At 42.2% G+C, this 62,385-nt stretch overlaps 1 protein-coding gene and 1 long non-coding RNA gene across 3 annotated transcripts in view; one reads left to right on the forward strand and one right to left on the reverse strand.

Annotated features, from left to right (window-relative positions):
* Positions 1-1,618, forward strand: part of LOC118150631 (uncharacterized) — a 6,259-nt gene extending 4,641 nt beyond the window's left edge. Inside the window, exon 4 of the long non-coding RNA XR_013531602.1 lies at positions 1,382-1,618. This is a non-coding gene — a long non-coding RNA (uncharacterized LOC118150631). The remainder of the gene's footprint in view (positions 1-1,381) is intronic.
* A 31,443-nt stretch (positions 1,619-33,061) lies between these two features.
* On the reverse strand, positions 33,062-38,907 carry XAGE3 (X antigen family member 3). 2 transcript variants are annotated; one of them, XM_008990690.4, is made up of 5 exons: positions 38,829-38,907; positions 37,869-37,957; positions 37,266-37,368; positions 35,604-35,729; positions 33,062-33,173 (listed from the first exon to the last, which is right to left on the reverse strand). In XM_008990690.4, the coding sequence occupies exons 2-5, from the start codon at positions 37,947-37,949 to the stop codon at positions 33,151-33,153; spliced, it is 333 nt and encodes a 110-aa protein (XP_008988938.1). In that variant the 5' UTR covers positions 37,950-37,957; positions 38,829-38,907; the 3' UTR covers positions 33,062-33,150. The 2 variants fall into 2 exon arrangements, with proteins under 2 accessions (XP_008988938.1, XP_054106906.1); XM_054250931.2 differs by lacking the exon at positions 38,829-38,907 and having other exon boundaries at positions 37,869-38,059.
* Between the last annotated feature and the right edge of the window lie 23,478 nt (positions 38,908-62,385).

Raw genomic sequence — 62,385 nt, forward strand, 5'->3', positions numbered from 1 at the left:
AGGCACAACATAGAATATGAACAAGACACAGGTATTGAATGTAGGGCATAATTGAAAGGGAATACATTCTTGAACACTATTTTCAGAGTGTGTGGATCTAATGGTTGATATGATAGGAACACATACATTTAATATGTCCCTGTAATATCTGAATATCTGAACATCACAAAGACTGTGGAAGGACTTGTGAAATTTGCCAGTTGTCCCTCAAAAATAGTTGCTTTTAGCTTCTCCAGATGTCTTACTCTCCGTTTTCATTTCCCTGTCCATTTTTTTCTCCACTAGTTATGATGTATATCTCTTTCACATTTTAATATCAATCATAATAGTGATACCTTAAAACTTATATAATCATTTAATTAATTATACAAACCAGAATACTTTCTGGTGAAAAATGTGTCATTCATATTGACATGAGAACTATAGGTGAAAACTAGATACAAATGATTAGTGTATGTTAAAAAAGAACAAAGCCGGGCGCAGAGGCTCACACCTATAATCCCAGCACTTTGGGAGGCCAAGGCGGCTGGATCACGAGGTCAAGAGATCGAGACCATCCTGGTCAACGAGGTGAAACCCGTCTCTACTAAAAATACAAAAATTAGCCGGGCATGGTGGTGTGCGCCTGTAGTCCCAGCTACTCGGGAGGCTGAGGCAGGAGAATTGCTTGAACCCAGAAGGTGGGGGTTGCAGTGAGCCGAGATCGTGCCATTGCACTCCAGCCTGGGTAACAACAGTGAAACTCTGTCTCAAAAAAAAAAAAAAGAACAAAGAAGGGTAAACTAGCTCAAAGCAATATGATTGCACTTCTGCACAATAGAGAAAAAACAAACACGATACTGTCCTTTCTGTTCACTTCACTTATTTATTTCCTAATGTGACATGAACTGTTTTCTCAAAAGATAGTTTTCAGACTATTTGCAGGAGCCTATTGGACATCCAGACCATAGTTTCAAGCCAAAACCTTAAATTATACATTTCTTCTGAAGGAATTCTTTCAGAAATTCCTTCTGTTTCTTATGTTTTTTTGTGTTCTGGTTGCATTTTGAGTAAAACTCTACACAGTGTTTGCTATCTTCTTCAAGCCCCTTTTAACAGGTTCACTTGATTTAATGGATTGTGAGCTCGGACTACCATTTGGTTTCCTTCTAGCACTAAAAGCAGGGTATATTTTTAAAATGTTGCCTATGTATATTGTGCTTGGAAGTGTATCTTCAAGTTCTCTACAGAGGTCTCGTTAAATGTTAGCCGTTGGGAGACACAGGCTTCTGGTTTTAGTCCATTCTATAAAACTAAAACTTTGGTGTCCGTTGCATACCTTTAATTTCATCTGAATACAGTCAAGCTAGTAATGTTCCCTCCTGTTGTGTTTCTGTTGTAGGCGAGGGAAAACCACAGGATTAAACGAAGACAAGCTGAAAGAATGCAAACTGAATTCATCCGAGATATTTTACTTAAAAAAATCTCAATGTGGGTGTAGGGGAGAAAGGAAACAAAACACACTGCCATGTGTGTACCTATGCAACTGTCTTGCACGTTCTGCACATGTACCCCAAAACCTAAAATGCGATAAAAAAATTTTTTAAAATCTCAATAAATCTTTCCAGTTTTCGTCAAAGAAGTATTGCACATCTTTTATTCATTTATTCTCATATATTAGACACTATTGGAATTTTTGGCCAGATGCAGTCGCTCACGCCTGTAGTCCAAGCTTATTGGGATGTGGAGGCAGGAGGATGCCTTACGCTTGGGAGATTAAGATGTGCCTGGGCGACATGAAAAACCCCCTCTCAACGAAAATAAATGAATGAATGTATGCATATATGTATGTGGGTCTAGTTCCAGCTACTCTGGAGCCTGAGGTGGGACAATCCCTTGAGCCTAGGAGTTTGAGGATGCAGGTAGTCATATTTACGCCACCGCAGCTCCAGCCTGGGTGAATGAGACTCTGTCTGAATAAAAAATTGTATCATTTTTGCAACTTCGCATTCTGATTGAACTGGTATACACATGTGTGATATTGTGAAATATATATTTGGTCCTGGACCCTGCTTACTGTCATACAACTACAGTTTTGTTTTTTTTTTTTTTTTTTTGGATTTTAGGTTTTGGGGTACATGAACAGAGCATGCAAGACAGTTGCGTAGGAACACGCATGGCAGTGTGCTTTTCTTTCCTTCTCCCCTTCACCCATATTTGGCATTTCTCCCCAGGCTATCCTTCCCCACCTCCCCCTCCCACTGGCCCTCCCCTTTTTCCCCCAATAGACCCCAGTGTTTAGTACTCCCCTTTCTGTGTCCATGTGTACTCATTTTTCATCACCCGCCTATGAGTGAGAATATGCGGTGTTTCATTTTCTGTTCTTGTGTCAGTTTGCTGAGGATGATGTTCTCCAGATTCATCCATGTCCCTACAAACGACACGAACTCATCATTTCTGATTGCTGCATAATATTCCATGGTGTATATGTGCCACATTTTTCCAATCCAGTCTATTATCAATGGGCATTTGGGTTGATTCCAGGTCTTTGCTATTGTAAACAGTGCTGCAATGAACATTCGTGTACATGTGTCCTTATAGTAGAACGATTTATAGTCTTTTGGATATATACCCAGTAATGGGATTGCTGGGTCAAATGGGATTTCTATTTCTAAGGCCTTGAGGAATCGCCACACCGTCTTCCACAATGGTTGAACTAATTTACACTCCCACCAACAGTGTAAAAGTGTTCCTTTTTCTCCACATCCTCTCCAGCATCTGTTGTCTCCAGATTTTTTAATGATTGCCATTCTAACTGGCGTGAGATGGTATCTCAATGGGGTTTTGATTTGCATCTCTCTGATGACCAGTGACGATGAGCATTTTTTCATATGATTGTTGGCCTCATATATGTCTTCTTTTGTAAAGTGTCTGTTAATATCCTTTGCCCACTTTTGAATGGGCTTGTTTGTTTTTTTCCTGTAAATCTGTTTGAGTTCTTTGTAAATTCTGGATATCAGCCCTTTGTCAGATGGGTAAACTGCAAAAATTTTTTCCCATTCTGTTGGTTGCCGATCCACTCTAGTGACTGTTTCTTTTGCCGTGCAGAAGCTGTGGAGTTTCATTAGGTCCCATTTGTCTATTTTGGCTTTTGTTGCCAATGCTTTCGGTGTTTTGTTCATAAAGTCCTTGCCTACTCCTATTTTCTGGATAGTTTTGCCTAGATTTCCTTCTAGGGTTTTTATCGTGCCAGGTCTTATGTTTAAGTCTTTAATCCATCTGGAGTTAATTTTAGTGTAAGGTGTCAGGAAGGGGTCCAGTTTCTGCTTTCTGCACATGGCTAGCCAGTTTTCCCAACACCATTTGTTAAACAGGGAATCCTTTCCCCCTTGCTTGTTTTTGTCAGGTTTATCAAAGATTGTATAGTTGTAGATATGTTGTGTTGCCTCCGGTGCCTCTGTTTTGTTCCATTGGTCGATATCTCTGTTTTGGTACCAGTACCATGCTGTTTTGATTACTGTAGCCTTGTAGTATAGTTTGAAATCCGGTAGAGTGATGCCCCCCACTGTGTTCTTTTTGCTTATAATTGACTTGGCTATGCGGGCTCTCTTTTGGTTCCATATGAAGTTCATGGTGGTTTTTTCCAGTTCTGTGAAAAAAGTCAATGGTAGCTTGATGGGGATAGTGTTGATTCTGTAAATTACTTTGGGCAGTATAGCCATTTTCAAGATATAAATTCTTCCTCACCATGAACATGGAATGTTTCTCCATCTGTTTGTGTCCTCTCTGATTTCGTTGAGCAGTGGTTTGTAGTTCTCCTTGAAGAGGTCCCTTACGTTCCTTGTGAGTTGTATTCCAAGGTATTTTATTCTTTTTGTAGTAATTGTGAATGGCAGTTCGTTCTTGATTTGGCTTTCTTTAAGTCTGTTATTGGTGTAGACGAATGCTTGTGATTTTTGCACATTGATTTTATATCCTGAGACTTTGCTGAAGTTGCTTATCAGTTTCAGGAGTTTTTGGGCTGAGGTGATGGGGTCTTCTAGGTATACTATCATGTCGTCTGCAAATAGAGACAATTTGGCTTCCACCTTTCCTATTTGAATACACTTTATTTCTTTTTCTCGCCTGATTGCTCTGGCTAGAACTTCCAGAACTATATTGAATAGGGGTGGTGAAAGAGGGCATCCTTGTCTAGTGCCAGCTTTCAAAGGGAATGCTTCCAGTTTTTGCCCATTCAGTATGATATTGGCTGTTGGTTTGTCATAAATAGCTTGTATTACTTTGAGATACGTTCCATCGATACCGAGTTTATTGAGGGTTTTTAGCATAAAGGGCTGTTGAATTTTGTCAAATGTCTTCTCTGCATCAATTGAGATAATCATGTGGTTTTTGTTTTTGGTTCTCTTTATGTGGTGAATTACGTTTATAGACTTGCGTATGTTGAAGCAGCCTTGCATCCCCGGGATGAATCCTACTTGATCATGGTGAATAAGTTTTTTGATTTGCTATTGCATTCGGCTTGCCAATATTTTATTGAAGATTTTTGCATCTATGTTCATCATGGATATTGGCCTGAAGTTTTCTTTTCTTGTTGGGTCTCTGCCGGGTTTTGGTATCAGGATGATGTTGGTCTCGTAAAATGATTTGGGAAGTATTCCCTCTTTTTGGGTTGTTTGAAATAGTTTTAGAAGGTACCATTACCAGCTCCTCTTTGTGTGTCTGGTAGAATTCGGCTGTGAACCCGTCTGGACCTGGGCTTTTCTTGTGTGGTAGGCTCTTAATTGCTGCCTCGACTTCTGACCTTGTTATTGGTCTATTCATAGTTTCAGCTTCGTCCTGCTTTAGGCTTGGGAGGACACAGGAGTCCAGGAATTTATCCATTTCTTCCAGGTTTACTAGTTTATGCGCATATAGTTGTTTGTAATATTCTCTGATGATGGTTTGAATTTCTGTGGAATCTGTGGTGATTTCCCCTTTATTATTTTTTATTGCATCTATTTGGTTGTTCTCTCTTTTCTTTTTAATCAATCTGGCTAGTGGTCTGTCTATTTTGTTGATCTTTTCAAAAAACCAGCTCTTGGATTTATTGATTTTTTGAAGGGTTTTTCGTGTCAATCTCCTTCAGCTCAGCTCTGATCTTAGTTATTTCTTGTCTTCTGCTGGGTTTTGAGTTTTTTTGATCTTGCTCCTCTAGCTCTTTCAATTTTGACGATAGGGTGTCAATTTTGGATCTCTCCATTCTCCTCATATGGGCACTTATTGCTATATACTTTCCTCTAGAGACTGCTTTAAATGTGTCCCAGAGGTTCTGGCATGTTGTGTCTTCGTTCTCATTGGTTTCAAAGAACTTCTTTATTTCTGACTTCATTTCATTGTTTATCCAGTCAACATTCAAGAGCCAGTTGTTCAGTTTCCATGAAGCTGTGCGGTTCTGCGTTGGTTTCTGTATTCTGAGTTCTAACGTGATTGCACTATGGTCTGAGAGGCTGTTTGTTATGATTTCAGTTGTTTTGCATTTGTTGAGCAGTGCTTTACTTCCAATTATGTGGTCAATTTTTGAGTAGGTGTGATGTGGTGCTGAGAAGAATGTATATTCTGTGGATTTGGGGTGGAGAGTTCTGTAAATGTCTATCAGGTTTGCTTGCTCCAGGTCTGAGTTCAAGCCCTGGATATCCTTGTTGATTTTCTGTCTGGTTGATCTGTCTAATATTGACAGTGGAGTGTTAAAGTCTCCCACTATTATTGTGTGGGAGTCTAAGTCTCTTTGTAAGTCATTAAGAACTTGCCTTATGTATCTGGGTGCTCCTGTGTTGGGTCCATATATGTTTAGGATCGTTAGCTCTTCTTGTTGTATCGATCCTTTTACCATTATGTAATGGCCTTCTTTGCCTCTTTTGATCTTTGTTGCTTTAAAGTCTATTTTATCAGAGATGAGAATTGCAACTCCTGCTTTTTTTTGCTCTCCATTTGCTTGGTAAATCTTCCTCCATCCCTTTATTTTGAGCCTTTGTGTATCCTTGCATGTGAGATGGGTTTCCTGGATACAGCACACTGATGGGTTTTGGATTTTTATCCAATTTGCCAGTCTGTGTCTTTTGATTGGTGCATTTAGTCCATTTACATTTAGGGTTAATATTGTTATGTGTGAATTTGATACTGCCATTTTGATGCTAGCTGGCTGTTTTGCCTGTTAGTTGTTGTAGAATCTTCATTATGTTGATGCTCTTTAACTTTTAGTGTGATTTTGGAATGGCTGGTGCTGGTTGTTCCTTTCTATGTGTAGTGCCTCTTTCAGGAGCTCTTGTAAAGCAGGCCTGGTGGTGACAAAATCTCTGAGTACTTGCTTGTTCGCAAAGGATTTTATTTTTTCTTTACTTCTGAAGCTCAGTTTGGCTGGATATGAAATTCTGGGTTGAAAAATTCTTTTCTTTAAGAATGTTGAATATTGGCCCCCACTCTCTTCTGGCTTGTAGTGTTTCTGCCGAGAGATCTGCTGTGAGTCTGATGGGCTTCCCTTTGTGCGTAACTCGACCTTTCTCTCTGGCTGCCCTTAGTATTTTCTCCTTTATTTCAACCTTGTTGAATCTGACGATTATGTGCCTTGGGGTTGCTCTTCTAGCAGAATATCGTTGTGGTGTTCTCTGTATTTCCTGTATTTGAGTGTTGGCCTGTCTTGCTAGGTGGGGGAAGTTTTCCTGGATGATGTCCTGAAGAGTATTTTCCAGCTTGGATTCATTCTCTTCATCCCCTTCTGGTACACCTATCAAACATAGGTTAGGTCTTTTCACATAGTTCCACATTTCTTGGAGACTTTGTTCATTCCTTTTTGTGCTTTTTTCTCTAATCTTGGTTTCTCATTTAATTTCATTGAGTTGGTCTTCGACTTCAGATATTCTTTCTTCTGCTTGGTCAATTCGGCTATTGAAACTTGTGCATGCTTCGCGAAGTTCTCGTATTGTGTTTTTCAGCTCCTTTAATTCATTCATATTCCTCTCTAAGTTATCCATTCTTGTTATCATTTCCTCATATCTTTTTTTAAGTTCCTTAGTTTCTTTGCATTGATTTAATACATGTTCTTTTAGCTCACAAAAGTTTCTCATTATCCACCTTCTGAAGTCTAATTCCGTCATTTCATCACAGTCATTCTCCGTCCAGCTTTGCTCCCTTGCTGGTGAGGAGTTTTGCTCCTTTCTAGGAGGCGAGGTGTTCTGGTTTCGGGTGTTTTCCTCCTTTTTTCGCTGGTGTCTTCCCATCTTTGTGGGTTTATCCGCTTGTCGTCTGCGTAGTTGCTGACTTTTCGATTGGGTCTCTGAGTGGACACCCAGATTGTTGATGATGAAGTATTTCTGTTACTTGATTTTCCTTCTACCAGCCTAGCCCCTTCACTGTACGACTGCTGAGGTCCACTCCAGGCCCTGCTTGTCTGGGGTGCACCTCTAGCAGCTGTGGCACAGTGAGAGATGCTACCCGTTTCTTTTTCTGCTATCTTTGTCCCAGGATGATGCCTGTCAAATGTCAGTCTTTTGGATATAGAGGGGTCAGGGAGCTGCTTGAGGAGACAGTCTGTACTTTTTTGGAGCTCAATTGCTGAGCTGTGAGCTCTGTTGTTCATTCAGGGCTGTTAGGCTGCTATGTTTGATTCTGCTGCAACAGAGCTCATTAAAAAAAACCCTTTTTTTTCTCAAATGCTCTGTGTTGGGGGGTTCGGGCTTTATTTTTTGATGCCCAATGAGGTGTCCTGCCCAGCTAGAAGGCAGACTAGCCAATGTTTGGCTGCTGAGGCTCCGCCCTGCTGTTGTGTGATTCGCCCTGTTCCTGCAGGCTCTGCTGTGGTCTCCGCCACGCCCTGTGGTGGAGTCTCTTCGTTGTAGCGTGTTGCCTCGGCAATGGCAGGCTGCGTCGGCAGTGGGTGTGTATCTCAGTAGGGACGGGTTGCCTCAGCAATGGCAGGCTGCGTCAGCAGTGGGCGTGTATCTCAGTAGGGACGGGTTGCCTCAGCAATAGCTGGCTGCATCAGCAGTGGGCGTGTATCTCAGTTGGGGCGGGTTGCCTCGGTAGTGGTGGACGCCCCTCCCCCACAGAGCGTCTCGGACCATCTGCTCGGGATAGTCTGAAATCGCGGTTTTGTTCGTCCCACTGGGTGTCCCAAACGATCTGTCCCTGCAATCCCCTGGGCTGGGCTACTGTCCAAGTCTCGTTCAGTCTCAAGTCCAGCCCTCTCAAGTCTCAGGTTGCCGGTTCAACAGGGCACCCAGACAAGCATGCCCTGTGGGGATTGCTGGGTAGGGCCGGCCGCCGCCGCCCCGGCTGCCGGCTTCGCCAGGCAGACCTACTGCCTGGTGTCCTGTGTCTTTTTTATACTTGGGAGTTTCCTTGTTCTGTGGGCAACAAAGATCAGTCTGGAAATGCAGCTCCGACTCACCGTTTGTGGATTCAACAAGAGCTCCAATCCTGGGTTGTTCTCACAGCACCATCTTGAATCCAAGTCCGCATCTACTACTTTATAATCAGAAAAGAAATAATACTTTACATCAAGAAAGTTAATGTTAAATTCCTTTAGAGAGAATATGTAATCATAAATCTTTGATAAAATAAATAGCAATATGCTATTTACTTTATTATGGTGAACTTCTGGTTCATTGCCATGGCATTTATAAACTGTCATGGTGCTGGTGGGAAGGTCCCATGCTAATAAGCAATGAGGGCAGCCAGAGATCACCCTCATGGCCACCTGCTGGTTTCACTATCTGATCCTGTTTGGATCAAATCCTGTTTTAATCAGTAGTGTTATGACCAGAAAACAAGTCCTGCTGGTCTCCTACCTCACAAATATGTTTGTGTATTCACATGAGCCTTGGGCCAAGTTCCCCCAACTGAAACCAGGGTATCATAAAGCTAGATGATTTCTTGAGGGATACAGTAAGACCAGAAAGTAATTCATACTTTCCAATCTGTGAGTAAATAGATAATGGATGAAAAAATGTATACAATAATGCAAAGCAGAATAATACATACTAAATTAACATGATGTCAGCAAATTTTTCTTTAACAGGCTCAATGATAGATATTTCAGTCTTTGTAGGCCATGTAGTTTCTGTGTCACATTGTTGTGTTTTTTAGAAATAATACTTTAAAATGTAAAAAATAATAATAATGCTTATCTCAAAAGCTATGCAAAAGTAAGCCATAGACTGGATTTAGCTTTCAAGCCATAGACAGCTAGCCCCGGATTATCTTTTCATTCAAATATTTGAATATTGTATTTTTGTACCATCAGTCAAAATATTAACAAAAGAGAGTTCTACCCCGAGATAAGATTTCAAAAGCCTCAAGAGAAAGTCACTCTAGCCCTGAAAATGAAAAAAAGGCCTAATAATCTGTAAAATTACAGAGGATTTTTTTAGATCATGATTGAAAAAAGATCTTCAAGGTAACAAGGCAGCCATGGGAACTGATACAAAAGGGCAACTAGTCCCTCTAAGGAGAGATGAAACACACAAACTGCATCACCTCTGGCAGAGCATGTGTGGAAGAAGTGACAGTCATAAAAGTGGGTAAGAAGAAAACAACTGAAAATGTAACAAATTCCTAAAGGCCAAACATGGGCAATTGAGAGAACTGGAATCCCTGGGAGTCTCAGAGACAAGTGGAATCCACATCCACAGACAGAGTGAGATCCTGTCTCCAAAAAATTGTCCGAGTTTATAAGACTGGATAAAAAAAGTAAGAATGAAAATAACAGATGCTGGCAAGTTTTTGTAGAAAAAGCAACACTTGTACCCTGTGGGTTGGAATATAAATTGTTTTAACCATTGTGGAATGGAGTGTGGCAGCTCCTCAAACACCTAAGAACAGAAATACCACTTTGACCCAGCAATCCCATTGCTGGGAACATACCCAAGGGAATACAAATCTTTCTATTATAAAGACACATGCACATGTATGGTCACTGCAGCACTATTTACAGTAACAAAGACATGGAATTAACCTAAATGCCCATCAGTAGTAAACTGGATAAAGAAAATGTGGTCTGTGGCTCACGCCTGTAATTCCAGCACTTGGGAGGCCGAGGTGGGTGGATCATGAGGTCAAGAGATCAAGACCATCCTGGCCAACATGGTGAAACCCCATCTCTACTAAAATACAAAAATTAGCTGGGTGTGGTGGTGGCATGCACCTATAGTCTCAGCTACTGGGGAGGTTGAGGCAGATAATTGCTTGAACCCAGGAGGTGGAGTGTGCAGTGAGCTGAGATTATGCCACTGCCCTCCAGGCTGGCGCCTGGTGACAAAGCAAGACTCTGTCTGAAAGAAAGAGAAAGAAAGAAAAGAAAAGAAAGGAAGAAAGAAACAAAGAAAGAAAGAAAGAAAGAAAGAAAGAAAGAAAGAAAGAAAGAAAAAAAAAAATGTGGTACATACACACCATGGAATACTATGCAGCCATATAAAAAAGCGAGGTAATATCTTTTGCAAGAACACGAATTGAGCTGGAGTCCATTATCTTTAGCAAACTAATGCAAGAAATGAAAAATAAATACCAGATGATCTAACTTATAAGAAGTGGGAACTAAACGATGAGAACACACAGGGACACATAGAATGGAGCAACACACACTGGGGCCTATTGGAGGATGGAGGGTGGGAGGAGGGAGAAGACCAGAAAAATACCTAATGGGTGCTGGGATTAATACCTGGGTGATGAAATAACCTGTACAACAAACTTCTGTGACACAAGTTTACCTAGGTAACAAACCTGCACATGTACCTCTCAATCCAAAATAAAATTTTCAAAAACAACTCACAAAAATATGTGAAATATTCTGATCTTTCTACCGAGAAAAAAAAATCCATTCATTTCTTTTTATTGAAAAAGGAAGGAAAGAAGGAAGAAGGAAGGGAAGGGGAGGGGAAGGGGAGGGGAGAGGAAGGGGAGGGGAGGGAAGAGGAGAGGAGGGGACGGGTGGAGGGGAGGGAAGGGGATAAATGTGTCTTCTCTACCCAAACAGCTCTTGATGAGAAGACACTTTGAGCAACTTGAGTGAGGAGTAACATAAATCAGAGGGTCGCAATCGTCTTCATTTACAGCCTTTCAAAAGTTATTCTGGCTCGTTTTTCTGAGCAATTCAATCCTGCCTTGGACTCCATTGAATCCATATATTCTCCTGAAGGGTACCTCTTCCCTGAATTAATAGCCCAGTTGAAGACCAACAGAGACTGGTTAGTTTAGGAAAAAAAGGAAAAGAAAAATACAGAAGACCAACATTTCCTCCCCCGTGATATTGTTCTCCTTTTTACATTTCCCACTCAATCTACAGAAGGATATTTGAAGCTCAAAATGTCAAAGCTAAGAGAGTACTGAGAGATCATCCAATATAGTTGTTTTCCAAAGAACTTTTAGCAAAAGAACACTTTTTTAAAATGAAATTTTATCAAAACCCTACTGCAGAAAATGGGGGGGATAAAATGATATTTTTTATACAAATGTATCACTTTAGTTTCAAGTGATCTTTCTATAAAGCCTGTTAAAGAGTTTGGTTGAGGTTCTTTTGAAGAACCTAACAAATTGTTCTGTGGATATCTACATAACACTTCAGTTCTATGTTAACTTCTGCATCAAATCTTTTGGTATTTTTATTGTTGCTGTGGCACAGCTGTAAGAAGATCTTGATTTTCACATATTTATCAGTAATATGCATTTTTTTAAAAACCCACTTTAAAAATAAATAAGTTACAAGTATAGAAGAAGATACAACCCCACAAATATGAATCAAATAAAAACTGGAGGTATTAAATTAATACCTCACAAAGCAGACTTAATAGTGGAGATTATTACAAGGAACAAAGTAGGACATTACATAATAATCATAGAGAGGTGCATTGATTCAGAAGAGAGAAACACCATGAGTATGTATGCACCTTCAAAATACGTGACGGAAAAACGGATACATGAGAAAGAAGAAATAAACACATGTGCACTTATGGGAGAAGACTTCAACATTCCTCTCAGCAATTGGTAGAAAAAGTGTACCAAAAAAACAGGATATATAATGCAGAAGGCTTAAACAACACTGTCAAACAACTTGGCCTAATTGATATTCATAGAACAACAGCAGAATGCACATTCTTCTCAAGTGCTTCTGGAATGTTCACCAAGATAAACCATATTATGGGCCAAAAAACAAATCTCAACTAATTCAAAATGATTGAAATCTTATAAAACGTGAGTTGTGACCACAAAAGAATTGAAATAGAAATGAGTCGTAGAAAGATATCTGGAATCCATGAAATTTTGGAAATTAAACAACACTTTTAAGTACTGCAGGGATGAAAGAAGAAATTGTAGGAAAAATCTTAAAATGAAAACGCAACATATCAAACTTTGCAAGATGAAACTAAAGCATAGAGGGAAGTGTATAGCATTCAACACTCACATCAGAAAGGAAGAAAAGTCTTAAATTGGCCAGGCACAGTCAGACACGGTGGCTCACGCCTGTTATTCTAGCACTTTGGGAGGCTGAAATGGGAAGATTGCTTGAGGTCAGAAGTTCAAGACCAGCCTGGTCAACATAGGGAGACCCTATCTCTAACTTTTTTTAAACGCATCATAGAACTAAATGTAAAAGCCAATGTTGCAACACTTCTAGAAGAAAACATATGAAGATATGTGGCATCATGTTAGACAAAGATAGATAGAATACAAAAAGCACAGACTATGAAATCAAAAATTCATAAACTGTTTTTAAATTTATATACCTATGTCCTATCATTATCCAGTGACAACTTACTTTTCAAGGCATTATACAAATCACATTAAGAGGTCACTAAAGGTCTAATTGCCTAGAGAAATTTCCATGCAAATTTTTCCCACAAGCTCATGAAGAGTAAACCCCACCATTGCATTTAGGTTCCACAATACCCTTTAAGGAGAACTGAATATTCATTATGCTAAAAAAAGAAACTATGCCCTCCTCCAAGCCCCACAGACTCAGTCCTTGAGTCCCTGAAGAGATAATCCAAAGATCAGCCAAGGGGTCAAATGTAGTCTTGACATTGTATCTCTGAAACATGTTCCAGGGAAATAAGGGAACAGCAACAATATTAATAGCAAAAATAAATAAATAAGAAGAACAGCTAGAATTAATTGGAAGCTTACTATATGCCAGGAACTGTCCTGACAATCGTACTTGTCTTCACATAGTCAGTGCTCTAAGCTGCCCACAAGAAGATGATGACTTTACTAGTACTATTTCCAAAGAACTAATGGAGAAAGGAGGTACAGAGATATTAAGTAACTTTCTCAGTGTCACCCAGCAGTGAGCAGTGGAACCATGGGTCAGAGGCATCATGAAAACATCTATTGTGCTACATATTTATGCAATCAAGGGTAAGACCCAAAAGCTACTGCAAAATATTTATAATTTTATAGCATAGGACTGTACAGTGAATGGAAATTTGATTCCTTCAGAAATAATTTAGAGATGGAGGCTTGAAAGGACTGGTCTGAGTATCATTTGGAGATGGTGCCCTCAGAGCATCATTACAATACCAGGCAGCATGTCAGTGCCAGCCTCCTAAACTGAAGGTCTTGGGTTTGTACATCAGAGAATGTTCCAAACCTGTCCCTTCTATACCTTCACAAAGGAGAAAGAAGCTGTGTAGCTGGGAAAGAACACTATTCCCCTGCTCTAGTAGTTCTCAGAAAAATTTCCATGGAAGTTGGAACCCAGAATCTTTTTAAAAGGCAGACTCCATGATTCACACCCAATAAATCTCAGTTAGTGTGGCCACAATGGTGCCCTAGAATATGAGAATTTACTGCCCAGCCTGGGGAACTTTCAGAAACCTTCTTAAATCCCTTAGAGACTTTAAAACTTTCAAGACTATATGCAAGACACCCACTCTTCCCGGGACAGACAGGACATTTAGAAGAGCAGCCTCAGAGCACACAGGAACTCAGGATAAATGAACACACTGTGAGAGTCACCATAAGGGTAAGGCAGTGCGTCTTCTGAGAAGATCTTCCAACTCCTACTGGCCTTTCCCCATAAAGGACCTAGAGCAATGTCAGGACTTACGGCCAATGTCTTCCCTTCACTAACAGACTCCAGCCCCTCACCTTAGGAGTTTGTCTCCCCTCTCCTCCCTTCAGCTGGTCTTCTGATCTCATCTGCAATCCCACAGCAGACAACTGTCCCTGGCAACCTGACAACCTAGCCTGCCCCTTTCCTCCTGTGTCCCAGCCTGGAGAGGGCTGTCCTCACCGAGGGGAAGGACATCAGTTCCAGGATCCCAGAGCCATGACTACCACAGAAACATCCTGACCATCAATGTCCCATGGCAGTTGCTGATCTATGAAATGAAGCTTCACCACATACCGTAGCTGGCTCTGAAATACTTTATTTTCTGTCTTATTTAAGACAGGGTCTTATTGTTGCTCAGCCTGGAGTGCAGTGGAGAAATCATGGCTCACTGTAGCCTTGACCACCCAGGCTCAAGCCATCCTTCCATCTCAGCCTCCCAAGTAGCTGGGACAACCTGCAGGCTCCACCATGTCTGGCATGTTTTTGTGTGTTTGTTTTGTAAAGACAGGGGTCTCCCTATGTTCCACAGGCTGATCATGAACTCCTGGACTCAAGCAATCCTCACACCTCGACCTCCCAACATGCTGGGATTAGAGGTCTGAGCCACCTCACTTGGTCCTGAAAAACTTTCTTTCACAGAAAGCAAGACAGAAGAGGAAGGTTCCCGCCTGGGGAACACGGTGTCCCTTTCCATGCTAGAGAACTAGTTCCTCTGTACCAACCACAACATTCCTATTCTTTTGATGTAAATAAGAAGACTGAGGGTACTTTCTTTAAATCCTAAACTTGTAATTTATAACATTGCAATTTATATCATTGCCCATTATGGGACATTTAGGAAATTTCTGAGGGCAGCTTTGGTTGTTGGAATGATTGGCAGGGGTTACTGGCATTTGGGGACTGAGTGTTAGAGGGAGTCAAATGACTTTTCCCAGAGTCTTGAATAAACTGGATTTTCCACACGTCACCCTGAGGGAGGAAGTAAGAGCAGAAAAACAAATTTTCCTTCTTTCCTTTAGTATAAGCAAACTTCCCTGAGTCCTTCCCCCTCCCATAGAATTGTATCCTGCTTTGCAAGTTTTATAAGTTGATAAATTCCTGTATTCTTGTTCTCCATAGCTGATAACTATAAGTTTCTGTTTTTCATCTAAGCAGCACAGCAAAAGTCATGAGACAGATCTGAGCAGGTCTGGATTGCAGCCGTCTAAAGACCATAGCAAAGGGCACAAGATAAGCTGTGCAAGGTTCTTGAGCAACTTAGATAATGGCCATCCAGGCCACATAGCAAAAGTCATATGTAAGCCTAAGTTATAAACCTGTCATTGCTTAATAAATTGCCTTTGTTCTACTCCTGCATTTTGTGTATAAAAGTCAAGCTCTGCCTTTGTTCGGAGCTCAGTCTTTTAGATGTTAATCCACTAAGCCAGTGTGCACCTTAATAAAACCCTCCCGTTCCAACCATTAGTCTCTCCAGTCTCCTGATTCTCACAATAACTCCCTGTAAACTGAGAGAGGCTTGTAAATGTTGCTTCATATGGGAACTTACAAAGACTTACTGACTGCTTTGGCAATCATCAGAGCATTCCATTCTTGGATTCCACTCTGACACAACATACCAGTATCAATTTGCTCTGTAGCTCTGCCTGCCTAGGGGAAACAATGAGTGGAATCCAACTTACCTACCAAAGGGATCATTTCCAGGATAAGCTGTTCGTCATTGGGGAAATCAAGCGAGAGATGCTGGTAGTGTGATCTCTCATGAGTTGATGAACACACCGGCTATGCCCATTGCTGTTACTGCACTGAAGTTCTCTTGGCAGGTGTATCTCCCTCACCAGGCTCCATGATCTCTCCTAGAAGGCTGGAAACATACCCAGTAGATCCCTGTGTACTCAAGATGGGATAGGTGACCTCACAGGCAGAAGGACAGGGAACACTTGTGGAATTGTAGTGATCTCTACATGGCTGGATGACCAAATGCTGAGTCACAGTGATAAGCCCCATGGATGGCAGTCTGCAGAGGATGGGAGGGGAACACCACAGGCCTCTGCCTTCGGAGCCATGCAGCAGAGTGAGAGCAACCTGCAGAACTGATCTCAGTTATGCCCTTTAAGGGTCCCAGATGTAGGCCGCCTATTGGTTAAGGGGTGTGTGTGTGTGTGTGTGTGTGTGTGTGTGTGGAGAGAGACAGAGAGAAAGACAGAGAGAGAACTTGATTTTGAGTAAGTGGATCATGCAACTATGGGAGCTAGAAAGCACAAACCTTGAAGAGCAGGATATCAGTCTGGAGTCCCATGGCACACATGATATGATAGCTCAAATTTAAGGGCAGTGTGGAGGCAGAATGTCTTCATCTTGAGGAGGACCCCAGTCTTCTTCTCTAAAGGTCTTCAAGTGACTGGATGAGACCAACCCACATGGTGGAGGGCAATTAAGTTTAGCCAGTGTTTGTTTATTTAACTGGTTAGTCTCAGCTGAAAAACATCCTCAGAGAGACACCTACCCTGGACAAAGTGAACAATTTTCTGTGTTCAGTGACTGAGCCAAGTTGACACACCAGATTCCCCATCATAGCCTTCTTATACAAATCCTATTAATGATGAAGGTCTATCTGACAAAGGCAGGTGACTTCCTAACTAAGATTCTGTATTAACCTTTTTTGTCCAGCCCAAGTCTCCATTTCAGGCTTGGTACAACTGTGGCTAGGAAACTAAGGCTGATGTAAATGCCTTCCAGGGCTCAGACAGGGTCAGGATAGTCAGGGCACACATGCAAGTACAGTCCCAAAGGGCACAGGTGATACCCCTGGACTCTAAGAGTTTACCCTTGTAGAGGTAATGCAGGACATACATTAGTCAGGCAGGAGCTGGCCAAGGCTCCCATTGTGGCCTACCACTGAGGGACCTTTCCCTCCCGGGCTCCTCAACCAGTCCAAACAATTCATTTGTATCTTTAGTTTAGGGGAACTATCAGAAGGCAGTCAGTTCAGGGTAGTCCTGACACCAGTTCCTCCACTTCGAAAGCAAGGATGATATTCCAAGTGTTGTGCCTGGGATGTTCAGGAGCTGGGACTCCCTGCTGTCCCATAGTTGCAGCTGTGTCAGGTGTGATCTTGGGTTTAGTATTCAGTGTGGTTTCAACCTTAGCCACAGGGTATGACTGTGGGCTCCTCACAGGAAGAAAGAGCCACCATCTGTGCTGTCATTGAGTACCTCTGATTCACTGTCATATTGTGAGACTGGGGACACGGTACTGACACAATGTCGATCTTGCTTTTGCTGTGTCTGCACGCAATCAACCACTTGGATCCATTTGGGTTCATTGTCTTACCAGCCAAATCTATGGGTATGTGACAAGGCAAACTAACGACTGCAGTGGTGATCCTTGTAGCCCTGTTAGCCACCACAGGGACTGCTTGAGCAATTGACACACCACTGTACTGAATTGTGTGTAGTGTTGCCTGGCCAGAATATTGACTAACTCCTCCTGGCATCACACAGAGCAAGAAGCAGTTTTCTTTTATTTTTATTATTTTTTTTTCTAATTTTTCATTGGATTTTAGGTTTTGGGGTACATGAGCAGAGCATGCAAGACAGTTGCGTAGGTACGCACATGGCAATGTGCTTTGCTTTGTTTCTCCCCTTCACCCACATTTGGCATTTCTCCCCAGGCTATCCCTCCCCACATCCCCCTCCCAATGACCCTCCCCTTTTCCCCCCAATAGACCCCAGTGTTTAGTACTCCCCTCCCTGTGTCCATGTGTTCTCATTTTTCTTCACCAGCCTATGAGTGAGAATATCCGGTGTTTCATTTTCTGTTCTTGTGTCAGTTTGCTGAGGATGATGTTCTCCAGATTCATCCATGTCCCTACAAACGACACAAACTCATCATTTCTGATTGCTGCATAATATTGCATGGTGTACATGTGCTACATTTTTCCAATCCAGTCTATCATCAATGGGCATTTGGGTTGATTCCAGGTCTTTGCTATTGTAAACAGTGCTGCAATGAACATTCGTGTACATGTGTCCTTATAGTAGAACGATTTATAGTCTTTTGGATATATACCCAGTAATGGGATTGCTGGGTCAAATGGGATTTCTATTTCTAAGGCCTTGAGGAATCGCCACACCGTCTTCCACAATGGTTGAACTAATTTACACTCGCACCAACAGTGTAAAAGTGTTCCTTTTTCTCCACATCCTCTCCAGCATCTGTCCTCACCAGATTTTTTAATGATTGCCATTCTAACTGGCGTGAGATGGTATCTCAACGTGGTCTTGATTTGCATCTCTCTGATGACCAGTGACGATGAGCATTTTTTCACATGATTGTTGGCCTCATATATGTCTTCTTTCGTAAAGTGTCTGTGAATATCCTTTGCCCACTTTTGAATGGGCTTGTTTGTTTTTTTCCTGTAAATCCGTTTGAGTTCTTTGTAAATTCTGGATATCAGCCCTTTGTCAGATGAGTAGACTGCAAAAATTTTTTCCCATTCTGTTGGTTGCCGATCCACTCTAGTGACTGTTTCTTTTGCCGTGCAGAAGCTGTGGAGTTTCATTAGGTCCCATTTGTCTATTTTGGTTTTTGTTGCCAATGCTTTTGATGTTTTGTTCATGAAGTCCTTGCCTACTCCTATGTCCTGGATAGTTTTGCCTAGATTTCCTTCTAGGGTTTTTATCTTGCCAGGTCTTATGTTTAAGTCTTTAATCCATCTGGAGTTAATTTTAGTGTAAGGTGTCAGGAAGGGGTCCAGTTTCTGCTTTCTGCACATGGCTAGCCAGTTTTCCCAACACCATTTGTTAAACAGGGAATCCTTTCCCCATTGCTTGTTTTTCTCAGGTTTATCAAAGATTGTATGGCTGTAGATATGCTGTGTTGCCTCCAATGCCTCTGTTCTGTTCCATTGGTCTATATCTCTGTTTTGGTACCAGTACAATGCTGTTTTGATTACTGTAGGCTTGTAGTATAGTTTGAAATCCGGTAGTGTGATGCCCCCCGCTGTGTTCTTTTTGCTTAGAATTGACTTGTCTATGCTGGCTCTCTTTTGGTTCCATATGAAGTTCATGGTGGTTTTTTCCAGTTCTGTGAAAAAAGTCAATGGTAGCTTGATGGGGATAGCGTTGATTCTGTAAATTACTTTGGGCAGTATAGCCATTTTCACGATATTAATTCTCCCTAACCATTAACATGGAATGTTTCTCCATCTGTTTGTGTCCTCTCTGATTTCATTGAGCAGTGGTTTGTAGTTCTCCTTGAAGAGCTCCCTTACGTTCCTTGTGAGTTGTATTCCAAGGTATTTTATTCTTTTTGTAGCAATTGTGAATGGCAGTTCGTTCTTGATTTGGCTTTCTTTAAGTCTGTTATTGGTGTAGACAAATGCTTGTGATTTTTGCACATTGATTTTATATCCTGAGACTTTGCTGAAGTTGCTTATCAGTTTCAGGAGTTTTTGGGCTGAGGCGATGGGGTCCTCTAGGTATACTATCATGTCGTCTGCAAATAGAGACAATTTGGCTTCCACCTTTCCTATTTGAATACCCTTTATTTCTTTTTCTCGCCTGATTGCTCTGGCTAGAACTTCCAGTACTATATTGAATAGGAGTGGTGAAAGAGGGCATCTTGTCTAGTGCCAGATTTCAAAGGGAATGCTTCCAGTTTTGCCCATTCAGTATGATATTGGCTGTTGGTTTGTCATAAATAGCTTGTATTACTTTGAGATACGTTCCATCGATACCGAGTTTATTGAGGGTTTTTAGCATAAAGGGCTGTTGAATTTTGTCAAATGCCTTCTCTGCGTCAATTGAGATAATCATGTGGTTTTTGTTTTTGGTTCTGTTTATGTGGTGAATTACGTTGATAGACTTGCGTATGTTGAACCAGCCTTGCATCCCCGGGATGAATCCTACTTGATCATGATGAATAAGTTTTTTGATTTGCTGTTGCAATTGGCTTGCCAATATTTTATTGAAGATTTTTGCATCTGTGTTCATCATGGATATTGGCCTGAAGTTTTTCTTTCTTGTTGGGTCTCTGCCGGGTTTTGGTATCAGAATGATGTTGGTCTCGTAAAATGATTTGGGAAGGATTCCCTCTTTTTGGATTGTTTGAAATAGTTTTAGAAGGAATGGTACCAGCTCCTCTTTGTGTGTCTGGTAGAATTCGGCTGTGAACCCATCTGGACCTGGGCTTTTTTTGTGTGGTAGGCTCTTAATTGCTGCCTCCACTTCTGACCCTGTTATTGGTCTATTCATAGTTTCAGCTTCCTCCTGGTTTAGGCTTGGGAGGACACAGGAGTCCAGGAATTTATCCATTTCTTCCAGGTTTACTAGTTTATGTGCATAGAGTTGTTTGTAATATTCTCTGATGATGGTTTGAATTTCTGTGGAATCTGTGGTGATTTCCCCTTTATCATTTTTTATTGCATCTATTTGGTTGTTCTGTCTTTTCTTTTTTGGCGGGGGGAAGGCAGGAAGGGAGGGAAGAAGGACGGTAGGGAGGAAGGAAGGGATGAAGGAAGGAAGGAAGGAAGGAAGGGAGGAAGGGGGGAGGGAGGGAGGGAAGGGAAGGAAGGAAATCAAGCAATGAGAGAGACATTGCCGACCTGGATCTAGAGGTTTACAAGTTGATTTCTTTTTTTTTTTTTTTTTTTTTTTGAGAGAAGGAAAGAAAAAAAAATAAGTAAAGGAGAGGAAGAAAGAGGAAGAGAAAGAGGGAGAGTAAATGGAAATATTGCTTTATTTTGAAAAAAATTGGGTATTAATAATGGCCAATCAATGTTTCATTTAAACTTATGGGTAGGTGTGATGTGGTATTGACAAGAATGTATATTTTGTGTATTTGAAGTGGAGAGCTCTAAAAATATTTATTAAGTTTACTTGTTCCGGATCTGAGTTCGAGTCCTTGATATGCTTATTAATTTTCTGTTTCATTGAATCTAAGTCTCGTATCTGGGTGTTAGGATCGTTAGCTCTTGTTGTTGCATTGATCCTTTTACCACTGTATCTTTGTTGCTTTAAAATCTATTTTATCCGATATGAGAATTGCAACTCCTGTTTTTTATTTATTTATTATTTATTTTTGCTCTCCATTTGGTTGGTAAATCTTTCTCCATCCCTTTGTTTTGAGTCTTTGTGTATCCTTGCATGTGAAACAGGTCTGGATGTAACATGCCATTGGGTTTTGGCTGTGTCTTTTGATTGGGGGATTTAGTCTATTTAAATTTAGGGTTACTGCCATTTGATGTTGACCGGCTATTTTATCCATTCGTTGGTGTAAATTCTTCTTTATGTTGGTGCTCTTTACTTTTTGGTATATTTTTAGAAAGGCTAATACTGGTTGTTTCTTTCTGTGTGTAATGCCTCTTTCAGAAGCTCTTGTAAAGCAGTCCTGGTGGTAATAAAATCTCTGAGTTCTTGCCTGTTCATAAAAGATTTTATTTTTCCTTCAGTTGTGAAGCTTAGTTTGGCTGGATATGAAATTCTGGGCTGAAGGTTCTGTTCTTTGAGGATGTTGAATATTGGCCCCCATTCTCTTCTGGCTTGTAGAGTTTCTGCTGAGAGATCTGCTGTAAGTCTCATAAGCTTGCCTTTGTGGGTAACCTGACCTTTCTCTCTGGCTGCCTTCAGTATTTTCTCCTTCGTTTCAACCCTGGTGAATCTAATGATTATGTGCCTTGGAGTTGCTCTTCTTGAGGAATATCTTTGTGGTGTTCTCTGTATTACCTGGGGTTGAATGTTGACCTGCTTTGCTAGTTTAGGAAAATTTTCCTGAATAATATCCTGAAGGGTATTTTCCAGCTTGGATTCATTCTCTCCATCGCATTCAGGTACACCTATCAAACGTAAATTTGGTCTTTTCACATAGTCCCACATTTCTTGGAGACTTTGCTCATTCCTTTTTATCCTTTTTTCTCTAATCTTTTCTTCACGTTTTATTTCATTAAGTTGGACTTTGACCTCTGATATCCCTTCTTCTGCTTGAACAATTCGAGTGTTTAAACCTGTCCATATTTCTCGGAGTTCCTGTATTATATTCTTCAGTTCCATTAATTCACTCATACTCCTCTCTAAGTTGTCTATTCTCAATAGGATTTCATCAAACCTTTTTTCAAAGTTCCTAGTTTCTTTACATTGGGCTACAACATGGTCTTTTATCTCACCGAAGTTTGTTATTATCCATTCCTTGAATAGTGATTCTGTCATCAGAATGCGCTCGTTCTCCATCAAGCCTTGTTCCATTGTTGATGTGGAACTGTGATCATCTTTAGAGGGAGAGGCGTTCTGATTTTGAGTATTCTCAGCTTTTTTATGCTGGTTTCTTCCCGTCATTGTAAATTTATCCTCCTGTCGTCTTTGAAATTACCAACTTTCAGATTAGGTCTCTTGAGTGGATGTCCAGGTTGTTAGTTCCCAGGGCCAGAGCAGCGGCGTTAAAACTGATGGTGCTTTTCTGCCCAGGATTCTCCTGTCTGGCTTCCTTCTTGTGTCCGTAGTATGCGACTCTGCCTTCCCGGGGCTCCAAACCTCGGTCAGAAGGGAAACCGGTCCTGTTTACTCTGCGCCGAGCGCTGCCGCGCCGAGGTGCCATCACAGCCATTGTGCCGGGCTCTGGTGTCCTGCTGGGGACCCATGCGGGTCCTCCGAGCCTGTTTACTCTGCTCCGAGAGCTGCTGCGCCAAGGTGCCAGCGGAACCGCTGAGCCGGCCACGAGAGTCGCGCTGGCACCCCGTGTGTTTCCTCCACTGGGGGATCTTCTGCTCCGTGAGCGACCAGAATTTGTCTGAAAGTGTGGCGTCCTCTAGTTCTCTGCGCCTTCCCTGAGAGCTGCAATCCCAGGATGTTAGCGATTGGCCATCTTGGATCGTTCCCTTTCTTTTCTTTTTAATCAATCTGGCTAGTGGTCTGTCTATTTTGTTGATCTTTTCAAAAACCAGCTCTTGGATTTATTGATTATTTGAAGGGTTTTTCTTGTCTCTATCTCCTTCAGTTCAGCTCTGATCTTAGTTATTTCTTGTCTTCTGCTGGGTTTTGAGGTTTTTTTTTTTTATCTTGCTCCTCTAGCTCTTTCAATTTTGATGATAGGGTGTCAATTTTGGATCTCTCCATTCTCCTCATATGGGCACTTATTGCTATATATTTTCCTCTAGAGACTGCTTTAAATGTGTCCCAGAGATTCTGGAATGTTGTGTCTTCGTTCTCATTGGTTTTTAAGAACTTCTTTATTTCTGCCTTCATTTCATTGTTTATCCAGTCAACATTCAAGAGCCAGTTGTTCAGTTTCCATGAAGCTGTGTGGTTCTGGGTTGGTTTCTGTATTCTGAGTTCTAACTTGATTGCACTATGGTCTGAGAGACTGTTTGTTATGATTTCAGTTGTTTTGCATTTGCTGAGGAGTGCTTTATTTCCAATTATGTGGTCAATTTTAGAGTAGGTGTGATGTGGTGCTGAGAATAATGTGTATTCTGTGAATTTGGGGTGGAGAGTTCTGTAAATGTCCACCAGGTTTGCTTGCTCCAGGTCTGAGTTCAAGCCCTGGATATCCTTGTTGATTTTCTGTCTGGTTGATCTGTCTAATATTGACAATGGAGTGTTAAAGTCTCCCACTATTATTGTGTGGGAGTCTAAGTCTCTTTGTAAGTCATTAAGAACTTGCCTTATGTATCTGGGTGCTCCTGTATTGGGTCCATATATGTTTAGGATCGTTAGCTCTTCTTGTTGTATCGATCCTTTTACCATTATGTAATGGCCTCCTTTGCCTCTTTTGATCTTTGTTGCTTTAAAGTCTATTTTATCAGAGATGAGAATTGCAACTCCTGCTTTCTTTTGCTCTCCATTTGCTTGGTAAATCTTCCTCCATCCCTTTATTTTGAGCCTTTGTGTATCCTTGCATGTGAGATGGGTTTCCTGGATACAGCACACTGATGGGTTTTGGATTTTTATCCAATTTGCCAGTCTGTGTCTTTTGGTTGGTGCATTTAGTCCTTTTACATTTAGGGTTAATATTGTTATGTGTGAATTTGATATTGCCATTTTGATGCTAGCTGGCTGATTTGCCCATTAGTTGTTGTAGATTCTTCATTATGTTGATGCTCTTTAGCATTTAGTGTGATTTTGGAATGGCTGGTACTGGTTGTTCCTTTCTATGTGTAGTGCCTCTTTCAGGAGCTCTTGTAAAGCAGGCCTGGTGGTGACAAAATCTCTGAGTACTTGCTTGTTCGCAAAGGATTTTATTTTTCCTTCACTTCTGAAGCTCAGTTTGGCTGGATATGAAATTCTGGGTTGAAAGTTCTTCTCTTTAAGGATGTTGAATATTGGCCCCCACTCTCTTCTGGCTTGTAGTGTTTCTGCTGAGAGATCTGCTGTGAGTCTGATGGGCTTCCCTTTGTGGGTGACCCGACCTTTCTCTCTGGCTGCCCTTAGTATTTTCTCCTTCATTTCAACCTTGTTGAATCTGACGATTATGTGCCTTGGAGTTGCTCTTCTTGCGGAATATCTTTGTGGTGTTCTCTGTATTTCCTGCATTTGAGTGTTGGCCTGTCTCGCTAGGTGGGGGACATTTTCCTGGATGATGTCCTGAAGAGTATTTTCCAGCTTGGATTCGTTCTCTTCATCACATTCTGGTACACCTACCAAACGTAGGTTAGGTCTCTTCACATAGTCCCACATTTCTTGGAGACTTTGTTCATTCCTTTTTGTGCTTTTTTCTCTGATCTTGGTTTCTCATTTTATTTCATTGAGTTGATCTTCGACTTCTGAAATTCTTTCTTCTGCTTGGTCAACTCGGCTGTTGAAACTTGTGCATGCTTCGCGAAGTTCTCGTATTGTGTTTTTCAGCTCCTTTAATTCATTCATATTCCTCTCTAAGTTATCCATTCTTATCATTTCCTCGAATCTTTTTTCAAATCTTTTTTCAAGGTTCTTAGATTCTTTGCATTGATTTAAAACATGTTCTTTTAGCTCACAAAAGTTTCTCATTATCCACCTTCTGAAGTCTAATTCTGTCATTTTGTCACAGTCATTCTCCGTCCAGCTTTGTTCCCTTGCTGGTGAGGAGTTTTGGTCCTTTCTAGGAGGCGCGGTGTTCTGGTTTCGGCTGTTTTCCTCCTTTTTGCACTGGTTTCTTCCCATCTTTGTGGATTTAGCCACCTGTCGTCTGTGTAGTTGCTGACTTTTCGATTGGGTCTCTGAGTGGACGCCCAAATTGTTGATGATGAAGTATTTCTGTTATTTGGTTTTCCTTCTACCAGTCTAGCCCCTCCGCTGTACGACTGCTGAGGTCCACTCCAGGCCCTGCTTGTCTGGGGTGCACCTATAGTGGCTGTGGAACAGTGAGGGATGCTACCAGTTTCTTTTTCTGCTATCTTTGTCCCAGAATGATGCCTGCCAAATGTCAGTCTTTTGGATATAGAGGGGTCAGGGAGCTGCTTGCGGAGACAGTCTTTACTTTATAGGAGCTCAAGTGCTGAGCTGTGAGCTCTGTTGTTCATTTAGGGCTGTTAGGCTGCTATGTTTAATTGTGCTGCAGCAGAACTCATTTTAAAAAACCTTTTTTTCTCAGATGCTCTGTTTCGGGGGGTTGGGTCTTTCTTTGTGAGTGTCCGTTGTGCTGTCCTGCCCAGCTAGGAGACAATCTAGTCACTATTTGCCTGCCGAGGCTCCGCCCTGCTGGTGTGAGGTTCACCCTGTTGCTGCAGGCTCTGCCCTGCTGCTGCGGTCTCCACCCTGCTGCGGGCTACGCCCTGTGGCGGAGTCTCTCTGTTGTAGCAGGTTGCCTCGGCAATGGCAGGCTGCATCAGCAATGGGCGTGTACCTCAGTAGGGGCGGATTGCCTTGGTAATGGCAGACGCCCCTTGCCCACGGAGCTGCACCGTCCTGGGTTCAGCTGTGTCCTCAGGGAACCTCTCCACCAGGAGCGTTTGGAATCGCTGTTTTGTTTGTCCCACTGTGCTACCCCAAATGCTGTTTCCCTGGAATCTCCTGGGCTGGCTCACTGTCCAAGTCCCGTTCAGTCTCAAGTTCAGCCCTCTCAAGTCTCAGGTTGCCGGTTCAACAGGGCATCTGGACCAGTGTGCTTTGTGCGGAGCGCTGTGTAGTGCCACTGCGCTACAGCACCGGCCGCCGGCTGCACCAGCCAAAACCTCTGCCTGGCGTCCTGTGTCTCTTTTATACCTGGGAATTTCCCCGTTCTGTGAGCAACAAAGATCCGTCTGGAAATGCGGCCCTGACTCACCCTCTCTGTGCATTCACCAAGAGCTTCAATCCTGGGTTGTTCTCACCACACCATCTTGAGTCCCCCTCACCATGCTGTTTGGATTACTGTAGCCTTGTTTGAAATCAGGTAGTGTGATGCCTCCAACTTTGTTCTTTTTGTTTAGGATTGTCTTGGTTATACAGGCTCTTTTGGTTCCATATGAAACTTAATGTAGCTTTTTCTAATTCTGTGAAGAAAGTCAATAGTAGCTAGATGGGGATAGTGTTTAATCTGTAAATTACGATTGAATCTAATAATTACAGTCAGGAGACATGGGGGTCAGGGACCCACTTGGAGAGGCAGTCTGTCCCTTAGCAGAGCTCCAGCACTGTGCTGGGAGAACCACTGCTCTCTTCAGAGCTGGCAGGCAGAAACGTTTAAGTCTGCTGAAGCTGCATCCACAGCTGCCCCTTCCCCCAGGTGCTCTGTCCCAGGGAGATGGGAGTTTGCTCTATAAGCCCTTGACTGGGGCTGCTGCCTTTCTTTCAGAGATGTCCTGCCCAGAGAGGAGGGATCTAGATAGGCAGTCTGGCTACAGCAGCTTTGCCAAGCTGCAGTGGGCTCTGCCCAGTTCAAACTTCCTGGCAGCTTTGTTTACACTGTGAAGGGAAAATCACCTAGTCTAGCCTCTGCAATCGCAGATGTCCATCCCCCTACCAAGATCGAGCATCCCAGGTCGACTTCAGACTGCTGGGAGCAGTTATCAGCACATACCACTGACTTAGGATTGGCCTTGTCACAACTGGGTATTCACAAACAGACTTTAGAATTCATTCCACGTCTGACACAATTAATTATTTATTTAAATTAAATAAGTTTTGGAAGTCAAATGCATTTTAAAAGGTAACTGTATTTTTACTTGCATTCCAAAAGCAGTTATTACTTACTATAGATGTAGTTGTAAAGGTAAATTGAATGAAAAAAATAAATTTTTAAGAGAAGGCAGAAATGTAACTAGTAAGCCAAATTTGTCTGCACTGTAATGCCTGCTTCCTATTTCATTTATTCTTCATAGCAAGTATTTCATGTAAATATTCTAATTTCCACTTTAGAAATGGGGAAACAGTCCCACAGAAGGTAAGTATCTTGCCCACCATCTCAAGGCCAGTGCCTGAGAGGCAGAATAGAATCCCATGGCTATTTCATGCCATAACCTATAAAGAGACAGTGTAGCTAGGACCCAAGCCATCTCTCATCAGCAAATTGCCCTGATTATTTTCCCCTGTCTTCTACCTAAGCCCTAATTCTTTCATCCAGCTCTATAGCCTAGAAACTTCTCACACACTTTGTGGCAAATGGGATCTTCTACATTTAGTCTCACTTCTTATTTGAATCCTAGCTTTTCAGTCCTTTCAGATAAGAAACTATTCTACAATCTCTGTAATCAGGAGAAATAATTGCTGATTATAATCTCCTTCCACTCCTTAAGCACTATGGATCTGAGTAGGGCACTTTGTTGCAGAATTCTCTTTGTGGGTATGAGGTTACAAATGGAGCCCAGAGTTGAAATTCCTGTATTATGTATAGTAAGAGGAGTATCAGGTTGGATCCAGGAAGCTGCAAGGGCTCCTGAATGAGATGTGGTGACTGTCAGACTGATGGAGTTTTATGTAGATGAAAAATGAGGTTTGCATGGAATACTATGTAGCCATAAAAAGGAATGAGATCATGTCCTTTGCAGGGACATGGATAAAGCTGGAAATCATCATCCCCAGCAAACTAACACAGGAACAGAGAACCAAACACCTCATGTTCTCACTCATAAGTGGGAGTTGAACAATGAGAACACATGGACACAGGGAAGGGAAGATCATACACCAGGACCTGTCAGGGGGTGGGGGTCAAGGGGAGGGGAGAGCATTAGGACAAATACCTAATGCATGCAGGGCTTAAACCCTAGATAACAGGTTGATAGATGCAGCAAACCACATGGCACACATACACCTATGTAACAGATCTGCATATTCTACACATGTATCCCGGAACTTAGAGTAAAATTTTAAAAAATAATAATAATTTAAAGAGGGAAGCAGAATTTGTTTTTGAAATACAGAAAAGGAAGCTTAGCAGTCTAAGTACGTTAAAGAAGCCTTCACAGAGAAGGTAACACCTGAGCAGAGTAAGAAAGAGTAAGCGGGGGTTATTCAAGTAAGGAAAGAGGGGTAAGCACATTCTAGACAGAGAAAACAATATATATACAGACAGGGAGTAATAAAATAGCATTGTGTGTGGATGAGAATTGTGAGCAGTCCTTGACAATAGAATGTAAAATGAAAGATGGAAAGATCATAGGAGGGTGGGAAAGAGAGGAAATTTTGTATGTCATGTTGAAAAGTTTGGATCATATCTTACAAAGATATAAAATCAGTGGTAAGTTTTGAGTGATGGGGTTCAGGACACACTACCCCAGAATATGGGAGTATTTAGAAAACAACAGAAGAAGGAAGGTAACTCTCACCTTCCCCCAACTCTTCCCCCCTGAAGTGGGTCACAAAACCCTCATTTGACAGGTGCTGTATCTATACCCAGAGGAAATGAACATCTGTATATCTCTAAAAACACAAGGCCACTGACAGCAGTCTGAACAAACAGGCATAGCTGAGTTCTCCCCAGTTAACTGTCATTAGATTGTGTGTTTTTATCCAATCATCCTTCATCACTTTCCACTTCTCCATCAAACCTAGAATAAATACGCACAAATTTTACTGTTTCTCTATGTTTTCCTTTCCCTATGTAAAACTATATTAAATAAATGTGTTTGTGCTTTTCTTAAAAAAAATGAGGTTTGGTGCTTCTCCCTACCTGGTTTTTAATAACTTTTAAAGAAAGGTCATATGTGTTTGCAGGAGATGTTGTGGCATTTTCCATAGGGATTGAGACACCAGTTCTTCTCTCCGTGTTCCCACAAACTATTCCAAATGGCTTTAGTTTTCTACTCATATTTTCTGTAGCACAGTAAAATAGGTATGTTATCATTACTTTTTTAAATGTTTTTGTACCAGTGGTTTCTTCTGGGAACATCTGTTAGCTCTATGTGCCATATTTTGGGAAACCCCTCCTTCAAGAAGAGAATAAAGCCTTTTATTTTGAACAATGAAAAAATATATATTACCACAGATTTATATGAAAAATGAGATTATCACTAAAGTCAACACACACAACACCAATCTACATTCAATGCTGTCAGAAGCATTTGCTTCAAGAAAGTGCAGATTGTGAACTTAGAACTCGAATCTCCAAATCTGCTTCTTACTAGAGTCATTTACTGTAAATTTTATGAAAACTCTGGCTCACCTTTTTAAAGGATTACATTAGGTCAGAAACAATGAAATGTAGCTTAGAGAAGTGACTAATGGATAGCACATGCTCTATAAATGTGAGCTATTATTATTCCTGTTTTTTGTAAAGAACTCAATAAATAGAACTATTGTCATAACTATATACAGATCAAAATCATGTAGGTAGGCCCAGCATGGTTGCTCTCACCTGTTATCCCAGGACGTTTGGAGGCCAAGGAGGGAGGATCACTTGAGCCCAGGAGTTCAAGATCAGCCTGGGCAACATAGTGAAAACTCATCTCTTAAAAAACTTATGTAGGCAAATTAATAGAATGGCAACTTTTAACTTTCTGTGTACATGAGTTAATATCAGTACAGAAAAAGGAGCAGGGAGTTTTCAGAGTGACAGCATAATTAGACGCATTATTGTAGGGAAGACAGGCACCTTATAAAGTTCAAAGGCATGGGAACCTAGAGCTGCCCCTTCTATCTTTTTTTTAAGTAGAGTCCAAAGGTATGCAGCAATCAGAAATGATGAGTTCGTGTTGTTTGTAGGGACATGGATGAATCTGGAAAACATCATCCTCAGCAAACTGACACAAGAACAGAAAATGAAACACCGCATATTCTCACTCATAGGTGGGTGATGAAAAATGAGAACACATGGACACAGAAAGGGGAGTACTAAACACTGGGGTCTATTGGGGGGAAAAGGGGAGGGCCAGTGGGAGGGGGAGGTGGGGAGGGATAGCCTGGGGAGAAATGCCAAATGTGGGTGAAGGGGAGAAGAAAAGCAAAGCACACTGCCATGTGTGTACCTACGCAACTGTCTTGCATGCTCTGCTCATGTACCCCAAAACCTATAATCCAATAAAAAATTAAAAAAAAAAAAAAAAAGGAGATTCAATCCAGAAACAAAAGAACATGGAAAAGCCTATCCCCAAGTTATTCAGTCTTGCAGAGATTTCAGTTTCAGAGAATAGAAAGAGAACTTATATCCCAATTCATTTCATGAAGCTACTATAACCTTGATACCTAAGTCCCACAAAGACAATACAGATGGCCCCGACTTACGATGCTTCCACTTAAAATTTTTTGACTTTGTAATGGCAGATAAAAGAAATGCGTCCAGTGAAAACAGTACTTTGAGTAGCCATATAACCATTATGTTTTTCACTTCCAGGATGGTATTCAATAAATTACATGAAACAATCAAAGTTATGATAAAATGGACTTTGTGTTAGATGATTTTGCACAACTGTAGGCTAATGGAAGCATTCTGGGCACGTTTAAGGTAGGCTAAGCTAAGCTATGATATTTGCTAAGTTAGGTGTACTGAATGAATTTTCAATATATGATCAATTTATTTGGACCTAATTCTCTGATAACTTGAGCATCTCTACATAAAATAAAAATATAGGCTAATGTCACTTCTGAGAACACACATATGAATCCTAAACAAATTAGCAATACATAGATTATTCAAAAAGGATAGTGTGTCATGCCCCAATGTTTCCCCCTAGGAATGCAATGTTGGTTTAAACATAGCAACTTACCAATGTAATTCACAATGTTAACAGATTAAGAAAAGAAAAAGTCCTGTAATCATCTACATGGATGCATTACAAGTGCTTCATGAAAGTCAACATATGTTCAAGATAGTCCTAGCAAACAGAAAATAGAATGGAACTTCCTATTCTAATAAAATGTCATCTGAATACAGTTTATCTATTATTGATTATCTATTAATGTTAATATTATCTCCTTATTAGATATTATTTATACTATGCATTCTTTATTATTTATTATTTATTAGTATTTATTAGTCATTATTATTAATTATATATTTATCAGATATTATTTAGTAATATTCATTAGACATTCATTATTATATAATAATTATTAGATATTATTCTATTATTAGGTAATATTAATATCTGTTGATATTATTATTATCTATTTTTAAAAGCACAGAAAACATGGCAAAATGTTAAAAAAAATTTCCAATGCCTACTAGACATAAGAGAAGGATGGTCACAATTACTGGTTCTAATGAGCATTGTATTAGGTGGGTCCAGCCAATGTTGTAAAATAGGAAAAAGAAAAAAATATACTTTTTGAAATGTCAAAAAGAAAGCTGTTGTTATTCAAAGATGATATGATTGTTTATGTTAAAAATCAGAAAGGATCTAGAGGTAATCTGGAATAAGGATATTTAGCAAGGTTACTGCATAGAAAATCAATATACAAACATGATATCTGTTGGTTAAATGGAAGAAAAAGTGTTTTCTCTGCTCTTGCCCTAAAACAAATAACATAAAAGACTTCTGTGACCAAATATGCGGAGGCTTTTCTCCACAGACCAAGCAAGCAATCAGTTTTGCAGCATTCATCACCTGGGTACACTCTCATTCAACCCCAATAGTATCTACCTGGCGATAGCATCAGATTGCACAGGTTGAGGGCTCAGTCCCACAAGAGCACCCTGTCAATTGCCACAAGCCCTAGTTTGTTTTGCTGTGTTTCTGACTCACCAGCTATAAATCGAATTTCCCATGACTCCTACTCAGGTTCAATTAATTTGCTAAAACATCTTGTGACTCAGGGAAACATATACCTTTATGGGTTGATTAAAATAAGACATTAGAAAGGATGCAGATAAAGAGATGCATAGAGTAAGGAATGGGTCAAGGGACAGGGTGCTTCCATGCCCTCTATGGAAATGCTGTCCTCCATGTATGCAGCTATCCAGAAGCTCTCTGAACTCTGTCCTTTTGGCTTTTTGTGGAGGTTCCCATTATGAAAGTGTAATCGATTAAACCGCTGGCTGGCCATTGGCGATCAACCTAACCTTCAGCCCCTCTCCGTTCCCTGAAGGTTTGCGGGGAGCTGAAAGTCCAAGCCCTCTAATCCCCCATTCTAAAGTTACACAGGGGTTTCTAGGCATCAGTCAACTCATTAGCATACAAAAAGACATCACTTTGTGAAGACTCTAAAAATATTAAGTTGTATACCAGTATAGAGGCTTGAGGACCAAATATATATTTATATATTTCATAATATCACAAGTGTGTATACCAGTGTAATCAGAATACAAAATTTCAAAAATAATACTTTTCCTTTTTTTTTTTTTTTTTTGAAACAGAGTGTCCCTCTGTCACCCAGGCCGGAGTTGCAGTGGCCTGAACTACCTTCATCCTCAACCTCCTGAGTTCAAGGGATCCTCATACCTTAGCCTCAGGAGTAGCTGGGACAAAGGCTACATATATAGACGCATACATTCATTTACTTTTGCAGTGAGGGAGTCTCACTATGTTGCCCAAGCTGGTGTCAGTTTCCTGAGCTCAAGAATTCCTCCTGCCTCAGCATCCCAAAGTGCTGGGATTACAGGCTTGAGCCACCACACCTGGCCACCATTTTCAATAGTATCAAATATTTGGGAATAAAATGAACAAAAGATGTACAAGACTTCTTTGGAGAAAGCTGCAAAAGTTTATTTAGATATTTTTAAGTCAAATATCTTATATAAAAACGGTTTTTGTTGTTGCAGCTTGTCTTCGTTTAAGACTGTGGTTGCCTGTCATCTGTAACAGAAACGAAACAGGAGGGAACATTAGTAGCAGAACTGTATTCAGATGACATTAAAGGTATGCAAAGGAAACCGAAGTTTTGGTGTTATACCATGGACTAAAACTAGAAGCCTAAGAGTAACCCGATGGCTAACATTCAGTTAAATCTCTGTAGAGACTTTGAAGATAGATTTCCAAGCATATATATTAGCAACATTTTCAAAACACCTTTTCTGTAGTTCAAGGAAATCAAAAACTAACTTCAGAACACCATTAAATCAAGTGAACCTATTAAAATGTGGCTCCAAGTGAAAAGCAACCATTGTGTATAGTTTTAATAAAAATATAACCAGTTGGGCACCATGGCTCACGCCTGTAATCCCAGCACCTTGGAAGGCCGAGGCGGGCGGATCACGAGGTCAGAAGATGGAGGCCAACCTATCTCTACTAAAAATACAAAAAATTAGCTGGGTGTGGTGGCAGGCACCTGTAATCCCAGCTATTCGGGAGGCTGAGGCAGGACAATCGCTTGAACTCAGGAGGCAGAGACTGCAGTGAGCCGAGATCACACCACTGCACTCCAGCCTAGCAATAGAGCGAGACTCTGTCTCAAAAATAAAAATAAATAAATAAATAACCAACACACAACAAACCTAAGAAACAAAGGAATTTATAAAACATGTATAATGTAATGTTTTGGCTTGAAATAATAGTTGGGATGTTCAACAAGCTCCTGGGAAACAGTTAATGTCACATGAGGAGCTGTGCAAGTGCAGTGAACAGAAAGATCAGTGTTGCACTTTATTTTCTCTGTTGTGCAGAAGTGCAAAAATGATGCTTGGAGCTAGTTCACGCTTCTGTGGTCTTTAAGGTATGGTAACCATTTATCCAAGATTTTTACCTATCATCCTAATGTCAATATGAAGAGTCCCTCTTTTTACACTTGAAAGTATTCCCATTGGTAAAATAAATTACATGGTAACATTCAGTTTAATCTATCACTATTATTTTTGACATCAAAATGGGAAAGGGGCATATATCATGAATAGTGGTGCAAAAAAGAAATGGAGGGAAAGGAAAATACAAAAAGAGAGTAAGACATCTGGAAAAGCCAAGTATTTGTTTGTAAAAGTTAAGTGTTTTTGAGGGATAAGTGGTAAATTTCAGAAGTTCTTCCACAGTCTTTGTGATGTCTAGATATTCAAGTATTACTAGAATATATTAAATAATGTGTATGTTCCTAGCATATAAATCATTTCATTCATGTTTTGAAAATATTGGAGTTCAAGAATGTATTCACTTTCAATTATACCATATATTTAGTATCTGTTAGATTGTTCATATTTCATGTTGAGCTTTTTCCATTTTCTTTAAGAGTGTGTAAACTATTACTCTATTCATAGGTATTTTTCAAAAGAACAATCTTTTAAATTTCTTACTTTAGGATTACATTTCCTTTTATTGGTTATTCATACCTGTCTCTTATTAAGTACCTCTTTCCTTTTCCCTCAGATTTATTCTATTGCTCTTTATTATTTTCCTTTTTAATTATTTTCCTTTCTCATGTAACTTGCTATCTATTTTAACAAGATATTCATTTAATACTATAATCTTCCTAAAAATACAATTGAGGCTTGTTCAATGGGCTCCTGGAAATAGGTGAAAACTCTTTCAATGTAAGTAGTCTAATGGAAAGGTTCAGCAGTATACAGCAAAAACATTTAGGTAATTTCTTCTATAAACACGGAATGCTTCCTATAAATTCAGAAGCTCTTCTGATTAAAAGTCTCCAATTTGGAAACTACATGGAAAAGATACTTTCATCAAGCAAGTTCCCTGCTTATTTTCTTGGGAACCATGAATTCTCTTAACTCAGATGTTATAACTGGAGTGAAACTGATTCTTATGAAAAGCAAATCATATCTTTGCATTCTATCCAACAGAACATGAGGATACAGAAATCAACTTTGAAACAGATTTTGATATATCTGATTTGCATTTACTATTTTCAATAACAGCAAAAGATGGGTATAGAATTTATGGAATTCATCCAGAATCTCACAAATAACGTTACAGCTGGTACTAGAATCTGCTTAAGATGCTCAGGATACTTCACATAAACTGGTATTACAAATGCATTATGTATTTGTTAAAGGCAGAAATTAGAAAAGAATCTGAAGATTGTTAGTTGTTGGGTATAATCAGAAATAAGAATATGCTTTCATATTTGATTATTCAGTATGGCTTTGACCCATTTTGCATCTGTATCTGATAGTGTTTAAGTCTTGGCAGTCAGGCAATTGGGGTCTGAAGAACCTTTCAAAGAAAGTCTGCATTTGAACTCTGATTTTAAAGGGGCAGTAATGTTCTCTCTTTTTATTATCTAAAATATAATATTGTGGAATACAGAAAGCACATAATTTTGCATCTTAATGGATAACGTACCTCCTTCTAGCATTTTAAATTCCTCTGATTTTGGCAGAATCTTCCCCTGGACATCAGGACCATCTCCGCATTCACCCCCAGTCTTTGACTGAGACAGTTTCTGGAGATCAGCTTCCAGGTCACGCACTAAAAATTACAAAGGTTCTTTATTGGAGCAGGCAAACAAGAAAGACAAATAAGGAAATGATACTATTATTTTCCTCAGTGTTATGAAATAAAATCCTATAGACTACTGTGCTAATAAATGTGATGTAAAGATGTCACAACTTTGTTTTCCACTATTATGAAATCTTATCTTAAATGACAATCTGAGGAAAAATCATACCACACTATCATTTCCTATACTTTACCACTGTGTATTTTAAACAGTGAGTATCAGCTATCTAGGAAATCTGAGGACTGCCCAATGGCTGGCATTTTAATCATAACGTAAATGTAATTTTCTGAAAGATTAGATGAATATATTGGTGAACCCATGACAAATCTTACAATCCTGACACTCATCGCCTTTTGATGTAACTTGAAAATTTTTGGTTAAAATTAAACTTAGGTCCAAAGGCCCTAAATGTAACTTTCCATAAATGAATCCCATTCAGAAAAAAGTACCAAATATAACAGTGAAATCACTGTCTTCCACAAGAGTACAGGAATTTGAGTGAAAAAACATTAATGGGCATTGTTGACAGCCATATTCTGGAAAACCCTTAACAGTGAATTGCTAAAATAATCCATGACCCAAATTCTGTCAATCTTTAACTTCAAAATGCTATCCATTGAGGAAATTTCTGTGTCATGATAGTCTTATCGTACTTTGAGTTTTCTAATTATAAAAGTATTTAAACAACTCTTAAAAACTCCCTTAAAATCATACTAATATAGCTACCTGTATGCCAATGTCCTGAATTATCCAGCTTTTACCAAACATACTGTCAAAAATACACATCAAGGGAAACAATGGCTGTCACTTACTGAGCTCTTTTCTGGAGTTGCTATCCTGTTTCACTGAACTGTGTTTTCCTGAGCCAATACAGAAGTACCTCGCAGTACAGACACTTTGGAGTATTAACATTTCAAGCAAAATCATTCACGTTCTCTAACAACATAGATGGTATGAAGAACACAAACCTTGGAATGAAATATGAATTCCTTCTCCATGAGTCAAGTGTTCTTGGTAAACCCCAATTTCAGAGACTCAGTTTTCTTATTTATAAAAAAACAGGGTTAACATCCTTATGCAAATGGGCTTTATTCACAGTACTATAAGGTGGGGTGACTTGGCTTTCTACATACTATTAAAGGGTGCTTACAATACTGTGGACACCATGGCTGAGAAGATCAGACAACAACATTCTAAGACGATCAAATTAAACTAGTGAGATAATGTACATTTTTGTACATTGAATCAAACAGTTTCATCTGATTTAGCAAGAACTGTATTTTCAAGCATGCAAAATATATTTCAAAGGTAATAGAAGATTCATTATATCCAGGGACTCCAGGAAGCTGCAAACTATAATCTTCACTTTTCCAGCCAACTCTCAGCCAAAGTTTGAGATCCTTTCCTAACGTTTTCTTTCCTCCTGTTACTGGTCATGGCATAAGGCATGATGCACCCATAGGCCTCCTCCCTGCATACACATTCTTTATTTCCCTTCCCAGCACCTTGAATCTCAGCTGCACCCTGATCTTCTCTCTCCTGACCAGGTGTAGGATTCCGACTTTCAGCCGGTGGTTCCTCTTGCTGAGGCTCCTCATTATTAGGCTCCTGGAACCAGAGGTGTGTGTGTGCAGATAAAAAGTTTTGTTACCAATACATTTCAATAATATAAATAGACAGAATACATTGATATTTCTGATCATAAGTCTAAAGACATTTCTCCAACTCTATTCCACATACTTATGCTTCATAAAGTTACTCTTTCCACAGAGAGGTTACTCTAAGACAGTTGCCCTCTTAGAAGGGCTTTGGAAGCTGTTTTAATCTATGTTGGGATGAACGTGTGTAATCTTTTGCAAATAAGCATGAGAAGGAAATCATGGGCAAAATCTGGGGAACACAAGATCATCCATCTACAGAACAGAACTTAATCCTCTTGGATTAGTCTTTCTTTCATGAGATTGCATGATCATTTTATCAGCATGGGAGACCTTTATTGGTGTATCTATACTGGTCCAGCAACAATTACAAAACTAAGTTTTGTAACAGCAATAAGTTACAAAAATGACTTTCTGCTAATAGAAAACATCAAAGGTTAAGGCACTCACCAGCATAGGCCCAATCAGCTCAGGAGGTGGTATAGTTCTACTTGGTCTCGGCCTGTATGTTGATCTTCCTCTCCAAATCATATTTCACACTGCCAACAGAATACTGTGAATTGGTAAATGCACTTGAAACGACAGCTGTATTTGACCACTTCCATGACCAAATGTTAACTCGCCATTTTTTAAAAGTTTGTAAATACTTTCAAAGTAAGTCACAGGGCAAGTGTAAGTGTGTGTGCCTTCTGAATGCTTGCAAAGCCACTTAAGTTGGTCAAGCTAGCTGAGCAATGTCTTAAGGCTCCTGGCAAAAGACAAAGGATATTTCTGATGAGCTTTGGTTTCACAACTGAACTGTCCTCCATAGAGACATTTGGGAAAATACAGCCAGAGAATTAAAACTGCAGTGGCCACGGCTTTTGTCACACACACGTTTGTTAGGCCCATTTCTCCCATAAAATCAAGCTTTTGTTGGAACGCAGAGCTCCACCCATTCAAACCTCCACGGTGGACTTGAGAAGTTGCCACACAGCACTGGACCGTCCTCACTGGACACCTCTGCTGGGCACTCTACAGACATCAGGCCCACGGTCACCAACCCGCAGCATTCCCAGTTCCCTTCCTTAATGCCCACCCCGCTCCTTCCTGGTTTCCACGAAAGAGTCTGGAATCTGTCCTCTGCCGAGGGTTCCAGGGACTCAGATACCTTCCCCAGTACCCCCAGAACTCACCCCATCTTCACCTGACCCCTCTCAACTACGTGGCCCACCTTCTTCCCTCCTTTTGACCCCCGCACAACAAGGCCCATGGCAGTGCCACCTCACGAAGAGGTCGATCACCTCGAGATCCTATGGCCTCCGAGGCCACGGACCATGCTGCCCCACACTCCGGACAGCCACTGGCTCCTCCTCACACTCACTCACACTTCAACCAACCCCTGCGAGGAGGACTGGCCTGCCGACCTACCAGTTACGTCTCTGTAGGACAGGAAAATGTCCAGACAGCAGGAACGCGATCCTCACACCCTCACAGCTCCGCGGTGTTTATCACATGCACAAAGGGGTGGACGGGAAGACTTCCAGTGAACATGCGCAATGAGGTTGGTGCCTGCCTTGTGGGCTGCGGCACCTCTCCTCGCCCCACCCTATCCCGCGCTGTGCAGGTTCCCACTGAAGACGTCGGAATGTGCAGTCTGTGAGTGGTTTCATATGCCTCCGGGACTCAAATACCACAAATAGTTTCCCCCTTCAAAACTCACTCCATGGTCCCTAGGTCCTCCTCCCCCCTATGGCCCTCCTTCCTTCCCTGCCTGGGACCCCCATGACAGCAAGGCCATGGCTGTGTCGCCGCCTGTTAGGAGAAGGACAGGGAGCTCAGGGTCCTTTCCCCTAGGAGGCCATGGACCGTGCCCGCGTGCTCCTCCTCACACTCACTCTTCACCTCTGGGAAAACTGATCTGCGGACCTACTGGCTGACTCCTAGTCAGCAACACAGAAGGAAGTCATGATGTCTCCTTGCACAGCTCTGCAGGAAAAGAAGGCAGACAGCAAGGCATATGGGCAACAAGGCACTTGGGCAGCAAGGGGCATGCACACTGAGTCAGGTACATGCAAGACCAGCTAGGGTTTTCCCTCTCTCCCTAGACTCGCATCCCTAAGGTGTTTATAATAGAAAGAAAGGGACTAAGAGGCTTTGTTCTCTCTTTTGCCCTAACATTCTTATGCATCCAGAAACACTGGGAACAGAGAGTCCCATGTTACCATTAGTGAAGGATGTGTCTCAGAAAGACCTTTTGTGACAAAAATAATTATTTTAATATGTATATTTATACATGCTTTTTTCTCATTTATATATGCATGGGTGCCTGCTATGCTGCAGAAAATATCTGGGATGCCGATCACACGTGGTATGTCCCATGGAGGCTACCGCAGTGTGGTGGGGCAGACAGAGAGTTAAACAGAAGAGCAGTTGAACTGCAAAGGAGAAACACAGGTAACAGACCCAGTGTAGTAAAGAACAATGAATGTAGTGGTCAAGAAGCAGTGGGGAAACAACACAGTTTCTCAAAAAGACAAGATTTCTCCACTGCCTTTGCACCTTTTTTGAAAATGACTATATCATGTCTGTGAATCTATTGCTGGACTCCATTCTGATCTGCTGATTTTTCCCCAGTACCACATTCTCTGGATTACTAGAATCAACATGACTCTTGACATAAAGTAGTGTGAGTTCCCCAGTTATAGTTCAGAATCGTTTTGGTTGTTCTGGTTCGTTTTCCTTCCTATATAATTTTGAAAAATGACTCCAATGAAGTGGATTGTATAAGTTCATGCAGTTTTGCTGTGAAAGGCAGCAAGTAAATGTGTTAGTAGTTACAGGAGGATATGGGGGAAGAAAGTGAGTTCTCCCTTAGCTTGGGGAATGATCCCATTTAGAGGCAGCAGGTGGTGGTTCAGGAGAGAAGAGTGGGCTGGGCACGGTGGCTCAAGCCTGTAATCCCAGCACTTTGGGAGTCTGAGGCGGGTGGATCACGAGGTCAAACGATCGAGACCATCCTGGCCAACATGGTGAAACCCTGTCTCTACTAAAAAATACAAAAATTAGCTGGGCGTGGTAGCACCCGCCTGTAGTCCCAGCTATTCGGGAGGCTGAGGCAGGAGAATTGCTTGAACCTGGGAGGCGGAGGTTGCAGTGAGCTGAAATTGTCCCACTATGCTCCAGCCTGGCGCCTGGCAACAGAGTGAGACTCTGTCTCAAAAAAGAAAAAAGAAAAAAAAAACGAAGGAGAGAGGAGTGATCACTGCAGGAGCAAAGCCCCTGAGAAAGTGTGAGGCATGGGATCCTGAGCTGAGGCTAGCTTCAGTCAAGAGCATTGTATGCAGAAGGTTGGTGGAAAATGAATGCCAGGGCAAGCATGGGTAGGCTGGGTTTGGGAAGCTGTAAGAGTTCTCAGCAGATTGCTTCTCTCCTCTGAATGAATCATTATGGGAGGTCATTCAAATGGAGGAGAGTTTCTAGCATTGTGGGCATGTTTATATAACTATAGACAAATACATCCATCATCATGAACAGAATATTTCTAGAAATATGAACGTTGAAGCTCTTATGGTGAGCTCTCAGACAGGAATGGGGAACACGTTTTTGGAAACACGTGGACACACAATCCTTGTAAGAAAGTAGCAGAGAATTTGGCTAGATTGCATTCTGATAGATACGGATTAAAACTTATAAGTGATGAAATTGCCTATGTAGCTAAGAATATTTCAAAGTATTAAAGTTGTGGCCTGGTTTCTCCTTACTGCTGTTTGCAAAATGCAAGGGAGGAGAAATAAATCAACAACAGAACTGCTGAGCAAAAAGGAATCAGCCCTTGATTATTTAGAAGATTCTCAGCCTATCCAAATAGCAAGCTCTGGAAGTAGGGCCAAGGGTGTAATAGGACAACTGATTGCTAAAGAGATGAGGGATGTGAGTCATGGATCTAATCAGCCATCTCAGCAGAATGCAGGGATGGAGATGCAGTTATCCAGGAAAGATCTATGGAGGACTGAAGGTCTGTTGGCATGGACGCCACGAATTGCATCAGAGGCCAACATGTTTTTGAGGATTTTAAACCAATAGAAACACAGCCAGCCTGGAATGAAAGGGACAAAAATGGGACAAAATAAAGGAAGAGTGACTTTGAGGGGAAAGCTACAGATGCAGAGGCTGGCAAGCTGCCACTGCCTCTGTAGGTCCAGGCAGCAACGACCTGGGGAACAGGAATCCAGACACTTCCTCCTTAGCTCCAGATGACAGAGCCACCTCCTCAATTTCAGGGACCAGGGCTTTTGCCCAGGGGCAAGGGAGCAGGGCTAACCCTCAGGGCCAAGAGGGCAGAGCTGCCACCCTATTTGGCCCAGAGGACACAGCATCAAGCCAAAGAGGACCATTCTGAAGCCTTAAAATCTCATGGAACTTGCCCTGCTAGGTTTCAGACTTGCTTGGGCCCCATGACTTCTTTTCTCCTTCCATCTTCTCCATTTTGGAATGGGAATGTTTCTACTATGCCTGCACCTTCGTGCTGTTTTGGAAGCAGATAATGTCTTACCTGGTTTCACAAGTTCACAGAGGGAAATAATTTTGCCCAGGATACAATATACTGAGTCTCACCCTTTCTTGATTTTGATGACGCTTGAATGAGATTTGGGATTTAGAGTTAATGCTGGAAAGAATTAAGAGTTTTGAGGGTGTTGAGATGAAGTGAATGTATTTTGGATGTGAGAGGACATGAATTTTGAGGTGCCAGATGGTGGGCTTTTACATGTTAAATCATGTCCCCTTCAGAAATTTATGAAAGCATAAATCATAGAAATTGCATGTAGTGTTCCAGATCACCACAATAAAGCAAGTCACACACATTTTTTGGTTTTCTAGTGCACATAAAAGTGATGTTTATAGTATGTTCTCACTCCTAAGTGAGAACTAAGCTATGTGGATGCAAAGGCATAAGAATGCTACAATGGACTTTGAGGACTCTGGAAAGTATGGGAGTAGGGTAAAGGATAAAAGACTACAAATTGGATACACTGTATACTGCTTGGGTGATGGATGCACCAAAATCTCATAAATCACCACTAAAGAACTTGCTCATGTAATCCAATACCACCTGCATCCCAAAAACCTATTGAAATAGAAAGTTATAAAATAAAAGTGTTGTTTACACTACACTAAAGTCTGTTAACTGTGCAATAGTATTATGTCAAAAAAATCTACATACCTTATTGGAAAATACTGTATTGCTAAAACATGCTAAAGATCATCTGAGCCTTCAGCGAGTTGTAACTTTTGTGCTGGTAGAGGGTCTTGCCTGGATGTACATGGCTGCTGACTGATCAGGGTGCTGATTGCTGAAAGTTGGGTGACTGTGGTAATTTATTTTCTTTTTAACAAACCAAAACTACACAGAGGGCTGTGGCAATTTCTTAAAATAAGACAACAATGAAATTTGCTCCATTGATGAACTCTTCCTTTCATGAAATATTTCTCTGTAGCAGACAATGCTCCTTGATAGCATTTTACCCACAGTAGAACTCCTTTATAAATTGCAGTCAAATCTCTCAAATCCTGCCATTACCTAATCAACTCATCCTTTGCTGTCATTTCCATAATGTTCACAGCATCTTCACTGGGAAGGGATTTCATCTCAAGAAACTACTTTCTTCATTCATCCATAAGAAGCAACTCCTCACCAGTTAAAGTTTTTTCATGAGATGGCAGCAGTTGAGTCACCTCTTCATGTTCCACCCTTGTTCTCTTCCTAGTTCCACCATGTTGGCCGATACTTCATCCACTGGAGCCGTGAACCCCTCAAAATCATCCATAAGGGAATATACAGTCTGCTGTCATTATGTGGAGCATTCTCCACGTGTCACTTAGATCCAGTTAGTCCATGGTGCCATTCAGTTCATCTATATGTTGCTGATTTTTTTCCATTGGTTCTGTCTGATTTGATTATGTATTTTAAAGCTTTGTAGTTGAATTCTGTGCAAAAAAAAAAAAAAAAGAGGTAATTTAGCAGGTCTGAAACTACTATCCTTAGAAAGGCAAGCTTAAAAGACTGACCCTTGCCTGGCATCTGTGAACTTGATTTCAGGAGGTTTTCCACCATTCTCCATCTGATAAGAGTAATTTACTCTTCTGAAACTGTTTGTTTAAGCAACGTGTTTTATGCTGAACACCAGCTTCCCTTCTGGGAATCTGAAATGTTGTAGCCTGTTAGGCAGAGAGTGCCTATGTGACCAACCAGTCCCCAGTAAAAACCTAGGGCACTGAGTTTCTTTTTTTTTTTTTTTTTTTTTTTTAGGGAAAAAGAGAAGAAGAAGGGGAAAAAAAAGAAAAAGAGGGAAAAAGGAATATTACTTCATTCCTAAAATGGGTTTCAATAATGGCTGATCAATATTTTGAGTGTTTAAAGTGGTTAATGCATATTTTATGTGTTTAAAATGGAGACCTCTATTGTGTTTATTTGTTCTGGCTCTGAGTTCAAGTCCTGGATATCATTATCAATTTGTTGTCTCGTTGAATCTAAATCTCATTATGTGTCTTATGTATCTGGGTGTTAAGATCTCTTATTGTTGCATTAATCCTTTTACCCTTGCATCCTTGTAGCTTTGAAATCTATTTTATTAAGTGTGAGAATTGCAACTCCTGCTTTTTATTTATTTATTTTTGCTCTCCATTTGGTTGGTGAGTTTTTTTCCATCCCCTTGTTTTGAGTCTTTGTATATCTTTAGATATATCGTTAGATTTTGTGGATAATGTATATTTTGTGTGTTTAAAATGGAGAGCTCTATTGAGTTTATTTGTTCTGGATCTTAGTTCCAGTCCTGGATATCGTTATCAATTTTCTGTCTCGTTGCATCTAAATCTCATTATGGGTCTTACGTATCTGGGTGTTAAGATCTCTTATTATTACATTAATCCTTTTATCCTTGTATCCTTGTAGCTTTGAAATCTATTTTGTCAAATGTGAAAATTGCAACTCCTGCTTTTTATTTATTTATTTTTGCTCTTCATTTGGTTGGTACGTTTTTTTTTTCCAACCCTTTATTTTGAGTCTATGTATATCTTTGGATATACCGTTAGATTTTGTCTGTATCTTTTGATTGGGAGATTTGGTCGATTTAAATTTAGGGTTGCTGCCGTTTGATATTAACTGGCTATTTTGTCCTTTTGTTGATAAAAATTCTTCTTTATGTTAATGCTCTTTACTTTTTGGTGTATTTTTAGAAAGGGTCATACTGGTTGTTCCTTTCTGTGTATAGTGCTTTTTTTTTTTTTTTAATTTTTTATTGGATTATAGGTTTTGGGGTACATGAGCAGAGCATGCAAGACAGTTGCGTAGGTACACACATGGCAGTGTGCTTTCTTTTCTTCTCCCCTTCACCCACATTTGGCTTTTCTCCCCAGGCTTTCCCTCCCCACCTCCCCCTCCCACTGGCCCTCCCCTTTTCCCCCCAATAGACCCCAGTGTTTAGTACTCCCCTTTCTGTGTCCATGTGTTCTCATTTTTCATCACCCACCTATGAGTGAGAATATGCGGTGTTTCATTTTCTGTTCTTGTGTCAGTTTGCTGAGGATGATGTTCTCCAGATTCATCCATGTCCCTACAAACGACACAAACTCATCATTTCTGATTGCTGCATAATATTCCATGGTGTATATGTGCCACATTTTTCCAATCCAGTCTATTATCAATGGGCATTTGGGTTGATTCCAGGTCTTTGCTATTGTAAACAGTGCTGCAATGAACATTCGTGTACATGTGTCCTTATAGTAGAACGATTTATAGTCTTTTGGATATATACCCAGTAATGGGATTGCTGGGTCAAATGGAATTTCTATTTCTAAGGCCTTGAGGAACCGCCACACCGTCTTCCACAATGGTTGAACTAATTTACACTCCCACCAACAGTGTAAAAGTGTTCCTTTTTCTCCACATCCTCTCCAGCATCTGTTGTCTCCAGATTTTTTAATGATAGCCATTCTAACTGGCGTGAGATGGTATCTCAATGTGGTTTTGATTTGCATCTCTCTGATGATCAGTGACGATGAGCATTTTTTCATATGATTGTTGGCCTCATATATGTCTTCTTTCGTAAAGTATCTGTTCATATCCTTTGCCCACTTTTGAATGGGCTTGTTTGTTTTTTTCCTGTAAAACTGTTTGAGTTCTTTGTAAATTCTGGATATCAGCCCTTTGTCAGATGGGTAAACTGCAAAAATTTTTTCCCATTCTGTTGGTTGCCGATCCGCTCTAGTGACTGTTTCTTTTGCTGTGCAGAAGCTGTGGAGTTTCATTAGGTCCCATTTGTCTATTTTGGCTTTTGTTGCCAATGCTTTTGGTGTTTTGTTCATGAAGTCCTTGCCTACTCCTATGTCCTGGATAGTTTTGCCTAGGAATAGTGCTTCTTTTAGAAGTTCTTGTAAAGCAGGCCTGGTGGTAATAAAATCTCTGAGTACTTGCTTGTTCCTAAAAGATTTTATTTTTCCTTCAAATGTAAAGCTTAAATTGGCAGGATATGAAATTCTGGGCTGAAAGTTCTGTTGAGTAAGTATATTGAATATTGGCCCACACTCTCTTCTAGCTTGTAGGGTTTCCGTTGAGAGATCTGCTGTAAGCCTAATAGGCTTACCTTTATGGGTAACTTGATCTTTCTCTCTGGCTGCCCTTAATATTTTCTCCTTCGTTTCGAACTTGGTGAATCTAACGATTATGTGCCTTGGGGTTGGTCTTCTTGAGGAATATCTTTGTGGTGTTCTCTGTATTGCCTGGGGTTGAATAGTGTCCTGCTTTGCTAAATTAGGAAAATTTTCCTGGATAATGTCCTGGAGAGTATTTTCCAGCTTGAATTCATTCTCTCCGTCACATTCAGGTACACCAATCAAGCGTATATTAGGTCTTTTCACATAGTCCCATATTGCTTGGAGACTTTGCTCATTCCTTTTAATCCTTTTTTCTCTATTCTTGTCTTGTTGTTTTGTTTCATTAAGTTGATCTTTGACCTCTGATACCCTCTCTTCTGCTTGATCCATTCGGCTGTTTAAGCTTGTACATATTTCACTAAGTTCTCGTGTTGTATTTTTCAACTCCATAAGTTCATTTGTATTCCTCTCTATATTGTCTATTCTTTTCAACATTTCATCTAACCTTTTTTCCAAGTTCTTAGTTTCTTTACATTGGGTTTGAACAAGTTCCTTTAACTCCCAGAAGTTTCTTATCATCCACCTTTTAAAGCCTACTTCAGATAATGGAACACAGTCCTTTTCCATCAGGGCTTGTTCCGTTACTGATGAGTACTTTTCCATCAGGGCTTGTTCGGTTGCTGATGAGTCCTTTTCCATCAGGGCTTGTTCCGTTGCTGATGGGTTCTGATTTTGAGTATACTCGGCCTTCTTAGGCTGTTTTTTTCCCTTCATTGTAGATGAAGTTGCCTTTCTAATTAGTTTTCTGAGTCGACGTCCGACTTATTGATTCCCAGTGCTGGGATCCAAGCAACCCACTGTGGCAGCCTAAATAGCAGCGATAAGACTGATGGTGCTCTTCTGCCTAGGAATCTCTGGTCTGGCTTCCCTCTTGAGTCTGCAACAAGCGGCTCTGACTTCCTGGAGCTCCAAACTCCGGTCAGTAGGGGAAGCAGTCCCGTTGGCTCTGCGTGAAGAGCTGCTGTGCGGAGACGCCGGCAAAACCGCTGTGGCGGCCACAAGAGTAGCGCTGGCGACCCGTGGGGCTCCTCCACTGGGAATCGGCTGAACGGTGAGTGACGAAAATTCGTCCAAAAGTGTGGCGTCGTCTCGTTCTCTGGGCTTTCACTGGGAGCTACAATCCTGAGCTATTAGTGGTCTGCCATCTTGGATCGTCCTCCGGGCACTGAGTTTCTAATGAGCTTCCCTGGTAGACGACATTTTACATGTGTTGTTGTGATTCGTTGCTGGAGGGACAAATTGTGTGACTCCATTGGGAAGGGATCCTTGGGAGCTTTTGCTGATTCCCTCCAGACTTTGCCTAGTGGGCTTTCCCTGTTACTAATTTAGCTCAGTATTCTTTTGCTGTAATAACTCTTAGCCACAAGCACAACTATACATTGAGTCCTCATAAGCAATCACTGGAAGTGAGCATGGTCTTGGGTGTTCGTGACACACTAGCAGCAACAGTGTGATTCACCAGCAAGACCCTGATGCACTAAAATATGGTGAATGCCTTCTTTGGATAAAAAATTAAGAGGGGTAGACATGACAAAGCTGTCACACCGGGGAGACTATGAAATTGCGCATAACATGAAGCAGCAGCCTAGCTGTTTTCTGTTGTGAGAAATATATGTACTCACAGCATTTCACAGTAATCCCTCCAACTGCAAGAGCGTTGGCTCACTGGATCCCTTAGCCACTGTTCTATGCTGAATAATGCAGTGGGGGAAGGATGCATCCAGGTGCTGATTTTGACTTTTGTTTTCTCCTCCAGGCAGGAGGAGAAAGGACTCAAGTGTTGCCAAAGGTGATTTTTGAGTAGGCAAAACTCCTAAAAGTTTGATTGCACTTTCCTCCAAGTGGGAAAAAAAAAATCAGTTTTCTGGGCAGGAGCAAAACTTAGATAAAGGAAAAAAAAGGGAGGGGGCAAACAGCCCACGTGCAGTGGCTCACACCTGTAATCCCAGAATTGTGGAAGTCTGAGGCAGGACAACCACTTGAATTCAGTAGTTTGAGACCAGCCTGAACAACACAATGAGACCTCACATTTACAAAATTTTAAAAATTAGCTTGGCATGGTCACATGCATATGCAGTCCCAATTACTAAGGAGGCTGAGGCAGGAGGATCACCAAACTGCAGAATGTCGAGGCTGCAGTAAGCCATTATCATGCCACTACACTCCAGTCTGGGTGAGAGAGTGAGACTTTCTCTCAAAAAAATAAATTCATTGGTCACCTAATTAAAGACCAATGATACTAATATTTTCTGAGCTAAATCATGAGAAGATGGTTTCAATTTATTCAGATCCAGAGTGAAAGGAAAGGGAAATGGGGAAAGAGAGTGGAGTGTGGAGGGCAGGTGAAGGTGTGCGGGAGCGGGGAGAGGGGTCTGGGGCAGACAGGGGCGAGGAATAACGGGGAAGAGCAGAAAGCAGAAGTTCAGAGATGTGAGAATAAAAGCTCACACTTCTGGATACTTGCTATGGGCCAGATGATTTTAGTGCACTCGGCTCTCGTGCTTCTCTCTCTCTCTCTCTCTCTCTCTGGCTCTCTCTCTCTTCATTTACATACATTTATTCATCTTAGGCTATATATATATGACTATATTTTTAAATTATATGTATGTATATCTAATAACAGTCATTTAGTGCTCATGGCAACACCGTCAGGTGTGTGTTCCTAATGTTACTCTCCCTTACGACAGAAAACGAAGTGTGAGACATAGCTTAAGAGACTAAAGAACTTGCCCAAAGTCACGTCGCCAGCAAGGGCAGAGTCAGATTGGTACCCAAGTTGGAGAGGGGCATATAGACATACCCAATCCAACCCTGACACTCTAGAATGCACTGCAGTGTGGAATGGTCGTCCAGATCAGAAGACAGGTGAAAGCATCCGGCAGCATTCATGAGATGACATTATCTGTGTGTGGATTGAACATGAGGTCTCTTGAGTGTGTTTGATAATACAGGGTGGTGCGTCATTAGCAGGAAAGCACAAAGATGGCCTCTGGTGCATATCAAGCTTTCTGTATGTGTTTGCTACCATGGATGTTAGCAGTGACATCCCTGTCACTGTCATTATGGGAAACAGCTTTGGTATAATATTAAACAAAACAGCAGATGCAGTATTATAAACACACTACTTATTCTCCAATTGTATATATTTTTTTAAGTGCATAGAAAAAAAGCCTGTAAGGGAATGCACCACATATGAAGTGTTGTTGTCTAAGTGGAAAACTCTCGATCATTTTGAAATAACATTCCTTTCACGGTTTTACTTGCATTTTCTTTGTTATTATTACTCAGCCACTGTTTCTATAATAATTTTAAAAATAGATGTTCTGAAGACTCATTCTCTTGGGTATTTTGAGGATTAGGGGTAAAAGGTGTTTTGCTGTCCTTATCAGAAGGAAAACCAGTCAGAGACTCCAGGGGCAGCATTTAAAAGAGAAGGAAGGTTTGGGGTAGGGTAGAAGGGGCAGTGGGAGAGGCAGAGTGGTCCAGATGGGAGATTAGCTGAAGACCCCAGGCACCCTGAGAATGCCACATTCGGTACATGTCAAAATAAACCAAACACCCGCATGTCCGTAAGGGGAGGCTTCTGTGCTATCGAGATGGAGATCTTTATGAAGTCTCCTTAGACCTTTCCTCTCCTTCCGCTCCAGCGGCACAGTTGGGCAGCACATGTCCCTGGCAAGGCGCTGCTGTTGGTGAGCTGTGCTGAGGTCAAGGCCCGGCCCACCTGCAGCATCATCACTTCCGAGAGTGGCCTGGGGCACCTGTCTTGGTATCTGGAACCCTACAGATTGAGATCAGGAAAACAGAAAACACACGGGGCAATAGTTAGACTCAACACTCCCCCCATGATACCAACAGTGCAAAGTGAGAGGCACGTATAGGTTGTTGTGGTCATCAGTTTCAGATGATCAGGGCTGGGTTGGGTTGGTCCCGGAAAGACCTGGGGGAGTGAATGCCAGTGTGATCTATGACATTACTAGTGCACAAGTGGCTAAGCTTCTGTTTCCTGGGTTTGCTTTCCTGCTAAGACGAGGGAGTGCTCCATTGCTGTGGTGAGAAGCCCCCTGGCCCGAGGTGTGTGAGGGAACGACTGCACCTAGTGATGAGCCTTCTGAAGATTCGCCAGAAGCTGTGACAACGGGGCACAGCACGCATAAAGGTATAAAGTTCCCCGGCCCTTACCACCCACAGACCCAGAAAGCTCTTGGGCCTGGCTGTGCATCATGCCATGGCACCTTCAGGAAGCTTTGAGGCCACCCTCAAGCTAAAGTTCTGGTGCCCTTCAGCCTCCTAATGCAGGTCAGGGGGGCTGCCCAGAAGCTGCCCACTGATCTGAATTAGTGCCAGAGGAAAGGGTGTTTGTGTGTGTGTGTCTGTGTGTGTGTTTAACAGACAGGGAAGGCACACCTGTAACAGCCAGAGAAATCCACCAGGGCTGGCTCTGTCTTGCTTCCTACGTGAGGGACTAACTGCCTTTGCTCATTCCCACACGTAGGCCAAGCTAACTATGGGAGGAATTTAGTGTAGGGTTTAACTTCAAAGCAAGGATGATAATCGTCCGTTTCAGAACCCAGCATGAGGAGATGTACACACAAGCAGCAATGTTGTGTGAAAGGTTTATGGGAGCACTGTGACCTCACCAAGGACAAAGATGTTTTGCAACCTCATTGGGCTCCTGCTGACACCTACATGTCTTTGGTCACCATTATCCTCTTGAACTCACCCTCTCCTGATTCTCCCTTCCCCAGTGTAAAAAGAAGCTTGGGATTCATGCCCCTTAAGATGGTTCCACAGGACATGAGTCCATCATCTTGCTGTTTCTCTGAAATAAAGTCCGTTTCCTCTGCCCAGGAAGCGGAGGTTGCAGTGAGCCATGATCAGGCCACTTCGCTCCAGCCTGGGCCACTAGAGACCCTGTCTTAAAAAAAAAAGACTTCTTTTGTTGAACAGTCATTTACCAAACCCCAGCTATCTCCTGGGTACTGTGCTGAGTGGGGTATATGACAAAAAAAGACACATCCCCGCCCTCATGGAGTTTATGTCAAATTGTAAGATAATGGTCTATCTACTGATCCCACACATAAAATGCAAAAATTCCTGCCAGACTTCAAGTAATATCCTACCACTTCATGGACACTGTAAGACTCTTACAGCTGTGTACTTCCATTTCCTTTCTCCCACCTTTCAGCTATTGTTGCCTTACATCATATTTCTACCTGTGTCAGAACCCCACAATACATTGTTACTATTTGACAGTCAATTTTCTTTTAAAGAGATTAGCTACAAGGAAAAATTTTGGCTGAGCATGGTGCCTCACGCCTGTAATCCCAGCACTTCAGGAGGCTGAGGCAGGAGGATTGCTTGAGTCCAGGGGTTTGAGAGAAACCTGGGAAATATAGGGAGATCTTTTCTCATTTAAAAAAAAAAAAAACTTAGTTTTTTTTTTTTCTTTTAAATCAGCCAAGTGCAGTGGCTCACACCTGCAATCCCAGCATTTTGGGAGGCTGAGTTGGGTGGATTGCCTGAGCTCAGGAGTTCATGACCAGCCTGAGGAACACAGTGAAACCCCATCTCTAGTAAAATACAAAAAAATTAGCCAGGCATGGTGGGGTGCACCTGTATTCGCAGCTACTCAGGAGGCTGAGGCAGGAGAATCACTTGAACCTAGGAGGTGGAGGTTGCAGTGAGCCAAGATCACACCACTGCACTCAAGCCTGTGTGACAGAGTGAGATTCTGTCTCAAAAAAAAATAAAAATCTTGTACCTTCCCACAATTGTTCTATGACCAGCACTGTTAAGTTCTGTGTATAGATCCAAATTTCCTTCTATTTTCCTCCTGACCCAAGAACTTCCTTTAATATGTTTTAGAGGACAAATCTGTTGACAATGACTTTTCTCCCCATTTTTGTTTGTTTACCTGTTTCTGTAAACATGTTTATGTCACCATCATTTTAAAAAATTGTTTGTGCTGATTAGAAAGTTCTGGGTTGCATAGATTCTGATGAGAGGTCTGATGGATGACTTTAAATTTGTTCCTCTGTATGTAGTGTCTACTTTTCTTTTTCTGCCAGGGCATTGGTATTGGGATTTGAATCAATCTTTTCAGTAGGTGAACTGGCCTTTGGTCGTGTTCTTGCTGTAGTTATTTGGTTGTCCTGGAGTGGAAGGCCCCAGGCATCCTGAGAAATGCTACATTCAGTACATGTCAAAACAAACCAAAACACCCGCATGTCTGTAAGAGGAGGCTGCTATGCTATCGAGATGGAGATCTTTATGAAGTCTCCTTAGACCTTTACTCTCTTTCGGCTCCTTTGTTTGTATTGTTGCTGTAGATATTTTCAATATAACACAGTATTTCAGATTCAGGGTACAAGACACCAGTATGCAAAAATCAATTGTTTTCTTCTTTATTTTATAAATGGGCATAAGAATTGTACATATATATGGGGCAAGTAGTGATATTTTCGTACAGATAATGTATAGTGGTCAAAGCAGAGTAATTAGCATGTGGATTGTCTCAAACATTCATCATTTCTTTGTGCTAGGAATATTCAATGTCTTCCTAGCTATATCAAACTATATAATATATTATTTGTTTATTTTTTCAAGAAAGAATCTTGCTCTGTCACCCAGGCTGGAGTGCAGTGGCACGATCACAGCTCACTGCAACCTCTGCTTCCCAGGCTCAAATGATTCTCTTCCCTCAGACTCCTGAGTAGCTGGGATTACAGGTGATCACCACCATGCCTGGCTAATATTTGTATTTTTAGTAGAAACAGGGTTTCACCATGTTGGCCAGGCTGGTCTCAAACTCCTGACCTTGTGGTCTGCCTGCCTCGGCCTCCCGAAGCGCTGGGATTACAGGTATGAGCCACTGTGCTCGGCCAATAATTTTTAAAATAGATGTTCTGAAGACTCATTCTTTGAGGTATATTGAGGATTAGGGGTAAAAGGTGTTTTGATATCCTTATCAGGAGGAAAACCAGTCAAAGACCCTCAGCAGCAGCATTTAAAGCAGAAGAAAGGTTTGCGGTAGGGTAGAAAGGGCAGTGAGGGAGCAGAGTAGTGCAGATGGAAGGTTAGCTGAAGACCCCAGGCACCCTGAGAATGCCACTGTTGGTACATGTCAAAATAAACCAAAACACCTGCATGTCCGTAAGAGGAGGCTGCTGCGCTATCGAGATGGAGATCTTTATGAAGTCTCCTTAGACCTTTCCTCTCCTTCCGCTCCTTTGTGTTGTTGCTATAGTTATTTTAAATATAACACAATCCTTCAGATTCAGGGTACAAGACACCAGTATGCAAAAATCAATTGTTTTCTTCTTTATTTTATAAATGGGCATAAGAATTGTACATATATATGGGGCAAGTGGTGATATTTTCATACAGATAATGTATAGTGATCAAAGCAGAGTAATTAGCATGTGGATTGTCTCAAACATTCATCATTTCTTTGTGCTAGGAATATTCAATGTCCTCCTAGCTATTTCAAACTATATAATATATTAATTATTTATTTTTTCAAGACCGAGTCTTGCTCTGTCACCCAGGTTGGAGTGCAGTGGCACGATCTCAGCTCACTGTAACCTCTGCTTCCCAGGCTCAAATGATTCTCCTCCCTCAGACTCCTGAGTAGCTGGGATTACAGGCAACCACCACCATGCCTGGCTAATTTTTGTATTTTTAGTAGAGACAAGATTTCGCCATGTTGGCCAGGCTGGTCTCAAACTCCTGACCTCAGATGATCCGCTCACCTCGGTCTCCCAAAGTTCTGGGATTACAGGTGTGAGTCACCACGCCCAACCTACATATTATTGTTAATTATAGTCATTCTACAAGGCTATGGAACAGTATAAATTACTTCTACTATCAAGCTGCAATTGCATCCTTTAACAGATCTCTCCCTATCCCCACCATCCCTTACTCTTTGCAGCCTCCAGTATCCTCTGTTCTACTTTTCTTTTTATATGCTTTAGGTTCTAGGATACACTTGCAGAACATGCAAGTTTGTTACATAGTTATACACATGCCATGGTGGCTTGCTGCACCCATCAATCTGCCGTCTACATTAGGTATTTATCCTAATGCTTTCCCTCCCCTAGCCCCCCACCCCCTAACAGGCCTCAGTGTGTGATGTTCCCCTCCCTGTATCCATATGTTCTCATTGTTCAACTCCTACTTATGAGTCAGAATATGCGGTGTTTGGTTTTCTGTTCCTGTGTTAGTTTGCTGAGAATGATGGTTTCAAGCTTCATCTGTGTCCCTGCAAAGGACATGAATTCATACTTTCTTATGGCGACATGGTATTCCGTAGTGTATATGTGCCACATTTTCTTTATCCAGTCTATCATTGATGGGTTGGTTCCAAGTCTTCGCTATTGTGGACAATGCTACAATAAACACATTTCTATGAGATCAGCATTTTTTACCTTCCAAATATGAGTGACAACGTGTGGTGTTTAAGTTTCTGTTCCTGGCTTATTTCACTGAACATAAAGCCCTCCACTTCCACCCAGGATTGCCGAGAATGACAAAATTTCCTTCTTTTTTAGCGCTGAAACGTATTCCATTGTGTACATGTACCACATTTTTTTCATCCATTCATCTAGGCTGATTCCATAGCGTGGCTATTGTGCATACTGCTGTAATCAGTGTGGGAGTGCAGATGTCTCTCTGACATGGCTGATTTCCTTTCTTTTGAATAAATGCCCTGTAGTGGGATTGCTGGATCATATGGTGTTGCTATTGTAGTTTTTGGACAGACTTCCCTATCTGTTCTCTCTGGTGTCTCACTAGTTTGAATTCTCACCAATAGGGTATGACAGTTGCTTTTTCTCTGCATTCTTGCCAGCATTTGTTATTTTTTGTCTTTTTGACAATGGTCATTCGAACTTGGTGAGATAATAACTCACTGTTGTTTTACTATTATTTCTTTTCTTTCCTGGAGACAGGGCCTCACTATATTGCCCAGGCTGGTCTTGAAATCCTGATCTCAAGCATTCCTCCTCCCTTGGCTTCCTAAGTAGCTGGGACTACAGGCCTGCTCCATCTCAGCCAGCTCTCACTGTGGTTTTGATTTGCATTTCCCTAATGACTAGCAATGTTGAGCATTTTTTCATACATTTATTGGCCATTTGTATGTCTTCCTTTGAAAAAATGTCTATTTAGATCATTTCCCTATTTGAGCGTGGATGGGTTTGTTTTTTTTTTTTTTTTTTTTTTTTTTTGCTGTTGAGATGTTCCACTTTCTTGTATATTCTGGATGTTAATACTCTAATGAATAGTTTGCAAATCTTTTCAATCTTTTGTAAATAAGTAAATATGGGATTTCATTTTTATTTTTATTTTATTTTATTTTATTATTTTTTTGAGACTGAGTTTTGCTCTTATTGCCCAGGCTAGAGTGAAATGGCACAATCTCGACTCACTATAACCTTTGCCTCAACGGTTCAGTAGATTCTCCTGCCTCAGCCTCCCGAGTAGCTGAGATTACAGGCATGTGCCACCACACCTGGCTAATTTTCAGTAGAGCCAGCTTTCTCCATTTTAGGCAGGCTGGTTCCGAACTCCTGACCTCAGGTGATCCACCCGCCTCACCTCCTAAACTGCTGGAATTGCATGCATGAGCCACTGCATCTGGCCAGGGATTTCATTTATTTAATTTTTTTTTCTGAGACAGGATCTTCCTCTGTCACCCAGGTTGGAGTGCAGTGGCACAATCAAGGCTCACTGCAGCCTCAACATTCCCAGCCCAAACCTTCCTCCTACCTCAGGCTCCTGAGTAACTGTGACTCCAGGTGCTCACAGCTCAGACTAGCTAGTTTTTAATATTTTTGCAGAGAGAGGGTCTCACTGTGTTGCCCAGACTGGTCACCAACTCCTGGCCTCAACTGATCCTCCCACTTCAGCCTCTAAAAAGCTGGGATTACAGGACTGAGCCATTGTGCCCAGCTTGAATATGGGATTTTAGGCATTAAGCAGGGACAGCTGTTTGGGTGAGTGTAATTAAGGAGCTGGGTTCTTCAGTCAGAGAGCATCCCACCAGGCATTCATTAAGCCCAGACCGTGTTCAGAGCGCTGGAGGAAATGCTGGAAATGCGACACTGGGCTCCTGTGGTCCTACGGCAGTGCACGTCCACCAGGGAATCAGAGATGGCCACTGAGTGTGTCCCCAGGAGCATCAGGCCCACCGGCCAGGCCCACCTGGGACTCAGTCCCTGAATTCCACAGCCTGACAGCTGTTTTCACCCATGAGCAAATAGTTCTGCCTTAGGGCTGGTCTAGAAGAGATGGGGCAGGGGGATGTCTATTCTCCTTCCCTTTGGACAAAGCCCTGCAGCAAGCATGGATGCCCTCATGTTACGTCTCCTATAAAGCAGAATCAGGCATTGAGAAGAGGGGGATGGGGCTCTCGTGACGTAGGGATGATGGTTGGCTGGAGACAGCAGCGCCCCTGAGTGTCAGCTCTTGGTCTGTGCCACAGAGCCTCAGCACAGCATGGCCAGCTGCTTCAGCCTCCATCCACTTGAGCTGCCTCTGCTTCACTCCCTTGCAAAGGATCTGCAGGTGTGCCTCTGTTCCGGGCCATAGAGGGCACAGGGAAGCCAGGTGTCCGCTATGCCTCCTGAGTGTACTTGCCCAGGAGGCTAAAGCAGAGTTGTTCAGGGCAGATATAAAGGATGTGGACAAGCAATCCCAGGGCTGGGGGAGGCTTCCAGCACTGTCATAAGCAGCACAGACCCATGCTCTTATTCCATCGGGGCACAGGCACCCCTTCCCCACACCGGGACAGTGGCCCCTCAGCAGAAGGGCAGCTGGGGCCTTAGGGGCACAGGGTTCCACTCCATGATGGCATGAACCCTCCAAACCTAGAATGGACCCCCATTTTGATGGGGAAAGGGCTCCACTATGTGTGCAGGGCTGCTCCGGCCCTCCTGAGTGTGGTCTAGTCCCAGAAACAGCCTCTGAGGCAGAACCTGGGGTCTCCCTTCACCTGGAAAACAATAGGTTACTCGGCTGCCTGGGCCTGGGTCCTGAGATCAAGGGTAACTCCGTAAGGACAGAATCTGCCCAGAAATGCTCTCCCTAATCCTCATTCCTTTCCCCACCTCATTACTACCTTTGACTCTGTTTCTGTTTCCCTCTGTCTCTGTGTCTGCCTCAAGAGGGTGGGTGATCTCTTGCTGTGACTGCATCTGACACGTGTCCTGTACCAAGTGACTTTTTAGGTGTCTCCATTGCAAGATGTCATTCTGCTGAGCTCTTTCAGGCTCTGTGTCCAGATTCTGAGGTCTCTGACCAATTTGGAGGGCAGTGTCCCAGGTCGGCAGTTCTCTGAGCTGTGGAGGGCTTGTGTCCAGGGTGACAGTCCTCTGGGCTGGTTAGGGTTTTCTCCCAGCGTGTGAGGTGTCTGATCTGCTTTAGGTGTTGTGTGTAGAATGCAAGGCGTGGGAGCAGTTCTGGATTTCAGGAAGGAGGGTTTGAGCTCTCCGGAGTGTCTGTGTCAAGGATGGGACACAGTAGCGCCCCCTGGGCTCCATATCCTAGGTTGTGAGAACACTGAGGTTATTCCAAACTCACAAAAGATGTCTGATCTGTTTGGGGTCTTGTGTCCTAAGTGTGTCCTCTCTGGTTATGAGTCCGCACCCAAGGGGTTGAGGCTGCTGACATGTTCAGGAGTTGCTGTGTCTCAGGTTGTAAACTCTCTGCTGTGTGGGAATGGCATGTCCCACACTCAGAGGTCTCCCAGGTGTTTCTTGCAGGTCACATTGTGCCCACAGCCTCTGTGTTCCCTGTCCTGGTTCCCTCAACTGTTTCTGTGTCTACATCCCAGGGTGGGCGCACTATAGTTTTGTGACCTTCTGTATCTGGGGTGTGAGGTCTGTGAGGTAATTGGGTTTCTACATAACAGGTTCTAAAATTTCACACATACATGAAGGTCTAGATTTTACAGTCTGACATCTCCAAGCAGGCTGTGTCTGTGTCCTTCACGGAGCTCTTGGAGGGATCTGAGTTCTACAAACTGTTCAGTGTTGTGTGTCCAAGGTTGAGGTCTCTGAGCTGCTCATTTCTGGGTTGTTAGCTGGGTTCTCTATGTCACTGGGGTCTCTTGAGCTTTGTAACTCACCCTGAGGTATTTGAGAGTCTGTGTCCAGGGCAGGAGATTTCAGAGCTGGTGGGCGATGTGAGTCCTTGTCTGTCTTCAGTCCCGTGTTCTAGGGATTAAAATGTCTGTCCTCTTTGGGAGATCATCTCCAGCATTAGAGACATTGTCACACAGTAAAGTTCAGTCATGAAGTGTTTGTGACCGTCTCCTGATGTTTGGGATTCACCCTGTGCAGTCAGTGAGAGCTTGTCTCAAGTTGGCTTTCCCAGACTTGTCCACTCCAGCCCTTCAGAGCTCAGCTCACCTTTCTAGACCCCTGAGTTTACACAGCTGGCTTCCTTTACAGTCACCCCTAGGGTTGGAGTCAAGCAACTGTTTTGAGAGTCACAGGTCCCCCTCAGCACCTGTTGTGGAGATCTCAGTGTGGGGAGGTATTTCTTCTGTGTCTCTGACAAAAGACACAAAGCAGGGACCCCCTCTCTCAGGGATGAACAGGACCTGCCCATGTAGTCCTCAGTCGTGTGGTCTATCTCCTGCTAGACCTCACTGACACCCAGAAAATAACCTGGACATGGCGTCCCTGTTGCATCTCTCCAGAACACACGCCTCAGACCCAGGATCCCCTGTACCCTGGTGGGACGGCAGGAGACTCTAGCTGTTTGGATCATCTTCCCAAACCCTAACTTCACTTTTACATGATAAGAATCTACAGAGTGGCATCTTGGCCCCTTCCCACACACAGAACTTCTGAATGCAGAATTTGGGGCTAGGGAAGAGAGGGAACACAGGTAGATGCCATCAGTGGCCAGGGGAAGGTGTGGGCCCAAGACCATCTCAGCTGGAATGCAGGAGTAATGGGCACAGACCATTCAAGAGAAATGTGTGTTGGGCTGAAGAAAGTAGAAACTACCCCCAGAATGTCCCCTCCATCTCTAAAACATGCACAATTTAATTCTGTTATTTTGTGAGGCTCTTTGCATGATGATTCAAGGATGCATAGAGGGCTCCGTCAAGTGGGGGAGAACAAGACTCTGAATGGTCTCACAGTCTAGTGGGGGAGGCAGATGTGTTCCTTCAGGCAACAAATATGTATGAAGGTCTTCTATGTGCCAGGCACTGTTTGACGTGTCAGGATACATCAGGGAACCAAATCAACAGAAATCTGTGCCCTGAATCTAACATTACCTGAAGGGGACATGGTAGGTGGCAGACAGCAAACCCTCCACAAGGGAATAAATTATGAAGCAAAACATACTCGAGACAGGTCTCAATCAATTACAAAGTTTATTTTGTTAGGTTAAAAATGTGCCCCTAATACAATCTGAGGAGGTCCTGATGAAACATCCCCAAGGTCGTCAGGGTACAGCTTCGGTTTATACACTTTAGGGAGATGTAAGACATCAATCAGTGCAGGTATGTTGTACATTGGTTTGGTCCAAAAAGATGGGACAACTACAAAAGGCCCATGTGCACTTGCCATGTGGTACTCGGAAGACACCAGCGCACCAGCAGTAAGCTGAACGGAAGGCAGGAAGTACCACAGTGACAGGGACAGGATCCTGTTGGGCCAGGTATGCTTATGCTCTGCCAGTGAGACAGAAAGGGACAGTGAAGGGCCACGGATGCCCTAAGTACTTCTATGCAGCCTACAGAGTTCAGACAAAGGAGGGACCCAGGTAGGAGCAGTCAGAACCAGGAGGGCTTGGGGCACGAGCTAGAACAGGCAAGGACAGCTGACATAGCCCTTTCGGACTTGACAGATGCGCTCATCTGTCAGGTGTTCATGTCCTTGTCGCTGTGGACATCTATGTTGTGGCCACAGAACCACATACTCAATTAGAAGGCCTGAACCCAGTCAACAGTCCTCCTTCCCTACAGATCTTGGGGGAGGTCCACATCCACTTGCCATGGGGTACTCGGACAGTTTGGTGGACCCATCACTGCAGTCCCACTGGGAGGCCAGAGCTGAGCCTAGTGGAGTAACATACTGGCTGAGGCATATTTTAAAATTCTGGCTGGGTGTGGTTGCTCACATCTGTAATCCCAGAACTGTAGGAGGGCAAGCCATGCATATCACTTGAGGTCAGGAGATCGAGAACAGCTTGACCAATATGGTGAAACCCCATTTCTACTAAAAATACAAAAAAAAATTTCCCAGGTGCAGTGGCGCATGCCTGTAATCCCAGCTACTTGGGTGGCTAAGGCAGGAGAATCACTTGAACTTGGGAGGCGGAGGTTGTGGTGAGCCAGTATCGTGCCACTGCTCCTGGGTGACAGAGCAAGTATCCATCTCAAATAAATTGATAAAAAAAATTGTAGGCTCTTTTGTTGGGAGTTCCAGAATTAGGGAGGAAAGGAGAGTTACAACCCTCCTCCATGGATCCAAGGGGAGACTATCTCATTCCACAGATGACCTCTGGGCCAGGTGTGGTGGCTCACTCCTGTAATTCCAACACTTTGAGAGGATGAGGTGGGCAGATTACGTGAGGTTGGGAGTTCAAGACCAACCTGACCAACATGGAGAAATCCTGTCTCTACTAAAAATACAAAGTTAGCCAGGCATGGTGGCACATGCCTGTAATCCCAGCTAGTGGGGAGACTGTGGCAGGAGAATCGCTTGAACCTGGGAGGCGAAGGTTATGGTGAGCCAAGATTGTGCCATTGCATTCCAGCTTGGCAACAGGAGGAACACTCCATCTCAAAAAAAAAAAAATGTCCTCTGTTCACTTGATCCTCCTGGAGCATTTCTAATGCACACAGAGCTGCTACAATCATTGCCATTACTGACCAAGTACCCTGGGTGAAATTCCTTCATTAACCAAATAAACTTGTTCTGAACACCAACTGGACAGTCTAGGGACAGGGGGATGCTTTCAGCTATATCCTTTCCGGCAGATGACCCCCACACTGGTAGGGGTAAGGAGAGCCATGGCAGAATTCAAACCACAGTCCCCTAGAAGCACACAGGAGAGTACCCTACCCTCACCTGAAGAGTGTGTATGTGCAAGGATTTGGTCAGGATAGACTCTTCAGAAGAGGGGAGGTGTGGGGCAGCAGGTACCTTGATTCTGCACAACTTACAGCCCAGAGAGCTGAAGAACAGGAGGAGCCAGATTCCCATCCTCACTCCGTTGATTTCCACACCATATTAGAAGTCTGAACAACTCCACAGCCACTAACAACGCTGCCTCTGCTCTGTTTGCCTCTAGATTCTTCTTATCTGTTAAATAAAGTGAGAATGGAGATGTAATTTAGGGCGGGCGTAGATTGTAAGTGTCTCTGTGATAGGGCAAAGCGCCTCCTGGGGGAGCCCTAGAAGCTAAACTCGACTGTTAGCTGTGAGGCAAGGGACTCTGGGGCAGCTCCTATGGACTGTGTTTGTTAGAACTTTTCAAAGTGGGTATGCCCTGCCAGGGGCCTGGATCTCACACGGGTGGACATGGTGTTGGGACCAGACTGACTGTCCCATCATGGAATAATATCTGCATCTCAGCAAGGGGAACATAAGCAAAGTATGTTGTTGTGAGTTTAAAGAGGCCTGGCTTTGGAGTCTGAAAACCCGCATGTGAGTCCCAAATCCAGCCTCTGCTTCAGCGCCCTGACCTGTTTCAGCTTGGTTCCTTATCTGTTGATGGGGGTTTAATACTTATGTCTCTGGGTCTTTAGGAAATCAATACTGTACATGCATGGCACACAGTAGGTCCTCAACAGCCAGGCTCCAGGAATAGCCATTCACACTCTGCCAGGTTAGGGGCACATTAGCATGGAGGCCAGCGTGCCAGGACAGTGTGAGTCCAGTGTACCCTCCAGCCTGGGGTTCAGGCTTGGGCTGCTGGTGGCAGGACCAAGGCCATTTCCATCTTTTCTTTTACTGTCCACATGTCCAAAGCAGATGCTTCTGTTCATACGCACGTGTGCCATGCTAGGAGCTGACATAACAGGCTGTAGTGAATAAAGCTAAGCCTCACAGTCCACTCTGTGGTAGGAAGGACCAGCTGTGAGGCAGGTCCTCAGCCCACACCATTTCATGCTACTGAACCTGGGGCCACAATTCCAAACTCAATGTTCACACAAAGATGAGTCTACAGGAATAGAGAGATCAATGTTGTGTATCTTTATTGTAATTTATGTTTTTACTGTATATATTTAAGGTATAAAACATGTTATAAA

This window comes from Callithrix jacchus, chromosome X, assembly GCF_049354715.1.
Source record: "Callithrix jacchus isolate 240 chromosome X, calJac240_pri, whole genome shotgun sequence".
Lineage (NCBI taxonomy): Eukaryota > Metazoa > Chordata > Mammalia > Primates > Cebidae > Callithrix > Callithrix jacchus.

Excerpts from the sequence above, each read along its gene's own strand:
- XAGE3 (XM_008990690.4), bottom strand. The coding sequence starts at position 37,949 with ATGATTTGGAGAGGAAGATCAACATACAGGCCGAGACCAAGTAGAACT. Across the intron at positions 35,730-37,265 it reads GGGTGCAGCTGAGATTCAAG|TGCGTGACCTGGAAGCTGAT; the intron begins GTGCTGGGAAGG and ends TGTAATTTTTAG. Across the intron at positions 33,174-35,603 it reads ATTTAAAATGCTAGAAGGAG|ATGACAGGCAACCACAGTCT; the intron begins GTACGTTATCCA and ends TTTCTGTTACAG.